Raw genomic sequence first — 72,089 nt, forward strand, 5'->3', positions numbered from 1 at the left:
ATTTACAGTCTACGGTTAACTTTGATAATGCTAATGCTAATTTTCGCTAGCAAAAAACAGGCCTAAAACCACTAAAATAAAATGTACTTATGGGAAAAACTGAACATCTGACTCCTTAGAGGGTCTTTTAGTAAAACCAAACGCTGAACAAGACTTTTCCGGCGACCAAAATGCTACAATTAACTTCATGAACTGAAAACATAGTGACGGTTACGACTATACTCTGTGAATCTGGGGGTTACACCATGGTTACATAATGTAATCAACGTTGTTGCCCTTATAAGTTAATGTTAATATATTTTGCTCTTTGCTGGTGATTTAATAAGATATTTATTTCATTGGTTTATGCTAAATAATTTATATCAAGGACGCTGTAGTCTCTCCATGCCAGACTACATCTTGCCAGCTTGGTTTTTACTACACCATTTAAATGTATCCTGGTGATGTTTTTTTAAACCACTAGAGGAATTGAGGAACAATAGTTTGACAAATGGATTCCTGTACTGTTTGTGTTAAACAGACACTCATGCCACAAGCATAGGGGTGTTGTGGTTTAATTTTCTTTCATAAGCCCAACCTCCACACCAACATCCACCTGTGGGCTCTGAGTCAGTGTTCCCCATGACGGGATGTTTATTATTGTCACTTTCCGATCTCTGCTGTACACCGTGTTGTGATTGCTTGCGGGGAGAGACAGGGTCAGAAACCTTCTGTAGATGCCGAATATCAACTTATATCTGTTCCATTTAAGTTGTGTAACTAAACGGTTTTAGGTAGTTGAAATGGTATAAATTAAAGCATGGCCTTTTTTTTAACAATATATCCTGGCTAAAAACAGGCTGCAGGCTGTCATGAGACCAACTTGAGAACTTTGGTAGGAGGGACACACAAGGGGAAAACATATGTCACCACCCACATTGGTAACTATAAGCTGCAATTTGTATCACTAAGTCTAACGGCATTGAGATACAGAGTCATTTTGTCCAAAGAATTAAAGTTGTAATACTTCCATTGAATTCACTGACATTATGTTTGCTTGTTAATGCACAGAAGCTATGTGTAGGCGGTTGAGGGAAACTATTTGAAGAGAGCTGCTGTGAGTCTTTGAGAGGGAGATTTGATGTACTGGGAGGTATATACACAGTATAGTACATATCACTGCATATTTTATATGTATGGAACATATGGGCTCTCAGCCTGGTGTTAGGACTCACTCTGAAAGTCAACAAAAAGCTGTGCTGTGGTTGCTTATGTGAATTTTCACATAAACTTCATCAACGTTGAACTTGAGTGTCACACAGATTTACTTTGCTGCCACTAGTGAAGCTGCCATTTGTGATGAATCCATTCATATAGTTTGAACTTGGGAAATATTGCTGTCACAATAGCCTCATATGGAGAGCTGATTCTCTAGAGTCAAGTCTTTTTCCTCAAGATGAATGAGCTTGATTGTGCTCATCATCATATCTGGCTTGTAATACCAGTTGAAGGGGAACGATAATGCCTCATGTCTTACACAATCCATTTCACATAATACATTTTCATTGAAACATACTATATGCTGCAAGGGAATGACAAGACGGTTGTTGTCACACATTATATCCACAATAAATCTTATACAGTGCAAATTGTCACAGATGATCAACCTCATTTTTGCTAAGCAGAGCAGCTGCTACTCACCACTTTCCTCAGGTCAGTTAGTCTACTGGGGTCGGATTTGGAGGTTTTCATTTATCATCAAAAACATTAAGTGGCAGGTAGAAATGTCATTGATGCCCAATTTACATGTTGCTTGCTTTTTTTGCACATGAATCAATTTCCTTTGCAAAATGATGTGAGTCATTAGAGCAGGAAGGGCAGAAAACACTGCGAGTTGAATTTCAACCTTGCTATATATCAAAACCTCTCGACTTTGTACTAAAGTTCTTTGAGAAATTTACAATGTACAGTAGTGTAAGATACAGTGGGTTCCAAAAGGCTGAGACCACAGTGGGTAGTAGGCCTACCCAGTGGTGTGCAATATTAACTTACTTTTTTTTTTTTACTTTTACTTGTCCATAACTCCAGAACTGCAAGCTGAAGCAACAAAATCATGATACATCTATACAGAGTCTTGTTTCTCTGCCTCACAACCTTTTCAAACTCGTTAAATTTTTGTCCAGTCTTCATAAAATGTGCAGAGCAAGGCTGAACTGATCCAAAAAAACGTTCTTTGATGTTAAGAACCATTTTGTAGGTAGGGCGAATTCTCAAAAACTCATGTACACACTGTACAAAGGTAGTAATATTTACTGCATCTGAATGGTCTTCAAAAGAGTCCCTATCACAAATATATTTCTTGTTGATATATATAATAAACAATAATTCCCACTTTTGTTCCACAAAACGTGAATTATTTACAAGATTGGCAACTCTAACTCTAAACAATTGCTTTTGTTATTGGTACTATTTTGCTACAGTTGGCTGAATGTTGTAGTATAGTAACTCATTTTGGTGGATGTGACAAATGATCCTACTTCTGCATTTGGCTGTAGTTATACAACAATATTATTAAATGGTAAAATCATCTGTGGGAAGATAAAGTTTTGATAGATGAAAATAGGAATGTTTTATAACAACCCAATTTGAACACTCTGCTTTTGTAACCCGTTTTTTTTTTAAGTCTTCATTATATAAGTCCTTTATATGTCTGTTATGAAGTCATAACTACTACCGAGGCATTGGATGCTGCACATCTTGCTTCATCTTGCAGCATTGTATGTGCTGATAAATGTTTTATTTCTTTTTTCTTATAGCCTATATATTTTTTTTCAAAAAGTCATTTTCAGTTATATTGACTTGCATTTCTTGGACGCTGCTCATCTCTGCGTGCGGCTATATTGTGATGTTCGTATTTATGTATCCTGACCTCTCTTCTCTACCACCGCACTAAGGGTAAACTGTCATGTTTTTTCTCCAGCAGCATCTTAATTACAGAGAGAGAACAAAGAGACCCTGCAGTTCAATGGTTCAATGTTTCATGGTACATCTTTACTGCCTCAGTGAGGTGTGCGATGTCAGGACATGAGGGTTATAAAACTGAATCACCCATGGTTGAAGCCCAGAATGATTTTACTTTACTGTCCTTCACAAAACAGTACCTAATGAGATTAGGGATGCCAGCGCTGAATCAATGAAAGCTCAAAACACAATTAAAGAGCCAATTAATTGGCAAGGTTCTCTGTGGAGTTAAGTGGAGTAAAATTACCTCCTCTCTCTCTAACCCGTTATTCCATCTCCACACTCCAGCACCTTCGCATCCTTTTTGAGTTCAAACATGAATATAAAATGTCGGGGGGAGTAAGGAAACAGACTGCAAGTTATGTTTAATCATGAGGAAACAAACGTTCAAAGCACTGTTCAGAGTGCTTCTGTGTCACCCCGAGGGGCAGGAAGCGTGGTTGAGGGTACAATTAATGAAGTAGGCTGATCAAGAATTGTGCTGTGAAGGAAATGGCGAATTAGCAGACGTATGAAACAAGACTGGCACCATTTGTGAGCCTTGCTGTCAGAGGATTTGAGTAGTCACAGTTAATGTACCGATTGAAGGGGAAAAAAGCAAATGTACTCTGCATCTACGCTACAATTTAATCAAAGAAGAGTATCTCAGGACCAGCTCCACACACAGATGATTGTGTTTCCATCAAAATGAACCCTTCTCCTCGAGGATGGCTGCATGATTAAAATGGGAAATGGGTGTGCTTGTTAATTCTTGAGTTGCTGACTCCATCTCTGTTGGTGAAGCTCACCCCTATGCACTCTATCAAACCAGTTCTATCATTGCCATACCTACACTCAAATCAGTTCAAGAGCATGTGAGAATGCATGCTTATAGCCACTTGAAGTAAATCAAGCCCCCTATTCCACTTGGTGGTCTATTGTTCCTTTTGGATTTTTGCTCTGCATTAATGCTGGCTGCTTGTGTTGAGAGATGGTGGTCTGAATTTTTAATTGCATCAAAGTAATCTACTTTAACGTGTATGTGTGTGTTTGACTGTGCAATTGTCTTCAGGTGCCAAATTAATTTCATGCATTTTTACATTCTCTTTTACAGTAAATGTCCCCTTGAATACTTTTCATCAATTATGGTCTGGTTGCCAGCTTTGTAAATCAGGCACATCTCATGAGTAAATCTTGATTCACTTTGCTCATTTAGTTCATCACACAGATTTAAGTCACTGTAGCTTGTTCTTTTTTTTTTCAAGCTCAGCTATCATATCATCATGTAAACCTCCAAGCAGCACATTTAGATAAATGAGACACTAAGTGGGTCAAAATAACTAATCACTGCTATTTTATTGCAAACATATTAGCAACTGTTTCATATTGAGGTTTACACCATACTTTCAGTTCATTTACTGCTGGTATCTGTGACTGAATTTGATAAATATCTGCATGTATCCATCTCTAAATATTGTGTAGATTAAGTAATACTAAATGCTGTACAATATTTCCAACTATAAAACATTTTTATGCATTAGCACTTTCTTATGCCTAAGAGGCCTTCTATTGAAAGCAATGTAGGTGAAATTAAGTCAAATGAACCTGCTGTAATTGAGGGAAACTCTGCTTTGCATTCATCCCTGTTTGAGAAACAACCAGCAGTGGCTGTGATGCACAGATAAGCCTTAAGTCTGCTGTGCTGGACAATTTTGAAGATAAATCTCCACTATGTGTGAATCTTGCCTTAAGAGATTTACACACAGTGTGAGTCAGCTTAGTGATTTTAGGCTTCTTGACTCAAAACTTTCACCATTTTCAATCTACTTTTTCTCTTACCCTCTGGATGATCCTGAGCAAAGAAGACTTATGAGTGCTGTTGCTCTGTAGCAAGGGTTGTGTACTGACAAGTGGGCCTTAACTGGAGATAATCTATCTTGACAGCGATAGGATGATACAATACTCAAATGTTGCCGCCCATAATGATTTGATGCTGTTCACCATGCCCTTGATCTTTAACGTTATCATCACTACACTTACTGGCCCTTGGCTCTGAGCATTAGTTGGCACAACAGCACACTTACTGGTGCTTACGGAGCTGATGTTTGCTTCACAAGAGCTTGAGGCAATAGTTATACTGCTGGCAGCGAACACTAGCAGTAATTGATTTTTTGATGAAAAAAGTTGTCAACAAAACTCCTGTTTTTTCCCTCTTCAGCACTACTTGGTAATAGCGTAGCAATTTTTTCATTTCTCTCACAGCAACGTGCATTTGAAAGAAAATGAATTCAAGATGGAGAAACAATATTACTTTAAGCCCTCCTCCACTTAAAAATATGTTTTACTTCTTGTTCCTATAGTTGGATATTTAAGCTTCAGTGTGCAGAATAATGTATGTGCAGAGTTTGACACTAGAAGATTGTTTTCACATTAGTTTACTGAAAGTGGAAAGTTTCTCTTTGCTCATCAAAAATCAGATTTTAAGGGGTAGGCCTACAAGCGTGGTTTTTGACATCACAACTAGTTTGGAAGCCAATCCTGGTCCGATATTCAACTTACACAAGTGTGATGTTAAACTTGAAGCCTCCAATGCACAAACACTGAGAATGAACTCTAAAGTGAAGTAGAAGACATCTTATGTCTTGAATCTTGAAATGAAATATATTTGCATATTTATATTTTCTGGAATTATTAATGAGGGAGAAGGAGTAGAAACCATTTTAAGGATTTCAATGTGGTAATTATACTTTTTTTTTTGGTAAAAAACATATCAAATGCACATTATTGTTCCAAGCAGAGTATTTTATACAGTATGTCTTAATACATATCTGGAAGGGATTTTTAAGAAATTTGACTTGGTGGCCAGACCTCACACATTTCTTGTTTTATTGTAACTAAATGCATTTAGTTTTTTTTTTACATGAATGGGTAGATGCTCCTTTCAAATTTCTCAGATGATTGCATTTTTTCAGTCTGCTAGCCATATTTTTCAGTTTGTTTGATCATAGACGTTGCATTATGTGTGTGCAGTCATTATTTCCTTCCCTGCTTTCTGTTAAGGGAAAAAGTTTGTTGGCTGGAAAGTGTTGGCCCATTTTAACCAGTCGTGCCTAACATTAAATACCTTTGTGTATCGGTGAGAGTGTCAACTCTAGACATTATTAAAAGATGACCTGTGAAACACCGCTTTTTACAATAAGTAACCTTCTGCCCTGGTTTATAATTGCTTGCACATTCAGGCTTTGCTATTTTTTCAGTGTTGGCTGACTGGGTATAGTCCAATGTTTAGACAGTGGGAGAGCAAAGAAAGGATTCTGTTAGTGATCTGATCTCAGGACAGTCTTCCACTCTCATCTCAACTGTATGTTTACCTTATTCCCTGAAGTGGATAACTGAATAGTATCCCCTTCAGCCATTGTTAACCATTTATTAAGTTTCTTTTAATCTACATAAAATTATTCTCAATAATTATGTATGTTATTATTTATATTAATTCCATAACATAACATAACATAACATAACATAACATAACATAACATAACATGACATAACATAACATAACATAACATAACATAACATGACATAACATACTTTCCTTCTCCAGTGCAGTTTATACTGCACTCTCTCGAGCATATACTGTTGGATTCTCTGTATTGTATTGTGCTTTAAATGTCAGCCACTACTGTGTATGAACTCATCAGGGTTCTCTTCACAAAAGCACTTTATTGATAGAAAGGTCATCTAAGATGAATAGGATCACCATGGTTACGGAGGAAAAGAAAAATGGAACCTCCCACTTTACTTAATGTTTTCTGTGTCCACCATAGCCTCTGCAAAGAATGGGTGTACCCTCACATGCCTTATAAATGAAAGGAATAAAAAGGAAAGCAGAGTGTGCTGTTTTCTTTTTTCCAAAGTGCCCCCTGTAAAGCAGAGAATGCCTATGTGGCTTCAGGATTATTTTAGATAGGAAAGAATAAATAAGATATAATGAAAGGTCTACAGTCTGAGACTTTCATGTGAGCAGTGTCCCACTGTGTGCCTTATGTCTGAATATTTCTGCAGAAAACACTGTGGATGAAGAGCCGTGCGACTAACAAGATCAAAGCAGATTGGAGCTTGACGAGCAACAATAACTGTAGACATCATTGGTGCTTGAAGCCTATGTTTTCAACTCAAATGTAAATGCTCTCAGAATTCCTTTTACATTTTGTCTCTCCTTCCCTGTTTGTACTTCTCGACCCTCCTCGACACCACCTCCTCCTTTTACCAGATGTCTTGCTTTCACATTCAATTCACCTTGGAAAAATAAAATGTTAGCAGTGATTGGTATTAAATTCAACACTGTCTGATTATAGAGAAGCATGCTGTTTTATTACACAGAACCCTATGTGTAATGGGGCTTTTGTAGATGGAAAAAATGTAATGAAAAGTTGCTGGGCTGGGCAACTGGTGGGCTCTGGTGGTAATAGCCACTCAGTATCAGCAAGATAGATAATATCATTTCAGGATTTTAATTTCTCTAAAATTGTGGTACAGTATCTAGAATATTTTAAAATTTGAAGGAATTTGGACTAAACAGCTTAAATTGTATTCCAATCACACTCTATACATTTCTGAATATGTCAGTCAACAACATTGAATATCAGCATTTTAGTGTATTATATGTATCATATTACAGATTCACAATAGTAGTTATTATCCTAGTAACTGAGTTCATAAAACCCAGAAGAAAAAGAAGAAACATTGATCATAACAAAAAGAAGTTACATCTATTCGTGCCTTTTAAGAAGCACCCACGTTGAAAGAATTCCTATGTTTGACACACAAAGAGTTTCTCCTTTGTTGTTCAACCTTTCAAAAATACAGTGAAGGTCTATTTGAAGTGAAAGGGACAATGAAATACAAAGTCATAAATGGTAAAGATTGATATTTATTTCTCATCACAAATAAAAAGAACCATGCTTACTCATCACAGAAAGAAAAAAAAAGAGAAGCGCTCAGTCTTTGTATCTTTACCGACCTCGGAGTCGGGAATGTTTTTTCAGAATGTGAATAATAGCACTCTATGAAGATTCTTTAAAAAAGTCCAAGCCTATGCCCGTACACTGAAGCCCCCAACCCACAAACCCCACAACCTGTACCCACCTCCACCCCGCTCCTTTGTCCCTCCCCGAACGATGATCACAGCATTACAGTATTTGAGTGGGTTAGTCTGAGGTCTCTCAGTCCCCAGAAGTCTTAATAACCTGGAACAGTGTGACATTGTAGAGCACCTGATGTCCATTGTTCCAGGTGTACAGGACCCTCTCCCTGGGATTGTAGTCCATCATGGAGATGTGGGAGTATTGATTGTGGAAGGGGATGTCTGTGTACTCATAGCTTGATGTGTTGGTGTAGTAGGCAAAGTAGATCTTGGCTCCAGCCAGGTGCGAGTTGGTGACGTAAAGTGTACCGCAGATCATGAAAGACTCTCCAGCACTGCGCTTGGGGAAGCCTGTGTCCCAAGTCTGCAGCACTTCCAGACTCTGGGGCTCCAGGCGGCTGATGACAATGTTTCCAGCATTGGGGATGGTGGTGTAAACAGCCCAAAGGCCATTCTCATCCGCCATCAGGTCGATGTCAGAGGAGCCACCCCAGGAGTAGGGAAAGGTGTTGTTATAGCCAGCCCCACTCAGGCTGCGCTGCACCAGCACACTTCGAGAACGAAAGTGGTACTTGATGATGATGTTGCTCTGGTACTTGTTATAGAATAGTGAACCATTGTAAACCACGTGGCCAGTGCCTGCCCAGGGGTGGGGCAGCAAGTGCTGCACAAAGTTCTGGCCCTTCATGAAGTCATTCATGGTGCGGTATTCCAGGACCCGACGCCCCTTGAAGTAACCATCCATAGACCACACCTGTGAAGAGAAGTAAAAGGAATCTGTGAGGGAAATTACACACACTATGCATATAATTAAGTTAAGATAAGTGAATATCTTTATTGCCCATGAATACAGTTACTGCACATGTAATCATTCTGAATCTTGAACCATGTAACCTTTAACTGAGAGAACTTTATCCTGATTACATACTAAAGTACTATCAATGTAACAGAAAGGTTCGTGGAATGTGTATGACCAAAGATGTCTTGGTCTTTGGGAGTGTGAGCAGAGAATTTGTTCACTGTTAACTTTTTAGGAGGGCCAAGGTTAAAATGGTGTGTCAGAAGGTAGCAAGATTGCCACAGTACCTTAGATGGGAACAAAACCAAATAAGGATGTTTACTGGAAGAAGCAGTGTTAACAAGAGGGAAGTGTTCCACGGTATAAAAGGTGTGAAAAGTTTTTTATCTATGTACATCCTGCAAACTAACTTTGTGCTGTGTACCATGCTCTGAGCATTAATACAGTGTGACAATACTGTAAGAGATTTTTGTCTTGTTCCTCTTTGTCAGAGTGGAATTGCAAAATTGCAACGACAATTTGGGGGTTTGTCCAGGATGCTGCTGGTGAGGGGTTTCAAAATCGCCCTAGATTCAGAGTGTCTATCTCTCCTGAGGACGGCTCGTAATCGACTCCAGGGGTGAGAAGAGATTGCTGGGGTGATGGGGGGAGGGACTGTGTAATACGGCATCCCCTCAGAAGAAGACACAGTATTGAAGGCTACAAAAGGTGCCTTACGGTAAAGAGTGACATTCCGTAGGGGTGACAACCCATTAAATGAAATAATGAATAACATCAATGAATATCAGGTCTAGTAGATCTCTTTTTGCTAGGTGAATGAGTGACTGCAAAATAACAACAAAATGGGAAGAAGTCATAGCAAACCTATGAGTGAAAAGTCTGATCTAATGGGATGTGCAAAAATTATGTGTGAGAAACATGGTGATGACTCCTGTAAACAGCTATCTTTGTGGGTAAAGTAAAATTTGGTTTTCTTGAAAATGGTATTTTGAGTGTGGGTCACACACAGAGACTACAAGATAAATTTATGATGTGGGAAACTGAGCCAGACACAAGAAACAGACAGCACAGTGGTGAACAGGGGAGCAAGGGGGGGGGGGGGGGGGGGGGGGGACTAAACAATGTCCTCAGCTCTCACATTCACAGAAAGAACTGGATCTGCTCCCTGCCTCAGCTGCACATTAGAGACACCAGCTCCCGACCACCTGTTATCCATGTTGACATCAATCTCCCTCCCAACCTATACCCAGAGTTCTCAGTACAGGTGGAGATGGCCGCAACGGGACCCAACACGCCAAGCCAAGTGTCTGCTCCATCTTCACATCAGCAGAATGTGGATGAGGCCGCTGCCACATCCGCCCTACCAGGCAGCCTTGGGTCTGACACATTCAGTCCCATAGCCAAGAAAACGAGATCACAGGATGTCCTTACTCTTCCGATGATTGAGATGCCTAACCTGAGAGCAGAAGAAGATGCACTTATATATGTCTACAGAACCTAGACACCAGGCGAGATGTGCTCAGTGGCCAACGAACTGCCAGATTTAGCCACATGAGGAAGGGCTGCAGTTGCTGAAGTACTGTTGCACAGCAGTACAGACCCAGTTCGAGACAAATCAGAAATCTCCTAATACACTGCATAAAACTGAGGTGAGGCAGAGTTCAAGACAACTGGCCAGAGACAGACATGCATTATGACTGGGTATTGTTAACATGTGGAGGAACTCTGTGACAGACTTAAAACAACTTTCCCCATCACCATGAGATGAGGAGCAATAAAATACTGTAAACAACGGCCTGGTGAAACAGTGTCCAATTATCTGGTGAGATTGAAAGAAGTCTTCAAAGAAAACAGTGATATGATGCCACCAGTTAACTCACTGGATGACTGCCCATATGAACAACAACTAAAGAACTGTTTCCTGGAAGGCATAGATGAACGAATTAACAACCAGATACACCAACATTGTGTAGGCTTAGACAGGGGACGCTTGTCACTTGTCCAATATCACTCCATCCATACTGAGCAGAAACTGAGAATGTCAGGAAAAAAAAGGTCCATTATATATTATATACTGTGGTACACCCTCGTCCTCTGCTTGAAATGCCCAGTAAAATCAAAGTAAGGTATTTATAGATATTGCTGGTCCTTCTAACTTCACAATGTGCAAAGTTTCGTGTTGGTTTGTCATTTAAAATATCCAAGCAAGCTGAATCATAGTTATTATCACTAAATCTACAGTTCTTCTGGCCAGTGCATGTGCTGCAATTCCTAAAATGAAAGAAGATGACGAAAAATAATAATAATGTTATATTTTCCAAATATAATGTCGGTGTGTAGGCATGTAGGCATTTGCAGCACACCAAAGGTAAACATGCACTTCACTTACAATGCATCCCTATACGCATTCCTAGTTATCAAACTGTATGGTGTAGTGTGTTGATGTGGCATATGTGTGTATATGAGATTATATGTACACGTAGGTGTGGCGTATGTTGCACTAAATCAGGTGTAGCATACGTTACACACGTGTGCCCTGTCAATTTGTGTGAACGCCTCATCTAAATGGAACGACCACCGCCATCACATCACACGTGTGTAAAGTCTGTGTGTCCACTGTGAGTCTGTGTAAATTGTTGCCATGCGTTCAGAGGTTTGTTCAGATCGTAGACGTCTTAAGTAGGTGCTAGTGAGACGTTTGACATTAGTTGGCTGAATCGTTTGACACCTTATAGAGTCTGATGAATGCACCCCTAACACCACACACACACACATACGCACACACCGACACACAGATACAAAGAAGAATGACAAAAATAAGTGGTTTTGAAGTTTTACCTGAAATGACTCTAAAGGTAGCAGGCAAAAGTATTAAATTTCTGGTTGACTCTTTTGAAATTGTAGCCCAATTTCTGTTATAAAGCAAGATGAATGTCTGAATCCTCCAAAACTGAATGGTAGATACATTCATACTATGGGAGCAACAGGCACCACAGTAAAAGAATCATACACTACGCCGCTATTTGTAGTCACAGAAGATGGGGATAGAAAAGAAAAAACACATTCCTTCCCCTTTTCTACATGTTGCCCTGTAAATCTGTTAGCTTGAGACCTAATGTGTGCTTTAGGGTTGATCTCGTATTGTACAGAGGAAGAACAGTGTACAGACTTCCCAGGTCAATATGTTCAATTAGGGCATGGCACGCCACTGTACATGAACCAATGGGACCTATTACCCTTGGGTCCCAGGCAAATAACATCAGATCTGCTTGAGAAAGCACACACATACAGACAGGCATCTGATTCACACTGCACAGTCACAGTTAGTGAAGGAGCAGACACAGAGTTTGAGAAGCACTGGTTTCAGGAAGGGAAAGAAAGTGACTTAATGACTAGAGATCAGATGTATTACAATGATAAAATGTGTGCATTTACAGTGGTGCCAACACCCATATAGCCAAATTCTTTAATGTACATAACTCATCACCACACGTGTCCCTGGCTAGAGCACACAATGTGCAATGGAAATATTTGGGAACATGGGTGGCTTGGTGTTCACAAGATTGTACATGGGAGGATAAGGGAGAAGGAATTCAATATTCATCTCGATTGAAAACATGCAGAAAGCCATTTAAGAGCACTTTTGTGGGAAAACGAACTGTGCATTCAGCACAAACTGCTGAATTTAAACGAAAGGGTTGGGGAAATTTTTCTTAGTTAGACATTGACTCACCAGAGATGCAAAAGTGCCACAAAAGATAAGGGCTGAAGATAAGTGTGATGTGGGATTAGTTAAAGGGGCTGTCAGAGTGGAATTGCAAAATTGCCACGACAAATCCCAATTTTGAAGAGAGTACAAAACTAAAAGAGATAATGAGATCTAGAAGTTATGGAAGAATATTGTTGTGTTATAAATATACAGTATGAGAATATTGTGAGTGATGTTTCATTATAGCCGGTGGCGATGCCCTGAGTAAAGTAAGCATGCTGTGGATATGTGGTGAATATCTCTTTGTTTGAATGTATGCCTTTATGCAGTTGTGCATACTTGACTGTGTGTGCAGAACTATTGATCTCTGCTGCGCGTGGGAGTGAAGATGTTGCCTGTGCTTTGCAGTCAACCACTGCTTGTGCTCCTTGCCCTTTCCAGTCCACATTTACAGAAAATAAATCCATTTAGCAGCTCTATCTTTTTTCCTCAAGCACTCTCAGCGGATCACTCCACTGACATGGCCTCTCTCTGGCTGCATCTCCCATCTCATTCCCTCAGTGTGTCTGCCGAGGCACAGTTCAGCGTTTAATTGATTCAATTAAACTGCAGTTGGCTTAGATATTTATTTTGTCCTTAACATATCAAGGAGGGCTTTGCTAAAATGTAGCTCTCATTCTTCTAATGCTCCACCCATCGTTTTTCTCCCCTTTCTCTCTTTTCCTGTTCTCGTCGCCTTCCCAGGTGTAAAATGGGCACTTTTCTTCAATAACAATTCCAGTGGGGGAGGAGGAAGGGTATAGGAGGAGCTTGGGGTGGCGAGGTACAGGAGCTGAATTATGGAGAAGGGGAGATTATAGAGCATTAAGCATTGTTTCTCCTCTGCTTGCTAAATGAGTCCCTAGAGCTGAGCAGGAGGCAGGAGCTGAGCCAGGCCAATGCTTTAGCACATTAAGACCAAGCTTTTTTTTTTTTGCTGGTCTGTTTTGCTGTTTGGCTCCTCAGCGACAATGTTTCCCAAATATGATTATCATGATTGGTGCGGGTGTTTATACAATATTGCTGATGTATCTGGCTATTAATACAATCAGTTATTGATCTAGATTATAATGTGATCTCAGCATGTCAGGTGATTAAAGACAAAGATCAAGGCATTCAATCAACGAAAATGACCTTTTCTGTCGACAATATCTATTTAGCCTGCTATGATTCAGGGTGGAGATGAAAAAGGCCACTCTCATATTTCCTCTTAAACTTCATCAGTTTCCATTCTCCCCTTCAGATGGCTAATAATCAACTATTCCACTGCCACCACTCCCTCCATTCACTAGGCTCTGCCAATCCCCCTTCCTTCTCTTATCCCTTGTGTCTCTTTTTCGCTGCTCTTTACCATGTGCCTACCCATGCAAAACGACATGTCATCTCTAATCAGCTGAAGCCATTACTATATCATCTGCGTCCAGAGCGTCTCAGCACACTCCTGGTAATTACCTAGGTGATTTAGAAAACTTTTGCCCAAACAACTCATTCATTTCTCCACTGATGATGAAGTGATTAATCAGCTGGAGTTGCAGTGACAGAAGGAGACAGGGAGGAGGGAAAGAGATGCTATCCATCAGTGACTCAGTTTTGCATCTCATTTCTCTCTCTCTTTCTCTCCTCCTCCAGAGCTCAGAAGAAGTCCTACTCAGGCAAAACAGTGAATCAGTCACTGAAGTATCATGACAGTGTTTCTGTGAGGGATATTTTTCCACTGAGCAACTGACAGAGTTCGGCCTGTTTTTGACAATGACTTTGGTTCTACTTTATCCTCTGTGTTTGTTGGACTACAAAGTGAGTAGCAGGGATTAAGAGCCTTACTCTGTTGTCTGAGCTGGGGATCATGGTATCTGTCATCCAGGAGCCGAACCTTGACCCTGATGCACGTACTGTGATGGGATTACTGACACCAGTGAGCTTCCCACAGCCTAGAGGTCAACGAGAAAGAGGCAAGAAAGCATACAGATTTATGCATGTGTACATGAACATATACACACTGTGACACTGACACACAGAATGTCATTTTACTAGGATCCTATATTTTGTGCTAGGTACGTCCACTTACTCATCTGAAACATGGTGTTCCACTAGGCTTGGTTTTAAGCCCCATATATATTCATTTTTTTTGCAATTTAAGGTTTCCATTTAACATTATCTGTAAAAATTATATAATCTTTTCACTTCAGATGACACTCACATATACAGTATATTCCTAAAACTGGGAGATTTTAGCATGACCACAGTCATAAATATTGCAAAAAGGATGTAGATGGGTTTATTGATGAATGCCACCATTTGCAATTTTACCAGGGGTGCAAAAGGTGTAATTGTATCCACTACAAGTCAGAGGGAGATAAAGCATGTTTGGGGTTTGATAGCATTGGATCAGAATCATTTCATATCCCTGAAAATGATTTTGATTTAGCTTTCAACTATTTTAAGCAGCAAAAGTTTTGAGAAGCCTCATCATTAAGAGCTAATACAAATGAACACCAAAAAAATATAAAGAGCTTTTATTACATACAGTATTTCCTATGACTAGATGAGTGTTTTGTACAATGACCTTTGTTCTTTCTGTTTTCAATTGTGGCTCTTCACTAAGCACATTGTATTGCATTTTAATATGTGATACAGAAAAATTGATTAAACTATTCATTGAACGATATTGCCACTAATGTGTATTTTATTCTGTACATTTTTTTTACAACAATTTGTAGAAGCTATCTGGAAATATACAGTATATACACCTTCCCATTCCCTTGAATGAGAAAGTATATATATATAATCTATGTAGTGGTCCTTTGCTCAAACCCAATGGAAGACAGTAAGAAGACACTAATGACCTAAAGGCTACATTCATAACTGCAGTCTTTTTCTGTTAAGTCATTGGTTTATGTATGAGGGATTTTGTAAAATCATCAGTTTAACCTAACACATTACACGAGAGCACAATCAATTATTCATTCAGGCTTTCTAGGCCAATTTTTCTTAAGTTATGCAGATAATTCAAGCACTGAGCAAAGTGGAAATGTTGACAATGTACACCAGAACTTTGACCATCAGTGATCTTAATTTAGTCAATAATTTATTTCTGCATTGTTGTGGTTAAACCTCTAATTGGCTAAGTGCTGTAATGATATTTGACAACGAATTTCAGATTAAACATTCAATGACCACCCACACACCCACCCATAACCATTTGCATATATTTTATACCTAGTTTCTGCATGCAGGAGTGGAGCCTGGTCTCCAGCAGCAGGACTCTCTGGCGCAGTTCCTCATAATCGTAAGCCCCCATCTCTTCTTGGATGGCCATCAGCACCAAGGACAGATTCCTCACCTCCTCTCGTAGACGCAGGATCATCTTGGCATCGGCTTTGTACTGTTCCAGCACCGGCAGCAGGGGGAGCAGCTGGGTCACCTTGTCTTTCAACTCCTAAGATAGTCATCGCAGAGAAAGAGACACGGAAAAGCAAAGGGAGTCGAGAAGATTAAATCCTGGGAGAATAAAGAAGACAGGGAATGAGGTCGACCATGCTAGTCAGTACAGGGGATTGTGTGCAGAGCAACTACACCTTCAATCTTCAACTGTTGCTTCTAATTCATAGCTCATCTCTCAATCAGGAGCTCATATCGTAGATGGATGCTGGTTCATCTGTTTGACCCTAATAGCACGTGAATCTATCATGTGACTCACAGTAGAACTGCAGCAAAGTATAATGCACTGCGATTAAGTATATTCCTGACTTCTGGTATACACATGAAATTGGATTTTCCTTCCTGGGCTTTATTATAAATGACTGTGTACATCACTTCCTCAATTAAGCATAAAGCAAAGCTACTGTCAATTGTTTGTTTTTTTTTTTCTTATGCACATTGATGCTATGTGTGGAATAGAAAGCCACTGAATTTACATTTCAAATTCATCCAAATGCACGCTTGTTTGTCTGAGCTGTTTCAGGTGATTACATTTTCACCTACAGTAAGTAGCATGGTCCCGCTGTGTGTAAATTTGGTCTGTGACTCATCAGGTATTTAAAAATGAAAAGAACAATGTGTCCTTAGGTAGGGGTGCAGGAAGCAGCAGGAAAGCCAGGCTGCCTGCTTGGAAGGTAGAAAGCTTAAGAGAGAAATAGGTGTATCAATAAAGTGTGGCCGCCACAGGAGGGGCTGTTTCCTCCTTGTTAAGGTTTATCGTAAATCTAGTGATGGAGCAGCTCTCAGCCCTGTGGCGCCACATCATAAATCTCATTTTCTCCTTTTCAAGCCACGAAAATTCAGTGTCGTTAATCTCCCATGCTCTGCCATCGGCAACTTTGAGCTGCACGCATTCATCAGCCAACCTGCTCTGGTCAAATCCAGCTTTCTTTTAAAGACTTTTTTTTATTGGATTGTAGATTTGCATTCAGACAAGTTCTGGGATGTAATGCTTACCATTCTGCATATGTTTTGTCATCTCAGGCTTTACTGATGAATTGGCTAATTTCACAAACATCTTCATTACCTCCATTGGAATGGCTTTCATAAAACACACTGAAAGCGAAGCACAGCCATTCATGCTTGTCCCTGTGCTGAGGCAAGGTCCCAATGGTAAAGCACACTTAACATTTATCAAGGCATCTTTTAATCAAACTATTTTATGGTCCATCTAATATCTGTAAGAGTGTGAGAAATGTGGAGAAAGCCTGGGCAAGACAGCCAGCTGACAGGAAGACAAAAAGGCCCACTGATAATGGCAGCTGAGCCATAGCTTGTAGAGAGATAAGGTAGAGATAAATGTGAATATATGTGCCTGTTATCTAAGAGCAGACACCAGAATGTTAAGTATATTGGATGAGGGCCTGAGTGAAGAGAGAGAGAGAGAGAGAGAGGTAAGGAAATAAAGAGAGGAATACAGAAAAATCACTCTTCATCTAGGTCCAGGAGTTTAATAATTCAGGAGCATGTGAATTTGCTCAAATTTCCTCTGCACATGACTTAGTGACTCAGAGAAAGGTTTGGAATTAAATTTGTGTGCATATGCAGCAGACTATCGAGAATCATACAGAATTGTGTCGTCTGTCAAGAACAAATGAAATTGGAATGAATCTGGCAAAGTTTGTGTACCCATGGAGCGCAGTGCAACATCTAATAGTATCTGAATTCACTTGACAATAACACACATACGCACTATACTGGAAGTGACAGACGGCCAATTACCTGAAAGCCCTTTGGATTGAGACTGCGGGGATTTTCAGAGGCCACCTTCAGCTTTCCATCCACCACTTTCATGAGACCCTCAGTGTTCCTTACGTACTGTAGATCTCTGTACGTCCGCAGGTCCAGCACCTCCATTGACTGGCTAATGTTCTGAACCTGTGACACACACACACACACAGACACATACAGACACCACCGAATCCCCAGGAGACACACACACACACACACACACACACATGGGCACACAAGAATTCAGTTTGTAAATGTTAATCTTAAAGAAATAGATTTTTCACAATCATCCATTCCTCATCATGCAGCTCTAGCTTGCCACTAGAGCTGAAATGATTCGTCGATTAATCGATTAGTCAGTTGACAGAAAAGTAATCTTCAACTATTTGATCAATAAACTGTTTCAGTAAGAGACAAAAATACTCAAAAAAGTGAAAAACAAAACACGACATCCTCTTGGACTTTGAGAAATGGGCATCTCTTTCTATTTGCTTACAGTCCACAAACAATTAATTGATCAATTGAGAAAATCAGTTGATTCATCAATAATGAAAATGATTTTTAGTTGCAGCCTTTGCTTGGCATCTTCAGTTCTATGCTATAATGAAAGACAACTTGTCACATCTCATTCAGTGTCCACTCCATGGATCAATGGAGCTGATCAATGGATCAGTGCTGTGACCTCACAAAAAGAGGGTCCAAGGTTAGAAGCTGACTGGAGCCTCCCAGACTTCCAATGTTCGTTTTGGTTTTCCACAAATGCCGGTCTGGTATATTGAAAACTCTCAGATGCCCACATGTGTGGATGTCTTGGTCAGTATGTGCTGTATACTATGGAAGACATGTATGAGTCATATAAAACACACTTAAAATAAAATATAAAATGTACACAGAACAGAAAGCAAACAGACAACGATAAAAACAAAGCAAAGAAGAAGGAAAAAATAATTAGAGTAAACAAGAAGGGTTGGTATGTTTAAAAAGCAACATAGTTGTTCAGAATCTACCGAGGTAATACATAAAAATACACAATAGAAGTCATCAGGTTCCACTTAGATGGACAGTCAGCATATAACTATCCTTTTTTCCACAAAACAGAAGTGTAGAGTGCCTAGTGCCATTATGACAGTGCACACAAGTTAATGGATACATACAAAATGTAATGCAAACAGAATAAATCTCATAGAAGAGCATAAATGCTGTCAAGTTGATGTTTATTGAATCTCAATTCTCAAAGGACTCAGCTTTGCACTATGTTTAATTTTTACTAAGTACTCAGCTTGCTCACTCTTTGACAGCCCACTCTATTGCTGCATAACCAGCCTACTGTTTCATACACCCCCACATCTCCTGCACGTTGCACTGAACTGGCCAGAAATCATCATAACATTGACAAATGTTTCAGGTCTGTGGTGCATGTAGGAGACGCACACGTACATATGTCCAACTATCCACACAAACAGACACCCACCCACACAGACACGCGCGACTGAAACTCCAAGCACACAGAAGATATTTATTCAAATCACTCCTAACAAAAACAAAAACGGTCCCAACTTTCAAAGGTCAGCATTTGGCATGAAGTCTGTTTTGCACCAAATGCTTAGCTTGCCTACTCTCTGGCAGCCCACTCAATTACTTTGTGTCCAGCCTACTGTTTTCTACACCCAACTCTTCTCCCACGTGCCTCATGAACTGGCCGGGGAATATTTGGTCAGAAAAAAATTTCTTCTCCAAATAAAACATATTAGACACCAGTACAGATGGAATAGTTGGAGGAATGAGAAAGAGTGAAAAATTTTCACCAGCCTGGATGCTAAACAAATGCACTGTCACCGTCCTCCTGGGCTGTGATGGCAGTTGGGATCTTCCATCCTCTGAGCTATGGTAACTGATCCACATACACACATACACACACACAAGTCATTTCACGCTTTCTTCTGGCCACATAAAATGCTCCACACCCTCACACTCATCAGAATCCAATCAGGCGCAGTTGTGTCTGCCTCATGTCCACTGTAATGACTCACTGTGTCCCGAATCTGAAAAGTGTGTTTGTGTGTATGCATGCTTTTACATGCACATGCCTGACTGTGCCCTCCCATCTAATTTTATCTCATCTCAACTCAGTCAGTTGCACAGAGAGGTCAAAGGGGGATGAGGTGTTCAAAAGTCTGCATAGTGAGCAATCTCACACCACCTTTGGGGTCAGTTCTGCTTTGGATGGCATTTTGTTGGGCTTCGCAGAAAGATGAATAGAGGTTTTTTGCACAGGGCTACTTTAGATTCTTTGAACAGATGGCAGTTTTGACTTTCTGTGTGAGGGAGAGCCTTTGTTTCATTTTGTTTCTTTATTTACACATATAAAATTTTAAAAAAAAGATATAATATATAATTTGCAAGGGAATGTGAAAGAATATTGCTTAAAAACCCTCCAGGGGGTTGAAAAGTGGCATTCTCCAGGCAACATATTACAGGAAATAATTACAGTGATGTAGAATACACAATTTGATTGTATCTATTAATAAGTGCATACATACATAGTAAAAACAGAGACGTAGTTAGCATAGCACTTAACAAAAATATTTTCCATAAACACCCATCTATTACACAAGTACAATGAATCAGTCATAGTCATATGACACACACACATACACACACACACACACACACTCATATCAAGAATACTAATTCATAATACATGCACGTATATAGAAGCACTATCATTAACAGATATGACTTAGAGTTTTCATAAGACAAGAAAGATAAAGAAAAATATAAACACAAATAATGAAAAGAAAAAAACATATTCATAATAGGCCTTTGGACTTGTATGACAAGGAAAATATTGGTTGGACCCAACTTTTATAGGCAGCCCATATGGAAAATATTGGTTGATTAAGAGTAGTGATTTCAAGGCTCTTTTGAACTGCTGTGAAGACAAATTTTAAAAATGTAATGGCAGAGAATTCCATATTTTGGACCCTTGGTGGAATATACTAAACTGAGATTGGGAAGTACAGGTATGGTGGGGTCTAAGGAGACAAGAGGTATGTGTGGAGTAATTATAGAATTGATAGTTGTATGCAAATATGTTTTACTTTTTAAGGAACTATGAACAAATTTACCAATCTGGAGAAGGTTCACTTGATAAACACCGAGGACACCTAAATGAAGAAATACAAGCTGAGAGGAATTTCTTCAATGTACACAACCTATTATTTTTAAAGCTCATTTCTGAAGACAGTATATGGGCTCAAGTTTGATGAGTACTAGCCCAAGCTATATTACAATAATTAATATATGGATAAACCATAGAATAATATAACATGGTGGCTACCTCAGTATTGATCAAGTGATGGCTTTTGCCTAGTACTCTTCATGATTGCCAAGGAATCATGTAGAACGCACATTAGTTATGTTGATGTCATTGATTACAATTTTACACGATGAATTAAAAATCCCTGATTTAAGACCAAAATAGATGAAGCTTCTTTTTCAACCTAAAGTGATAGTTTGTTAGACTTAAACCAAATAGACAGCTTACTAAGTTCTTCATTTAAAACCTTAATGATGGTGTCAGGATCTTTATGTGAATAGAAGACACTTGTGTCATCTGCAAATACAATTTTAGACACCTTGTCTGAGACATTGCAGAAGTCATTAATATATATCAAAAAGAACAAGGGCCCAAGAATTGAGCCTTGTGGTATACCGCCGAATATGGGAAGAAAAGGAGAATTGATTTTATTATAGGATAAAAACTGCTGTCTGTCTTTTAGGGTAACTGGTGAACCAGAGCAGTACAGTGTTTTTTACTCAAAGATGTGAAAGCTTCTAAAGAAGAATATGGTGATTGACTGTGTCAAATGCCTTAGATAAGTCTAAAAAATACCTAAAGTGTTTTCCTTTCTATCTCTAGCTTTGTATATTTCATTAATTAGGTGTGTAAGCGCAATACATATTGAATGTCTCTTTCTAAACCCATACTGATGTTTATATATAATATTGTACTTATTAAGATGTTTGATTAATCTTTGATAGATGAGCTTTTCAAGTACTTTTGAAATAGTAGGCAGGATGGAGATGGGTCTATGATGGTTGAAGACAGCTGGGTCATCATCTTTATAAAAAGGAATAATCTATTTCTAGTTCAAGAGGAACAATTCCCTTTCCCAATGAAAGATTGAAAATGTGAGACAGAGGTTTCACAATGTACTCATGGATGGATATCAGTAGTTTACTGTCAGTGCTATCATAACCTGGAGAAATATCTTTTAGATTGATTGACTTTTTGATTGGAAAGTTCATAAACTGAAGAAGACTACGGTTGCTAGTTGAAATCTTGGAGGCCAGAGTTGGACCAACTTCTGAGAACAAGCCAGTAAAATTATTGGCAATTAATTGTGGATCAGTGATAAGATCTCATCAACCTTAAATTCATTAGTTAACTGCTTCTATTTATTTATTTTGTTGAGGATACCATTAATTGTTCTCCAAGGAAGGGGTCATGTCAGTTTTGTGTTATTATTCTACATTGTAGCACTGTGTTTAGCTCCCCTGATAATTTATTTCTATATAATTATTAAATGAGCTCTGGCTGACTCATAAAATTTTTAATTGTGGCTCTGGTCCGCTCAAATAATTCCTCCACATGTTCTAGAGTCAAATAAAGAAGTCTTAGTGGGCATAATGCTATTATGTGCTCACACACACACACAGGCTCACACAAAGTCATTTAACTTGTGGCTTTCTCTTGTGTGCAGCTCAAATAGTGCTGACCTCAGGTGTCCTCATTAGGCTGGGCTGTCGACTGTATTAGACAGAAACGCTTGGCTCTGAAAACTGGTGTCTTACAAGCAGTGTACATGTACAGAGGGTAGACAAGATAACATGAACACCCACACACCAATCCAATACAGTCCTGAAATAGATAATATGTTTGCAAAATATTTCTTCTCTGTTGAGACAGTATCAGAGCGGTTATGATTTCATTGTGTGGTAACTTCTGAAGCCTTATTTAGTGATATTGTTTTAGTGTAAGGGGTGACATGCAAAACACTGCAACAACAAAAACTGCTGCCTCAAAATTTAGCACTTTGAATCTATACCTTTCTGACATCGACTTAAATAGTTAAAATTGTAAGCTTCACAAAAGCAGCAAATTTTAATAGATAGCTCTATAGTTAGGGCTCATCATCGTCAGGTTTTACTGATTTTCACTGAAAAATACCCACATCTTTAAAAAAGAAGAACTCAGGTTTAACATGATTTTCACCTGTATTGTATATCTTCACCCAAAGTAGTTTTCTCTTAGCAAAAAGACACTGTTCACAACAGTTATAGTAAACAAGATCCTGTGGCAATGTCGACAGCTCAGAAAATCTTGCTGGTAACAGAAGGTGAGGAGAAAAATGGGCAGAAAAATACAAATGAGCAGCTGCCTCAAAATATGTTAAAAAACAATTAATGGCTACACTGCCCTGCAAAATGTATTTTTAAAATCTAATTTCCATGTAGATTTTTGTGTTATAGATTTTTAAAAATCAGTTATCAGTTTTTACTTGTCAAAATAAACATTAATACATTTCCAGACATATATTTGAATACAAATGAGCCAAAAATATATTGGACAGGAGATGTTTCGGTTTTCGTATTTATCTGGAAATGAGGACACCACATGCAGATTGGTGGACTTCAACTTTCATTTAATCTACAACCTTACTCCCTATGAGCTATATTAGCAGCACTAACAATAACTGGAAAATAAACACAAAACATATCCCTCATAAACATGTAACACACTGTACAGTATGTGCTGTATTTTGGAGTCTGTGTGCTTAAAAACATGCAGACACAGTATTCTTTACACATATACACACAAATTCTTATAAAGACAGACAGTGCATATAGACACACACACACACACAGTACCTACTGAAGGTGAGCACAACCACTTTCTCTGAATATCTCTTTCAAACTCTCTTTCTCTACCAGAATATGCCTTCTTTGTTGGATTACGCTTCTTCTAAAGCGTGTATGAGTGTGGATTTTGTCTGTATGAACAGCAGCAGACAGAAACTGTCAGGGGAAAAGCCAAACTGCAATGAGAATGGATGCAATATGTGAATTCAGGTGTCTCATTGATCCATCAGGGCCTCAGAGCCTATTCAGCATCTCAATTTACCACCATCTCTCCTCACAAGACCACGTCAATGTCAGCCCCTCCTGTTTTACCTGCTCTTTTCTCCTTCTCTGTTCCCAGACTGTCACCTGCACTTCAGATCCACTCTTATTCACTCATTTGCTGGTTTTTGAGTGTCCTCTAAAAACAACTCTGCTGTCAATGTGTTGCAGAGGTGAGAACAACAGCTTCAGGCAAATGAAAGTTATTTAACATTATATCTCAAGTTTCTATCATTTAGTTTGTAAGAGACAGGTGGATAAGAACGGAGAGATGCTGCCTGTAAACCACCCATCGTGCAGTTACACATCTTGAGAGTCACAAAGCAGCTGTGGATCACTTGTGAGCAGAAGTCCTCTTTCACCCCTGATCTGTGTGTGTGTGTGTGTGTGTGTGCGTGCAGGAAATTACATTTGCTTACACTGCACTGTAGGTCAATAACACTTTACTTCATGTAAATAATACACAGATTTATTGTCTGGTTGCTGCAACAGTGTAGCATGCTTGAGGGTTTTGTGTGTGTGCATGTTTTTCAATGATATTACATTTATATGCTTGTCCGTCCAGCCTGTTCTCATTCCTAATTCATCACCTACTGAAGCTTGGTCAGGACCCCTTGGCGTCACTTTTTAACACCCTGGGTACCCCTTTAGCATCATTTTCAACGTGCACGGCAGTCTGAGAGACGTCTACAGAACTCCCACAACGTCTGAAACGAGCTGTGTCTCAATTTAGGGGCTGCATCCTTCGAAGGACGCGGTCTACAAAGGCGTGTCCTTCATAGTCCACGAAGGCCGAACCGAGCGTTGTTAAATGAGATGGCGGACGGCGGTGTCTACGGAGGATTTCCTATTTGCGTCACTGGCTGCTCCCGCCCTTACCCTTGCGTCACGAAGTGCTGCTCCTGTCACCTAGCAACCTTGACAGCTGCAGATGACAATTGGGACACAGCTAGTAGAAATGGAGCCAGAAATTTTAATTTTATTATTGTGACAGCCCATCCAAGTCCCGCAGCACCACCAGAGACTCCCTGCTCAGCTGAACCAAAATATACATAAACACATTTTCTAAGGCCTAATATTTATAAAATTGAATTCAAGACTTTTGAAGGACCTGCAGACACCCTGTTATTCCATTTCTTATGTACTTTATTTATGTTGTTTATTGTTGTTTTTTGTTATTTTTCAACTAATCTCTCATGTAGAGAGAGGAACCTGTCCATTCTCTTTCTGCTCTCCTCTGCATTTCTGCAATCTCATGTCTTCCTTCATGAGCTGAAGAAGCTCATCCTCTCTCTCTCTCTTTCTATTTAGTTGCTTTGGCTTCCGAGGACAGGAGGATGCAGTACGGTCATTCTGCAATTGGAACAGCAGCGTACTTGCTGACAGCACAAGCTCAGCTTCAACACAACTACTTAACTGTAATGTTGAAAAAAAAAATCTCAACTCAAAGCTCCACTAACACTTTTTTCTCACAAAAAACAACTTCATTGACAGAGAAATGCAGTAAATTATGTTACTCAGTCTGTAATGTAGCTATATTCCAAACTATTATGTAGCTTAATAAAATAATACATGAACATGGAGCTTCACTTTACATTCAGATTATATCACAAATCAAAATGCTACGGACACATTAGAGCCAGCGGCAAATCACCAAAGAGCTGCACAGATCAATTCATCGCATCATGATTGCCCCAGGATGACGACGGATGTTGACTGGCTGATCATCTCAGGAGCCACTTGGCCAGCGGCTCCTAACATGTCCGAAAATGTCAGAGCAAATTTCCAAATAGGTGTTATTTGGATAATTTGACCACATATTGGGAATCTAGATGGTTACTTTCTTGCCTGAAAAAATATTAAAGCTTAATAAAGTCACATATAAATACTCTAACTACAGCAAAAATTAAAAAATACCTTAGCCTGGCTCAAAATCTCTGCCACATCACTGCAGATTGGTGCAAATGCATTCTGGGATAGGTTGGGCTACAAAGGATCTATGCGTCAGATCTTTCAAATTTGTGAGAAGGAGGCTGCATTTCTCGGCCGCATTTGATGGAGCCTTCAAAATGGGACTTTGCGGCAGGAGACCACTGTTCGTTTCTCCTTTTAACCGTGGGTCGGGACAGTTTTTGACCCAAAACATGACCTTTCCCTAACCCTAACCAAGTGGTTATTGTGCCTAAACTTAACCAGACCTTAACAACAGCATTGTCATACCATAAAACATAATTATTTTTAACAGTGGCTGCTGTGATACTGCACGTTGAAAAATTACGTTAAAGGGGTACCCAATGCATTAAAAAGTGACGCCAAGGGGTCCTGGTCAAGCTTTGGTATGTATGACGACTTGTGTTGGCTTGTCATACATTAGTATGCACAAAAAAAGAGTGTTAACTGATATTTTTCACACAGAAAAATACAGAATGAGACCAAGTCTGAGTAAATAGATAGATTAGTGTAACTGTTTGAGAAGCATTTACTATGTAAATTATGTAAACAAAGCATTTGCTAGCTTCACTGATTTGTAAAACTTCATTTTCTTAATTTTTCTCTAATGGGTTTATATTGTTAAAAAAAAAAACAACATTATAAAGCCAAGGCTCAATGAATTCAATTTCATGGGTATGTTTAGGACGTTTCTCTTATTAAGGTTATTCATGCTTATTTCACTTTCACCAGCTCTAAAAAGCTCAGAAAAAAGAATAGTTCAACAAGTAATGGCGATAATCTTCTGATTTTACGTTCATCTGCATTACTGATCAACTGTGAGATAAAGTAAGACTGTTCACTTCAGCAGCTTGTATGTGACAGACGGCGCCAGACACGATCGAGCGCAATGTAGTGTCGTTAATGTTTGTGTGTCTGCGTGGTTAACAGCCTCGAAGTGAGTGTATTATTGACAGCTGTCACCTTCTCCATGAGCTGGCGAAGTTGTCTGCTGCGTGGGTCGCGGTTACACATGTTCTGGGCTGGTGCGACCACGGTACAGATACACTTCCCATCTGCGTCCTGTGCCGAGCTGTAGATCTGCCAGCCCTCCTCCGGGCTCGGATACAGAGCCTGCAGAAACATAGACATATATCTTAGACCAAGCAAAGAAACTAGTTGCTTCTGTCTGCTGTTGTTATCTATGCTGCTACCAAGCAGGCCTTTCAAAATGCATGAGGGCAGACAAGATATTTTATTCTGCCAGCATCTATCAACAGTAATCTGAAAAGTGTTCCACCCTTATAAAACATTTCTAAACTAATACATTTATCCAATTCTTCAAAGTGTTGTAGAAAGTGTTTGGAAGAAAAAAAAAAAAGACGCTTTAATACATTCCATATCGTGATTAGTTGCGCCCATTCTGTCACCGTAAGTTAGCTGCAGAGTCATAATTTCTCCACGGCATTCTCTTTCTCTCTTGCAACCCTGTCAAAAGTTACTCTTCCCCAAAGGCAATTAATGGCAATTGATCCCTCCAACTATTCAAAATCACTTGCAGTCTAATTTTAGCATTAGCTGGAGAGCAACAGAGAGAGAGGAAGAGAAGCCAGAGATTGACAGAGGTGGTGTTCACAGCAGTAAAGACACCATGAGAGAGAGATGGAAGATAGAGTCAGATAGAAGATAGAAGAGAGAGACAATACACAGAAACGCTTGCGAATTAAGATAAGACAAGAACATTGGTGGGAAATACACAAAGGGATGAAAAACACAACGGCATGACAGAGATAGAGTGAGAGCTTGATGGTGGATGGAGAAAGACAAACACAAATCGGAGGAAAATGGAGATTTCAAAGAAAGAAGGAAGAAGGATGGATCAGGCCAAGCCGCGTGAAAGCAGAGCATCTAATAAGTTTGGACACAGAGAGGAAATGGAGCTGTTCGAGATCGATAATTCAGCCTGTTACCAGTGGAGGAGGGGTGAGACTGAAAGGATGGATGTCTCTCTCTGACTAATCCAATCAAAAGTAGTGCTGAGCGCTTGCAAGCACAGACACACGTACACAAGCGGAGGCCTGGCCAGGAGATTCGTTCATTCACACTGCATCTACACACACTCAGCATATAAAGCAAAATGTAATGGGAGAGGGAGCAGCCATTTTAGTGATGAAATTAAAGACCTATCCACATAAGTGGAAGGAAAAAGGCTGGAAATAAAACCTTGTGGCTCAGCTCTGTGCCGCTCTCCTGCCTTCATCTTAGCAATGTTGTGCTGTGCTCTCGTCTCCTTGGGTCGGGAGATCAGATTAAAATGTCTTAGGGGACAGGGGGACTGTGTGATTGGAGTGTAAAGTAGCAACCACCCTGCAAGCCAATGTGCTCACTGTCACATCTTGTCACTCCTGCCAATCCCTTGGCCCCACTCTCCCTTTCCTCTCCTGCACTTACTGCCTTTCCCTCTTTCTCCTTCACACTCTCCGAATGAGTGAATTTTAAATCTTACTTACTCTAAATGCGTTGTGGCAAACAGACTACAGTTATGTGAGTGGCCCTTAAATATGCTGTAATGTCAGCCATAAAAATGACATTATACGTCCCATTATTTTCATATTTTATTTGTTTCATTATATTCAAGTTATATGAAGTAGACTCATACAATTTTAAATTAATACATCTAAATTTAATTAAACCAAGAAGTAACATTCTATTCATACCATATATGCATACACTGGTAAGCATATTTCAGTATGACTGAATATCTACTGTGCACATGAATGAGTCATATAGTGGAACTTACTGGCACTCTGGCTAACTCATCATTCTATTATTCCTGATGTTGATGCATAGATGCAATGGCTTGCACAGTTTTCTCCATCAGTCAGCACCTTTCTCATCATTAGTCTTCTTTCTTTGAGGCAATCCAGCATCAAAAGGCTGTTAGGTGGAAAGATGACAGAGGTCTGCAGAGGCCAAAGTTGTAGTTCAGGAAAGTGAAAAAGAGGCGGTCTCCACATCCCAACCTCTTCCAATTTCTTTCAACTGTCTGACTGTCTATTTCATTCTGCCATTGCCTGGAGGACAGATTCTTTACCTCTGTCTGCTTCTCTGCTTGTATCTCACTCACTGTCAGGACTTCTGATTTATTGTAGCATACGCATGTGAGTGGTTTTAAGTCCAGTCTACATATCTGCTGGTGTACATGCACCAACATATGTATGCTTGTACATACAGTATTTACACAATGCATATGCGTACATATTTTCATAATGCATGCTTATTTGCAACAAACCCCTCAAGATGGTTTGTTTGCAAATCCCTGTAGTTGTAATGCATGATTCTTACTAAAGTGTAGGAGAGCATATGCAGTAGCTGCTGCGATACTGTGGATGTGTGTAAGATAGGAGGCAACAGCAGGGCACACTGGCTTCTCATTACATTTCATATCCTGCGGTGTTAACAGGTGGAGGTCAGCTTGCCTCAAAATGCAGAATCCACTTAGATTACCCACTGTGAGGGTATGAGCAGCCTCCTGCTCTCAGTAAAAATACCTCCTATCCCTATATGTGGGGGTTGTCTGCCTAAGCACCAGAAAGATACACTTTTGGTTAATAAAAGATTCTTGCGAATGGATGGAGAAGCGTGCATCAATTTTTCATATTGCTATCAGCTTGAAAGGAAGCCACAGTTGTCAGACTGACTTTTTTATGATATCTTTTATAGTGGGCAGTAATATGCAGTAAGTTCAAAATTCAACAAAGTAATATTGGAGGCTCATCAACTCCATTATCATAATGCTTTCTTGATTTTCCAACATGTTTAAACTCACGCTGTGCTCCTCATGTGCTTCTCCAAAGCCAGGGAGTTTTCACAGCAACACATCTTTTCCTCTCTTCATTAATATTTCATAAATGCTGGGCTGAAATTAAGAGCTTATTTGAATCAGTTCCAATTTCATTACCACCCACCTATCCATTCTGCGCTAACTTCCCATTCTCACAGCGGCAGTTTAGAGAGCAGGATGGAGGAGGTAATTCTTAAATGGAAATGTCCCTATATGCTTTGTGCCTGAGCCGGTTCCAGGGTGATCTATATATCAGCGCTCATAAGCAACTGATCTCTTGGGGTGCACGTTATATGTTTTGGAACACTGGCTTATTTATGTAAATATGATTAAGTTCCTCTCTGCAACGAAGAATAGGTCATTGACATTGGCTCATTTAACATAGTGTTCACACAGCCAACGAGATATCTCATTAGTGTAGGAAAAACAGCTTCCACAATATCTAATGTCATTCAGAATTATATTCAGGATATGCATATGTTTGTATATTTGGCAGATCAGGCCACAGAGTGTTATATTTGAGTAGTGATGATACGTAACACAACCTGTGCTATCATCATCATGCTATCAGTGGTGGCTAGCTGGGAGCACTTTGAGTCTAGGGGATAATCCTCTCCTCCCAGACACAGACAGTGGTTTCAGGAAAGAGGAGGCATTCAGTTCACTGTTCCAGAAATTCACCCATTAGATGTGAGGGATGAAATACAATATGTAAGTGCCAGAGTTGAAGCTGTCACGGTCATGGCTTCCATGCAAAAGCCCATTAAGGAAGTAGACAGCAGTAATGAGAACAACAGGAAACCGCAGAGGGCAAGGGAGATGAAAAATCAATTAGGCTTACTCGCAAAAGTGAAAATTATTCTTTAAGATTTCTGGCTTGAACCTTTTTCACTACCCCAGGGTTCCCTCTGCTCCCATGACATCACATCTGACCACCTCGGCCTCTGAAAACCGACCATCAGCTGCTGACATGTCTTCCAGCCACAACCTCCCATCCTCCTTATAGAAAACTGATAAAAGCAAGAGTTACTCATAGACCTATAGGCAGAAAGGGAATGGTTGTGGTTTGAGAAAGGCTAAAAGAGAAAAGAGAGACGGCTCTAATTTCCTCTAGCTTAGTTCAAATGCTGCCCACATACAAAGCTGAATGACAACTTCAGTTAAATCCCTGCTGAGCGAGGGGAAGAGGAGATGAGAGGGTGTGGTCATCACTAAGCTAAAAAGTAGCACAAAATGCTGAAAATTTCTCTTCTTTCCTGTACACTGCAGACAAAACAGATCACATTCCCCCAATTAAGTATAGCCAGTCACTCATACTGTGTAGTTTAGGGGCAACCGTTATGCAAACTAGCTAACTAACTAACTAATCAACTTGTGCCATTACTTGAGCGCCTCTCTGTGGTGCAAAGAAGCTCAGGACTCTTGTGTTGTTAATCATTAACAAAGTTCAGCAGGATTATCCAATTATACATTATAGCTGGTGGTATCAGTGTCGAGAGTTGCAGGATGGACTTCCTCTGGCATTTCATTAGACCAAACCTGGAGCTGGCTGCTGTAAAGTCAGAGCTAAATGAGGTCATAAATCTACGGCTCCCTACTTTATGAGCATGACGGGAAGTCTATTATAACTTTCATAAGCAGCAGGCAGAAGGTGCAAACAGGCAGAGGCAGGCACGGGGCCTGAGATATGGAGAGAGCTGTCTGCCACACTGTGAACTCAGCTCGCCATCACCGTCTGAGAGACTGCAACACCATAAAGGACGGAAAGAGAGAAGCCTTTTGAGAATATGGGAGGCATCAAGGTGAGACAGTCAGAGATTCAAGATAACAAAGTAAGATGTAATCTATCTCTTTCTTCCATTTCCATCCCAACAATGCCGACTTTGTTTATCAAAGTTCTGCAGCTTCACTTTCTGCTCCTCCCTCTCTCTCTCTCTCTCTCTCTGCAGAATAATGTTTTCTGCCAGATTTTAACTTCTCTGAATGCTTGGCCCCAGCAAAGTAGAAACATCTGTTCCTGTTACACAGAGCTTGCAGGTCTATACTACGGCCAAACAATCGGATCACATTTTTCAAAATTACTGGGTACTGTTGGAATTGAACACACACAGATAAACATGCAAATATGCACTCCCATCCCTCAAATGATCATTCAGTGAATCCTCAATGCACAGACCAGCTGCTGGCCTTTAAAATAAAACTCATTGAAGACTCCCAGTGAAATCCCTGGTCTCTCCTGCTCCCGAGGAAAACCGATTACCACAATCAGCGCAGCATGGTTGCCAGTCAATAATATGACTCATAAACTCATCATGCCCCTCTCCCTGCTGCATCCTTTTTCCTCCCTACTGCCTCTCACTCTCTCCCACTCCATCACTCCCCTGACTGCCACCTCTCCGGTGTGGTGTCCTGCTCGCTTTCCATCTGCAGCTCACTCATTCCAAAACCGGATCACACTCGAATGACAGAGGGGGGTGGGCAGATGCGTCGAGCGTTTTTTGAAGTGGGGAGGGCTTCAGTTAGAGAACTCTTGGAGAGGTGGAGAGAGAATGACACTCACGAGTGATCAGCCCTTACAAGTGAGCAGGGACAACTTTATACTTTTTGGATTAGGCTGCTAGCACCATGCCAGGTGCCATGGTGAAAAGCATTTTGCATCCTCTCTGCTGTTAGATGGGTACAAGAAAGCTGTATCACGGCTGGTGCTAAATAGAAGAGGGAGGCGAGAGTGGCAGGGTGGCTAGAGTGAGAAAACACTACATAAACTGTTAGAAAACAGTCAGCGCTTCATCGGAGGAAAATATGGATTGCAGAAGTGTGTGAATTGTAAGATCATCAAATTGCTTTTGAAGGACAAAGCAATGATTTGGGCTTAAGTTCAGCTGTTTGGAATTACACTCTCATATTGGCAAATAAACCATGTCAAAAACCTGATTACTAATCCAACTATAGAGCCTGGGATCAATACTGATTTGTACACAGGCTATCACATAATTAGTTAATGTATCAAAACAATTTAAAATGATATTATTTCACATCCACACTGCTTCACTATTACAAGCCAGTAGAGGACACCTGTCAGGGTCTGAACTCAAATAGATTTGGGTGAAGGCAGCATGATAAAAACATTAAAGTGAAGTGCTCAAATAAAAATCTGCAGCAGCGTTTAATCTTTAATCCATAGCCAAGAATCGATCTTTACAATCTGCTTTACTGGATTGCACAGTGGATGTAATAAAGTTTACAGTCCCACACCGTGACAGACAGACGCTGAGTGACCCCAATCAGATTCTGAGCTCTGGCTCTTTGTACACTGCCATTTGTTGTTCCACGCTCCCTTTTGATGGTGAGAATATTTTCTTCACTCTTCTGCCTCACAGCTTTCTTATTTAATATATCAAAGGGAGAGCCACCACACAAACACACACACACACACACAAACACGCATTGATATTCTGTCTGTATTGCAGTATTGCAGTATGTGTATATGTGTGTACAGTACACACACATATACTTGCATTTTATAGCTTTTATAAATAAGCTATCATATGCTAGTGCTCCTTTACTTGAACACTGCATTTACTGAACACGCTATCCAGACTGTGAGAATCAGCAAGTAGGCAGATACTGTGCTTAAGTGGTTTAGGTTTTTCTATATCTCAAGACTTTCTATTTTGAGTTTAACTTGTAGAGTACAGGAGGACTCAATTCATGGACCAGTCTTATAGTCTCATCATATATCATACCACTGAGAAAACTTGTTTGCTCCTGTGATGTCTCTTTTCACTTTTATGACGATGACACACCAAATTGCTCAATTTCTCATTCCCAATCTCAGTGACATTTAAAGACTGACCATATAACCCTAAATTATACAGACAATTTACACCGGATGGCTCAGAATTTACTCCAGCTAAATGCAGATAAAATTAGAGTTGTTATTTTTGGTGATTAACATTTAAAGCTAATTCATCAGTCTCATGATGACTTTTACTCTACTAGATTATAGGTATTCTCTTTGAATTTAGCTTTGAGCATCATTAAAGAACACACAGGGTGGTATTCCACTTTAGAAATATCACTAAAATCTGACATTTCCTGTATCCTTTGCCACACTGAGAGAATTATTCACTCGTGTAATGGCCTACTTATACTACCGTCATGCACTTGTAACACTGTTAAATTATTTCAGAATTTACCTGGAAGACTGTTGACAAACAAATCAAAATAAACTCTTCATACGTCACCTGTGCTGACATCCTCACATTACTTGCTTATACATTTGACATTGAAATTATTTTCATAATACTGAAGACACTGCACGGTGAAGCATTTCAGAACTTTTCAAACCATATGTCTCTTCACAACCCCTTGGGTCACCTTTGAGATTTTAATTGTCCCAACATAGATCAAAGACTTAAGGGGACTAAACCTTTGCAGTCAAAGCCTAAACCAAGAAACAGTTTTCCTGCCAATGATGTAGTTGAATCTGTCAAAATTTTCCTATGAAGTCCTACAAAATCACTTTTTTATTCATGTCTTTATACCTACCAGACTATAACTTAATAACTCAATTTTATTAATGCAAAATTATAGCAAAATTCACTTATATCATCTATTCCATTTCTTTTCTTGCTGATGTATTTTACATACAGCACTAATAACAGTGCTGTACAGTGTAAACACTGTTTTTGAAAAGTGTAATACATTATAATTTTTATTGTTTTTTTATTTTCTGTATCTGTGTACATTTTTCGTTCTAAATTTTATTTGTCTGTCTATATTATAATGCATAAAGTGTAAATTTAAAAAAAAAGAAAAGTGCAATACAAATATAATTTATAGATTAATAATGAATTTCTTATAATATGATTATAAATAAGATTTTGTATTTTGTACAGCCTGGCAGCTCTACAGCTTATTTTGCTTTGACCATAGCCTCACTAGTCCCATGTTAAGTGTTAGAGTTCCAGGGTCTCTTTCGCTCATTAAGAAACATGGTTTTGCACTATCCAGATGTGCACAAGCATCCAGGCAGTGTTGTGTTCAGTGCCATCGCAGAAAGTCCCATATAAACTCACTCAGCTGTGTTCTTAGATCAGCTGGTTAGAAGACAGGCGCAGAAAACAAGTGAAGCAGACTTTGAAAATTGCTCTGAGCTGGGAGAATGTGGGACGCAGCATGCATGGGTGCCAGGGTGGGGAGCAGCCATGCAATAGCCACTGGCATACTAGCACCAGAGTGTCACAAGACCGTAGTTAGATTGTCTTTGATTAGAGCACTAAACATTTTGTTAGTCATGACTGCTAGATCATCGCAGGGAAATGTCTCATTAATAGTGATGGGTCTTTGAGGCAAGGTTTTACATCAAAGTTTTATGCACTACCATTGTTTATGAGGAAAGAATATTCCCGTCTTAAAGCAAAGACATTTCCCATCACAATAGACTGTTATATTATAATAATTCCTGGCACCATCAAACTGGCTCATCAGTTTTGATGAAACTTTGATGACATGAACTTCAATTGCAGCATTCCTCCTCCACTGGTTGTGAATGAGGGTTGCCTCAAAGAAAACATCCACTCATAGCTTTGTATAATTTCATCATATCCAGTTGTTTGAAATGCAAAATAAGACTTCCAGTCATGAGTCTCGATTAGAATAAGTTTGCTGAAAAGAAACCTGGCAACATTCTTTATTCCTCTTGACCCTGAGCAGGATAAGCGGGTATAGAAAATAAATTGATGGATTATGCAGGCCATACCCCCCCCAAGGGAAATGTGGGTATTCAATGGGATTATAGAGTTTGAGGCTGTAAATAATTCAAACATGCCTTATACTCTGACATTGTTAGAGAGATTAGATGATCATTTTACTTTGATGATGTACTCAAAATGACCTGCCAAGATATGCACAAGTTTTAGAAAAGACAAAGCAAAGGCTTTTAGCTAAAGGCGCTTGACATTTTCACAATGGTAACACTGTGCTAAGGCGCCTTTTTCTGCACCGAAATTATCTCAACCCCACACATCACTGCAAAATTAAGGAGACATAAAGTGGCAGATTGATGTTTAAATGAACTATTATGAATTATAAAAATCCTCTTCAAACAGATGGGCCTTCACCCTTGAGACAAGAATGCCTAAACACACTCAGAATACATATTTAAACACACAAACATACACACGCACACACATCTTTCCAGATGGTCACAGATCTCTTGGGACGTTCAATTTCATTCCATCATTTTAACAGACCAGGGCATTTGCTTAATGGGTGAGGTGCAATAAAACCACACTCAGGATAAAGGCAAAGGCAATCATTAACCGCTGATAAACAAGAAAGTGTCTAATTCATTCCTCAGCTTGATATTTCTCATTGTCACTCTTGCCTCCCGTTAGCACGCTGAGACAGACAGGCACACGCCACAAAGAACTTTGACATTTGTTCAAACATAATACCTTAACAAAAAAAACTTAACCGAAAGTGCTTTTTAATCATGAAACAATTCGAACAGCCTTTATAAACCTACATGACCTCCCAGTATGAGGTCAGTGTGTTTTATTTGAGGAGAGGAAGTCTCAGAGGATTTAGAGACAAACAGAACGAGGGGGGAATAAGACATACATGAAACTGTAATATTGTCTCAACCTCCCCATCTTCCCCATCAACTCTGAATCTGAGAACCATCCGTCCCACCCTGGAGGTGACTGACAGATGGGATCAGCCCGAACATCACTCAGAACAGATCCCTACCTCCCATCACCCTGGCAAAAACATATGATTTACCACAGCCGTCCACACTGCATCCGCTGCCTCTCACCATCACTCACAGTCACAAGCCCACAATTCAGCTTCATTATACTTAATGTGACTCTCACACCAACATGTACATCATTCACGCTCAGTTGAAACATTGCTCTCACATGCATGTCTACCTCCATCATCTCTCTCTTATTACTACAACACAGCCCTTGAGACTCTTGCAGTTCCACCCCCCCACCCCCATCTGAAACGCCTGAGCTGTTTCTGTAGTTAAACACGTAAACACTAACTCGCATGACTGTGTCTTCAAATTTCTTCACTTTCGCCCCCGTCCTCTGCTGTGTCACTCTCTTTCATCTGTCAGAATATCTCACTTGCTTTTGTACATTCTGCATGCACGAACAAATACAGTGCACACACACTTGCAAGAAAAAGTCATACGCACGCTGACAATCCTCTCGGAGGTGCCCCCTCTGGAGATAGTGGTCCCGTTGAGTCCCACCAGAGAGGGCAGAGTCTGAGACATCCAGTTGGTCACCATGGCCATGGTGCTGAGCACTGCCCCGATCTTTAGCATGGGAACGCTCATGTTTGCTTCCTGCGGGGCCCCGGTGCAAACGGCCCTACAGCCAGCCCTACCCTGCCCTACCCTGCCCTACCCTGGACCTCGGCTCCGGTCAACCCCAGTCTGCTCCAGTCAGCCTAGGCAGGGAACCAGCCAGTCAGCTTCTGCCTCAGCCCGAGCAACAGCAGAGCCCCCAGAGCTGGTGAAGCACAGTTACCAGACTCACACACCACTGGCTCAGTCAAAGGGACAGCCAGAGACCAGTTAGAGGAGAGCAGCTCACATCCAGCAGCATCACGCTGGAATCTTCCCTCTCAGAGTGACTGCCTCAGCCTCACCCCCTCCCTCTCTCTCACTCCTTTTCCATCTCTCTCCCTTCCTCACTCGCCCCTTATCTCTCTCTCTCTCTCTCTCTCTCTCTCTCTCTCCCCCTCTCTTCCTCAAGATGCAGAGCTGCGCATTGGCTGCCTCTCTGTCTCATCCCCTCCCAATCAGCCTCTGCTCTGTTCTTGCCAGCCCTGTTTTGCATGCATGTATCTATTCTTTTTCTCTCCTCTCTCTTTCTCTGACATTTGGCTGTTCTTTTATGACTCACAACTTGGTGTGTGTGCGTGCACACATTTCTGAGGTGTAGATCAGAGAGGCACTGATTTCAGAGGGCTGATCTGTGCTCTATGTTATGTGACGCGTGTGCCCAGGGCATCCTAGGCACAATAGACTGTCCTGTAGCATTGGCCTCACCACACTGTCTATACTGGATGGAGGACTAAGGCTATAGAGGGGTGGGTGGTTAGATTAAAGGTTGACCAGAGGCTCGTGACAGGGACACATAGGCAGGTGGTATTAATGTGGCAGAGATTGAGGTGCTCCTGCACACGGCTGCTTCTGACAGCTCATTTGTCATTCTGCTTCATGATATCTTCTAAATCAGCCTGTAGCATGCAGATACATACAGTATCTTACCAACTCAACCCTGCCTGAGTCATAACCATATCATCATATTCAGCTATACACACTGTGATCTTGATAGTCTGCTTTAAAAATGTGTTGCTGATACTCTGAAATTAGTGCATGTGTAAAAGATTTAGATGAAAATTGAATTGACATAAATTACAAACTGGTGGTTTGGAGGGAGTATAGTGTAGCTATCAATAGACTATGGATGTAAAACTGATATATAAAGCCTCCTATAACATGCTTTTCTTGAATAAGGGGGATTACTGTTATTTTTCAGGTAGTACAGTTTTACCATTGTTGTATTGCTGTAATCCCAATGGCTTTAGCTTTCAGCACAATCAAGCCTGTGTCAGATACATACAATTCGCTTCGCTGCCTATCTTGGTGTAATCTTACCTGAGGGACTATGCCTCAAGTCTGATTTGTACTTGATTCGGACCAGATCTCAGACGTGTTCTGAAGTTCAGATTGGCCCTTTGGATATGGAGGGGGGAGTGAGTTGGGGGGGGTTATATATTTTGTGTTCAAATCGTAGCTGTCTGAATGTGCTACTCACCTCTATAGAGATGGGCCAGACAGAATGAAATATGAAGGGGTATGGGAATTGGAGGGTATCTCAAATTTATCCTTGAAGCTCTTCTCTCAACAATTTTTGGCAAGATACTGGGCCACTGGCAGTGTCATTTTATGCCCTAAACAGCCATGCATAATGACAGAATGGCTTGCTCAGACAAAACGGCCAGGTCATCTCCCTTTCTTGCCTGCTTCCTGGTCTGCTGACTTATTCATTTTGTCAGCCATGGAAGATCTCCCCTCCCCACCCAGTCACACTGGGTGAGTGATATGGGCTCCTCTGTGTGGGTTGTACTGTGAAGTGATATGAGGAGAGACAGCTTTCTGAGCCCCATCCAAAAAAATGTCAGCCCTCCTCAGCTCACCTGCTGGCTCCCACATCAGTCTTGCCTCTGTGAGCGCTTCTATTTTTGCAGCAACATTGCCCCCATGTGGTCACCAGTGGAATTGCACCCAATAAGCTGTCTTACACGCAGCCAGAGTGAGGGCCAGTGCTTGTCATTGTTGTTGTGCAAGACTGAACCTGGTGACTGGTAGTTGTCACTTTGTTGGTGTGCGTCAAGGAGATGTAAGGGCTCATGTGGCAGCGTTGCTTAGAGTTGCACTGTTCCATGTCTAACAGAGGTTTTAGTGAGGTGAAATATATGCAGGGTACACACACTGCTACTGTTTGTCAGTATGGTTATGCCAATATCCAGGGGCATGATGGAAATAGACTGGTGCCGAGTGAATCTATAACAGATTTCATCTAATTACTTATGACATGTGATTTGTTGTCTATCTAAATACTGGGTCTCTTTACACTGCCACTTTTCACTTTATGTCTACAGCCAAACAAGCACATTTAATCAATAAATCTAATGTACATGTAAATATTTATAAAGAAATTATATTTATTTATTTGTGTGAATGCAGTAGACTTTTGGGGTTTTTGCTTGCAAGGTTGGTGTGGGTGAGGAAAGCTGTATTTTGTAGTGCCATACTTGTATTTCCTTTAATGCTCTGTCTAAACAGAATGCAGTAATCATCATAATCACAGGGTGGCAGCAAAGGTTTAAACATGGATGTTGGCATCCTTTAACCTTGTATCCTTGTATTTCACCAAGCTCCCATAATCAGCTCAATGAGAAACTGATACCAAAGTAAGTGAGGAAAAGAAAATCACCATCTTGGATGATTAAACCAGCCACACAATGTATGACTGTGACCACTGTGCTGAAAGTAAGCTGGATAATTTACTGGTAGTAGAACAAGAAACTAATGGCTGCAGCAAATTTATTTCTTAAATATTTCTCCAGTAACTCCTATTTTTATAATACATTATGCAATAGTGGGATAACACAGTAAATGCAAAGACAGTAAACACACACATAAAACACTGTACAGTTGTGTGGACCCAATTTGACATGATGCATTCCCCTGTCCCTAACGCCACAATATTTACCGCTACAACAACATGCTTAACCCCAAACCTTACCTTAATGTTAACCTACACCAAACCAATTCTTAACCCTTACAGGTCCCTGAGGACAATTTCAGAATCAAATCATCACAATAGCTATTTTCTGACCTCAAAATAACCTAAACTGTCTTGTTGTAATTATGAAATAAAAACACGCAAGATTCTGGTGCAACAATCATCAACACTCAGCAGGCATAAAGCAGTCTCTGCTAGTTAACATTATTTCACATGTTTGACATGAGCAGATAACAGTTTCCACAGCCTACTGGCTATGACTGAATTAAGAGTTACTGTAATATTCGTACAATATTCATGGTAGTAGTCGATATAAGTCTATAGAAGATAATTTAAGATACAGTGCCTTTAAAGATAAAGCAAAACTCACAAAGAATTCCTGACGTCTGCAGATTATTTCCACATCAAAACAAACCTTGGAAACTATTGTTTTATATAAATGTCCACCCATCATCTCTTTATTCTCTGTTCTTCTTTACACAAGTTAGTTATCTCTTTAGTTTGATGACAATGCTTTTTTCCCCAGACAGTGCTAAGATGTTGTTGTTTTGTGCCAATAACAAAACACTGCTTTACAATAACTGAAACCATAGGGGACACCATTCGAAACACTCACATCAAATCTTCTCTCAGACGTTTTCCTTTGCACCCTTATCTTCTTTTTCAATACATCTTTTAATCAGAGTCCGCGATTCATGTATGATGTATATATGTTTAATCTTTGCAAAGTGGAGTGCTCCTTTACTCTTTGAAACTTAAAATTCTTCTCACAGAGTGCAGGTCAGATGCCATTTTTTGTAGAGTGATGGACCAAATAAAGGATGGAAATAATGAGTATGATGAGGACAATCTGCCACACCTCAAAGAATTCTAGGCTCTGCCAATCAACTGTCTAATCACATAGTCTGTTGGCAGAACAAGCTTTCATTAAATATTAGCTAGAGAGGAAGTCGGGCATTTAACCTGTATTAATTTAATCCTTTTTGATTAATTTTCACAGCCATTCCTCATAATTTCCAGCCTAATAATTGGCCAGCTTCATTTTCTTCGCTACTCTGCTGTGCCATTATCTCCATTTCTCTGTCGCTCTCTTTTGTTCTCCTTCTCTGTGAATTTTATTTAGCCTTTAACTCCTCTCCTTCACTCTCTTTCCCTGTTGTTTCTCTTGGCCCCTCTGGCAATGAGAAAAAATGGCATCATATCATGTGTTTCTCCTTTACCCTGCATGTGTCTTAGCTTCAACTATTTCTGTCCTGAGATCATACACTCTCGCTGGTGATCTTAGCTGTCTTGTTGCATGCTTGGACTCACATTTGCACTGCATACTGTAGATATAATACTGTGGAAAATCTCCATGTACAGATGTAGCTTTTTGGTGCTTCCACATAAACGTACCAACATGGCCTTGTGCTTTATCATAAACATAAAAAAATCCACTTTGTACTAGCCTGTAGGCATGCTCTATAAAGGGCATTTTTCAATCAGTTCAAATGGCGAAAATGCCCACCAACTGCAGAAATGGCAGCATTTGTGCACACCCATGGATGGCAGTAGAGCGCCACAAAGCCCTGAGGCCATAGGGACAAGCTCTGGGTGAGATAACAATACTGGGGAACAGAAAGCACCAAACACTAGCCACATTCTCACTAAGCACAAGCACACAGCCAGTCATAGATTCACAGCTGAAATACAGGACCAAATTACACCTCAGCTAATTACACAGACCTTCTTCATAATGATGCAGAGCTGTTATGACTGAGGCAGCTAGGCCGTACACAAACCAAGCCCCTGACTGAGCTCTGAAGCTGGAGTCATCTGGCTTTAAGAATACTGGCTATTTTTCTGAGTCATAATTCATTAATTAGATGATGGACATGGAGGCCCACTGCTTTCTAAATATATCAAGATCAAAATCATCTTAAATGAGCGTGACCTCATCACCATGGCAACTATTTAAATGGCATAAATAGGCTGCAGCCCAGGGTTCAGGCAGGCAGACGCAGTGGTATGCTTTCAACATGGAGTGTTTAATCTATTAACAGCTCCTGTGGGCCTTTGATTAAGGAAACTCATCTGGGCTTTTCCATTTTATAGAGACTCAGGCCACTGTAGAACTCAAGCATAAACATGCATTGGACCCAGCATGCATGAAATACAGAGAACACATCTTATCGAGTTGAATATGTTCAATAATTCAAGCAGTGAGCATTCACCACAAATGGAGTGGGACCTTTGTCCCACTCCATTTGTGGACACCACAGAGGCGAACGACAGTATATGAATCATGACATGACATGATATATGTGGGTTGCGTGAAGACCTGGAGACAAGACATGGGAGTCGATAACCTTGCATGTTCAGCTTGCATCAGCACAATTTTACAAGATTAGCCACCAGAATCTCCCAAAGACAATAAAAGAACTTTAGATTTTCTGTATATGAAAATGAGTGTTTTTATGTGCTTGCATATGCATGTTTATGTGTAAATATGTGTTCATTTCTGTGTGTATATGTTTACATATGCATGCATTGATGTGTTTGTGTGTTTCAATGCTTCTCTGTATTTGTGTCCACTTGCATGAGCAACGCTTTCTCTCCACTGAGCTGTGAAATGTCTACAATACCCTCTAATGGTGGTTGCCACAGTGTTGTGTGAGAGACCCGTTCGAGCTGTGACATGCACGTGATATACGGTACCTTGGTCACTATTATATGAAACAAAAGTAAGGAACAAAACAGAGTCAATGCCCAAGTCTCAGTCTGATACTGCTTAACTATAATAATGGCTTTTAACAGGTGAGAATCTGTCCCTCTAGTGAGAACACGTGAGAAAGAAAATCAATACAGTAAGTGTGTCTGCCTCACTGTATTGACTGTAACACACCCACAATACCCTGTGGTGAGTCTATCTATTGTCTCTACAGTATAACCAATTGAGCCCATCTAATCAACCCACACTGAAGACAAGTAAATACATTCATAATATATCATGAGGCAAGACTGCAGATCAGAGGCCAAGACTCAGACCATGCCTCTTAACCTTTGATGTTTTCAACTGGTCTCTCAAAAAGCTCTATAAATACTTCTACAACAGTATAGCCGCTGTATTGTTTGAGTTTGTAGGATATTCTTTATCTGCTTGTATTGAGATTTTGAAGCAATATCATCCTCCTCAGACTGAGTGAAACCCAGGACAACATTGCATCACTACACAAAAATGGAAACTGTAGATGTCTTTACCATAATTTTATATGCATTTCCCTGAATTCAAACAGCCACTCAATCTGCCTTTTTAATGACCCACCAGAGGGACTGATGCAGTTGAAGAGACTAAATTGCAATGATATTTACATCGCGAAGTATTCTTTGACCAATTAAACACGGTATTTGAGCTATCCTACTTCAGACTACTTGTTCTTAGAGGCTTCATGAATATATTGCTGGAACATCCATTCAAATTTTATTCATAAAAGCATTGATTGCTCCTGATTGCTCCCTTGATTACAATCTCAACAGTTCATGGGGGCTTATACATTATTATTTGTAGGGTATTTGGTATGAATGAACGGTATATGGTTGAGTATCAGATAGCTCAATCAGGAACAAGCAGGGCACCACATTTTGCTTGAGGCTTTCTAAAGAAAAGCCTTGATCAAAGCAATAGACAAGAACTACATGCGGCAATCAGTTGCCATGCATTCTGCAGCACAGCATGGCTCTATCCACTGTTCTGCACCTACTCATGCCAACAGTACCAGCTGAATACAACTCAGTGCAGCACTTCCTGTGGAAAATGTGCCCAGTTGAATTGCCCACACACACAGAGGCACTCACGCATACGTACACGCATACAGATACACATTCACACGCACAATTACTATGATCATTTCCTGGCTCATCCAGCCATCATGACCTGATAACCAATGTCCCACAAAACCCACCCACCCTTTTCTGGATCCAACAGCAGAAAGCCGCTGCCACATTCTGACCTTTTCTCCCATCTAGCTAATCAAACATTCTCTCTGTTTCATAGGGAAAGCTATTCCTGTAAATGGATTAATTACTGACAGCAAATTGGGAGTCTTCAGCCCAGAAATAAGGCAGTTGAGGCTCAAAGAAAGCCCGCTAATTGAGACTGCCCCCTATGGTCACTCGTCTCTTCAAAAAGCCCTTCCCTGAACCTGCGGTGCTGGCCTTGTCACTATCACCCAGAATAATTGAGTTTTTGTTCATCCAGATAGTGACTTATCATGCAATGAGTGCTGGAAACTCAGTTTTAGAAAGCACAACTCATGAAACATGTCTATTTTGACGTGCTAATATTTACAAATCTGTATTAGGCCTCAATATAGAATAATACTGTTGCGGCTGAGAGTGTTTTAAAATCTGCTTCTGCACTTTGAGTTGAGTGCCATTCCATTGTCTTATTACTGTACAGGTGAAGTGCTTTGTTTCACTAATGATGTTCATGATTCATCTATATCTGAAAAAGACCTGAGAGCTGATCCCAGATGCCATGCGCCTACTGTCTTGTTAGATGTTTAAAGAGACAGCCAGTGGACAAAGTGTCTATTTTTTTTTCTCATTTGATCTCTGTCTGACTCATTGTTTACAAATGTCACCCACTCACAGAGTGAAGGTATCACCATGATTAGCCTATCGCTGTGGTAGGTTACACAAGAGGAAAATAAGCCAAAGAACCACAGATGAGATAGACAAAGAGTTTATAAAAGAGACTGTGATGTTAAGAGGCAAAGAGAGAAAAAGAGAAATAGGGAGCGAAAGAAACCAAAAAAAAAAAAGAGAGAAAAGGATTGGTGATGCATTTGAAACTCCCTGAGGTGATGAATTTACATCTTGTCTGTTTTCTGCCACGTCTGCAACAGCGAAACTAACAGGACCAGAGAGGAGTGGTGAAATCCTAGCAATTACAGGCTGAGTTGACTGAGAGTTTGCAGCAGCCAATTGTGAAAAAAACAAACATTGTAATGCTCTGTGCTCGGACACGGTCAGAAGCAAACAATGACCAGAGCCCATCAGCTATGTGCTGTATATTAGTAATGAAGGGACAGAACCAGCCTGCAGTCTTGCGTCCAGCTTCTTTGTCGGAGCTCACGCTGAAGCTTCCATTTGTATCCTCTGTCTTCAGGTCATTAATGCTCAGAGAAGCTGTAACATTTAATTAGGGAGACATTATTAGTACAACACAGGCACACTGTGCAGTGGAGAGAAATCCCAAAACAGCCCCTAACTGAATATTACATTTACAGCCACATGGAGTTATGGGCAAAAATGGTTAGGAGAAACTTGTAGATAAACAAATTAGCTTGTCACTGTGTGCTTTTATGGAGTGTGCCTGGCTGGTGGGAAGAGTAGAAAGGATTATTAGTATAAGTAAACAGTCTTGTGTTAGCCTGTGTTCCTTGTACATTCCCCCAACACCCTGCCAATGATTCCAGCCATATAATCAGCAAAGTCTCGGCTGCATTGTCAGAATAAGGAGCCACTGATTCGTTCAGTGATTACACAGAGAAACAGACAGGAAAATATCAACAAACTAGAGAAAATGAGTATACAGAGCAGAAATGAGAGGGCTGTATGTTGAATAAAATAAACGGGTAATATTCTGTGGAGTTAGCCGAGTGTGAGATGAGAAGAATTATGAGCGGGAAGGTGTTTGCGGGAGGAAGGTGAAGAGGAAGGCCCTCATGGTAAAGAGTAGGCATTGAGTTTGATGCTTCACCACATGGGGGTTGCATTGGATCATCAGGCTGGATCTTTCAGCTACAGATGCAATGTTCAGCAGGTAAATGGCAATAAACTGTATGGTGAATGTCCTGCCTTACTATCTCAATCCATCATTCGTCCCAATTCAATTTCACTGTGGGGTGTATGTTCTTGGACATGCAGGAGGTTGTTTGTTTCTAGATTTTAAACAAACAGTAGCAGTGTGGATATCTATACACATGTGTCTTTATGTCTTTGTCTTTGGCTGCCGGATTCCATTTCCAGGATGTTGTGCAGCGGGCTGCTCACTCTGAAAACGATGCAGATCCACAGTGCTTAATGATGATATTTGTGAGTGCAGCCTGGGTAATATGATATCAGAAAGGCCATCCTGTGCATTAATATTCCATTCAGCACAAGGAGGGAATAGGAAATGATTTTTCCCTTAAGGATGTGCTTCCTTTGCTAATCATTAACATAAATATTTTCATTTGCTGTCTTTAAGACATGGCAGTCTGTGACTCCATTGCTCATTCCTACTGGGACGTATCATTGTCGACTATTGTCTGATTGCTTCGGGTAAAATGGACAAGAATGCTTTCAAATTAAGATCCAACCTCTAAGCATGGAAGATTAGAATGACAGAGAGACAGAAATACCCTTTAATAATGAGCTTGAGAGGGTAACACATTCTGGGGACATTTCTGCCACCCACAGATTAAATCACTAATTTAAATTTTAATGACACCCATGCAAGGGCCCACCTCTGCACAACAACTGTGGTCATGTTAATTTGAAAAGCAGAGGCTTATGTAGGAGGACTCTCCACTCTAGATAATTTTCAAATTTCCTCTTTGTTGATGTTCTTCTTTTGGCTTCTTTTCGGATTCAACAGATCATCTCCATAAACCTGTTCCACAATGTAAATGCCTTCTAAAAGTATCCAATAATATGTGCAGGTAGAAATCAGTTTCAGTTTGAGCTCAGTCTCACTGTTAACATTTAATGGTCTTGTTCAGAGCTGTTTGGATAAGATCAACACAGATTTAAGCATGGCAGCTGCAGATATCGATCCAGAACATACCAAGTCAAAAAATGTGCCTGACAAGCGAGAAGTGCTCCTCTCTGAAGATCCCTGCAGCTCACTGCATGCTGTTATACTCTCACTGAGCAGAGTAAGAGATGAGAGCTGGGCCTGAGAGGGCCAGTAGCCTGAGGCACTAAGGCTTAAAGAGAGAGACCTCTCCTGAATACCTATTCATCACATCACCATTAGTGTGGCTGAAGCACTCAGCTCTGCTGCTCAAAAATATAACGAGGATTGCTGCATAATATCCTATAGTATAGTCTGACATGATGGGACAATCGCTACTGCCTGATATGCAGCTAAGCCAATACTTCAATCTGCTTGTTTTTCTCACCTTGTGGTGCAGCAAGATGCAGACATACACATATCTTGCAACAAATGCACCAGCACATAAACTCAACAGTAGATAAACAAGTGCAGACTGCAATCATCATGAGAACAGGTTTTTATCAGAGCATGACGTTTCTTTTTTCCCCTCCCACAGAAATGCCACTCTACATCATTTTCCTCTCTCATCTTGTCTGTCAACACTTCATCCTTCCTTCCTGCTTCTTCCTGTGTCTGTCTCGCCCGAGCGACAGGACGCACATGCCATTGTTTTGTCATGGTCTCGGCTGTATTGATTAAGCAATGTGAAGCTAATTAAAGACAATCTGCAAGGAGTGTCAGTGCCAGTGAGGGGAATAAAACCATGGTGATGGAGCGATAGGCCTCTAATTATTATTCTCCTTTTGGATAGGAAGGGGGAGATAATAACCCTACAGGAACAGTCAGAAGGCACTCTATCTGTCTATTTCTCCCTCTGTCCTTGCCCGTAATATTCAATTTTTATCTCCACCAAATCCACTCTTTCTTCTCTGCTTTCTCTCTCTCTCTCACTCACTTCTCAGCCATGCTGCCCTGCTCAGCGGCCCCACTGGGCACGAAATTCTAACGCAGTACACATCCTTTCACTTTGTACTCTGACACTGCCCACCAACCCTGATCACCTCAGCATCTTCAGTTCACAGCATCTGTGTGCTGTGTGTGTGTGAGAGAGTGTGTTCCTGAGTCTTTGTTGTGTATGTCCAGTGTATGCTGGTGTTTATTTCTAAAGAACATAGAGCCTTTTCAATACAACACTTCTCTTAGCTGTATTTATTACTACACACACAGTAGCTTTAAGATACTTTAGATGCACAAATTCATACCCACTGCCAAAAGTATTATAAAGGGACTGGAGGGGCAAAATTATGCTTTCTTTAGAGTACAGAACAAATAGATTTTGTTCTTTGTGCAGGCTGTCTTTGTGTTTGAGGCTGCAGATTATTGAAAAGAGAAGGTGAAAATTATGTATACTGAGAGCTTAGGGCAATCTCAAGGCCGCTGTTTAAAAAAAAAAAAATCAAAAGGGCATAATGAGCAATAGATTCGTGGCACTGCTGTATATACAGGACTCACTCTAAGAAAAGTTCCTTTCGAGTAAATGTGATCCAAATCTGAGCCCTCTGATGTATGAAAAATAAATGCCAAAGTCAGGGTGTTACATCATTTTCCTCCAATTTTGCGTAATCGATCAAAGCTAGACCAAATTTCTTTCAGTAAATGTCATCAGAGCTAAAGGTATCATTCCATTCGACTTTTTCTTTATATATACATACTGAGTTCCCAATTAGCTGCATACAAATGTAAGTCAGTCTCTCTAGTTGTGACTCCTACTTCCAGATGTTGTGTTCACATCCAGTATTACACACTACTGAGTCTGTGTGTGTTTTGTAGACTTGGAGAAATCCCAGGGGTTTAGAATCAGGCAGCATAATGTAATGTAAGCTGGTGTTCCTTCCACTGGAGCATCTTGTTATCTCCCCTCTCCTACATGTAGTGTCTCTATCAAAGGACCTCTCTACCTTCCTCACCGTGGGGCTGCAGAGAGCAGCTATGCCAGCCTGCTTGATATGCAGCACTGTCTGGTGGCTGCTGGGCTCCCACGCCTGCCTGACTGGAGCCTTTAAGCCTTGGCGCAGTCAGAGAGAGCCTCCCTCATCAATGGCCCTACTGAGTGGCTGTGACAGTGCCACGCGGAAAACACATCGATTAAATGGTTTCTCTTGCCACCCGCTTCTGCCGCGCCGTATAGCTCTCATCCTTCATTCCCCAAAATGAAAGCCATGCAATTGAGTTAGCTTTCAACATGGGAGGCAATGCTGCCACACTCACACGTTGTGGTGCGGAGAGGATTCTCTGGAATAAAGGTAATAAGGATCATGTGAAAAAGAAAGGTTCAGGGAGTAGAGAGGAAGATAAAAGAGAGAAAGATGTCGTCAGAAGAAAAGAGGCATAGTACAGTCTGAGGAGTTCAACCAAGATTTACTATCTCAGTTTTTTTTTTACCATATCAATTACTGCTACAACTCTCAACTTCATAACATAAATGTGAGCAATATGCAATTAACTAGGGCTTTCGAAGAGAAATCTATGCTGTGCAAAATCTCAGACAGAAAGAATTTGACATGGCGCTTTCGAAAGGAAACAAGATTTCCCGTGGGTGTGGTATGTTGTCCAACCATGTGATTGAGCAGGTGGAGGCAGAATCTGTGTTAGGTGTTCAAAGATGCATAACACTCTCTGATACGGGATGTGTGTCTTCCGATAAAAGCGAAGAGATGTGAAGAGCACTGTTCAAGTAGCAGCTTGCCCAATCTGCTCAGTCTTATGAAAGCTTTTGTATCAGAGCAGGAAGAGGAGCTCTAGGCGCAACAGCCATATTTATATTCCAATCTTCTACACAGAAACCCACATTGCCAGGCTCATAAAAGATTCATCGAGCAGGGGAAAGCAAGGTCGTACAGAAAACTGGTCAGGAGGTGCCTACTGCAATGCAAAAAAGAGCAGATGGACGCAAAAAAAAAAAAAAAAACATTGAGTGAGTCCCACAGTGGCAGTTACTAGGGTAACGTGTGTTATTACCCTTATTACTGGTGGCAGCGTGTCCAGCATTGACCAGATGATCAAGCATGTCTGCGCTCTAATTGGCATCTGTCAGTCATACTATACCCTACGACTGATTTAACAGCCTCAGCCATGTCCGTTGGTATCGATTCCATGCGTTATTTGGCTCTTTGTCTTTTGTGGATCCCATTGCTGACATGTTTGTGAACTAGAGAGCGAAGGGGAGAGAGAAAGAGAGACAAAAGGAATGTGTGTGTGAAAGAGAAACTGCATGTGTGTGTGCATGTGTGTGCCTGTTCTGGGTGTTGTCAGAGAAATGTCACTCTTGCTTAGAGTCACAGACATAAACCTCTGGGAGTCCTGCACCCTCCAGCACACTCACACAGAAGGCAAGAGAGAAAGTGGGGGAGAGAATGCGATATAGGGATGATATTCATCCCACCAGTCAAGCTGGTCCTCCCATACACTGCTGACAGTAAGCATACACATAAAGTCCTATACATTATATGAGCACATCAAATATTTTGAGAAATGATTTGTGGATTAGTCAGTCATTGTGAAATTTTCTGGAAGAAAGGATAATGGTCAAAAGGGGACACATGTAAATCTACTTTTCTTTCTTCCTGCATGCATGAAAAGTAATCAGTCTACAGCTGGCTGCTGGTTAGCAGCTGGGTTAACCACATATAAGTAAGAAGACCCTAACAACTGTATTTGGTACTCAGTCCCAAAGACCTTTCTAATGACGATTACGAGCTGCCCTAGAGTCAGCCAGCTCAGTGCACAATGCTAATGGTCATTTTAGGACAGCAGGCCTCTGGGTTTTTCGACAAGACAGAAAACAGCATCAGAGGTCATTTAGTGCCCACACAACCCCAGAGGATAAGTAGTGGTCAGTCTGCGGTTCAGAATAAGTGGTCATTTATAACATGGACACCAGACTTTCCTATCTGTCTTTCCAGTTGGATGGGTGGTGTCCCTTGTCCTCTGAAAATCTGCAAAATACTCAAACAAATGTCTAACAAATGGCCTTTGTGGTGGCAGTTAATCAGCCTACCACTGAAAGATTTTAGAGCTTAAAGCCCATGTAAAGGAAAATCAGAGTTTCCTTTTGAAACACATTATACATGTTAGAAAATAATTGCTGAAAACATGAAAAGACTGAGAACTATGTGGTACTGAATTGTGGAGTTAGACCATTAAACAGTTTTTCACCATTTTTGTGATCAGGATTTTTTGGGTGAGCCTGAAACGGTGGATCCATGATGTAGAGGATTGACTAGCATGACCCCTCCCCTAACACTATATAAGAACTAGAGCACCTTAGCATCCGCTGGGTGTGTAGTCTGTTGTTTGCTAATGGCAGCATGCAATACTTTGATTGCAAGCTTAGCATCCTGATGTATGCTGTAGTCTGTTAAGCCATGTTTCCGTAAAAATCATGAAGTTGCAGTCCATAGTCCTTGTATGAGTTGTGATCCACAGTCACAGTTCATCCATGTTGTTCACCGGAGACCGTAAATTGGTGAGGAAAATACTGGGTAGAGACAGCTGACGAGGTATTAGCCTTAGCTTAACTCTTAGTCCTCCTCTCTTCCCCTGCTTGATTATGCTCTATCCCGTCTGGCGGAGCCAGGTTTATAGCCACTGGTGTCATGGTATTAGCTTTTGGTGAATGGGACCATTTTTGGCCAACGGTAGTGCTCAAGGAGCTATTCAAACCCACATGAAGCATCCATTGCCGGGTAGAGTCAGTGTTAAAGCTCTGGTCCACCCAGAGGATACATCTATGTCCCGCTGCTGGTGCAGTACTTTTGCGGGAGCCGTGCCTGTGTGGCTGCCCTCTCTGCCTCTCTGTCCAGTCTCACCATCGCTGCCTCAGCTGCATTGCGGACGCTACTCTGGTGCCTTCACTGTCACTACAGATGAACTCCCACGGCTGCTACATCTAGCCCTGCGCTGGCGCTTTTCAAAGAAGTGAGTAATGTTGACACCAAACTTAATTGTAAAAAACGGCAATTTAACATAACGCTAATTGGCGATGGATCGCCTGTTACCTACTCATTTAAGTTACATTTTTAGTGAAATAAGTCCACATTTACCTACAAAATAGGTGCTGAATTAAACAGCAGCTCCTAGCATTACTTTACTTTTGAAATATCATCCACATTGCTTGTCTTACACCTACAAATAAGGCCTATTATTTTTTATTTTTTTTTAAGGGAGTTCGGCATGAGCATAGTTAAGAGACTCAGAAACTGTTCAGTTGGTTGAGTTGGGGAGCAATTTCAGCATCTTCAGCAGACACGCCCCCAGTGTTTTGGAGCTCAGAATACTGCTTGTTTTTCCACAATTTTGAAACCTAATTTTATATACTTGGCAATTTTTTTGATCATTCAAATTTGGCTGGGTGGTTAGTAACACATTTTTCTGTTTTTGAAAAACTGAAAACACATATTTATTATTGCTTTACAAAGACTTAAAAAAAAACCCAGAAAACAAACAGCAAACATGAAAGGGATTTGGTTTGTCTGTAGGAGTGTCAGTCAGTGCCAGAAAGTGCTGCTTTGAAAATCTGACTCTTGCATAGAGTACCAGTAATATGTAATGTCTGCAGGCTTTTTTATGTTGGTTATGCTGTATGAAGTTAAGAACACAATTTTGTGTTTTGTTTGTCTCAAGTCAGCAAGGTCATGCATGCTTGCATATGAACAAGTACAGAAAAGGGCATTCCAGCTGGAAAGGTATTGCCATGCTGACACACCCTCTGTACCTCAGAGGGGGGCCATCCATGACAGGGACACGGTGTTACTCTGAGAGTCGGGCCGCTGACCTCAAATGCTTCTCTTCCCAGAATTCCATCTGTTAACCAATTACCACGCAGACTGCTGGCTGCCTTCATGCCTCATCCAGGGCACTGCAGTAGTAAAATCAGTCACCCATTTCACCCTGGGCCACACCACAAAAAAGCTCACCACCATCAACACACGCTAATATCACCCCTGTGTGAGTCATGAAAAGACCACATTTAGAAAACTGACCCAGAAACAGGTACATCATCAAAAACAAAACCACTCACACTGGCACACAAACCTCCCTGTCCATTAACAAACACACATGCTAACCACCATTCACTTTATCTATTACACACACAGTATAGTACTTGTGAGGACATTGTATTGACTTGCTCTAACTCTAAACCATAACCAATATGTGTCTACCACCAAAATTTGTCAATCGCAACTCTAAACCTGAAAACAACCATCTGAGGACTGAATTGTTCCCAGATGAGAGGCAAGGCCCAACCATGTGACTGTGTGTGCGTATTTTTGTCCTTACAATGTGATGAATACATATTACACACACACACACACTCACACACATACACTCCTCTGATGATGAAGCAGCAGGCTACATGAAAGCACATCAAACATTAGGATGAGCAAATGAACAGCGGACAGGACAAAGGCTCAATAGCTCCCTGCACTCCGGCCTCCTTTCTTAAGCAGTATCTCTTTTATGAAACAAATCTCTTCACATTGCTAAAGTTCTGACTCACACAATGTAGTATCATTATCGCGCGCTGATTCGAGCTCTACCCTAATCAGTCAAGACACAAGCACATACTATTCAATCTCTTCAAGCAGCACTGAATCAAACCTAATGCAACCTCATTATCTGTGGCTGATTGTGAAGCAGCACATTTGTATATTAATGGGGAGTGCATGAAGGTGGACGCAGGCACACAGTGGCTAATGTAACCCTACCTACTCACTCACTCACCCACGTACTGCTAGACATGATTGTTACTGACTGACAGGCACAACGCAGATATTAGGTTATGTGGGTTATCTTATTTATGTCTGAACAGAGCAAGAAACATATGAAAATTACACTAAACTCACACATTATTGCCATTTATGAGGAAAATGTGGCACATATTATAGCTATTATACTTAAGAAATGTTGACATTATGAGAAAATGAATGCTATATGAATTACATACTGAATATGTTAAATTCTCGCATTTGATTACAAGTTGCGTCTAAGTGCTACAGCTTGACTTTCTAATTATATGGGCTTGTGTTGTAATGCAATGTTAGCAATGCAGACAAGCACTGGACTTGTCATAGCATAGCAAGGTGATTTTAATGGTTGAGTGTGTGTCTTTGCCTCCCACTGGCAGATTTATAACCCATGCTCCTGCAGCTTTTCATCTGTTTAATTCTCTAGGTGGAGGTTAGGCTGCTGCTTGGCAGAGCACATTCTGTCCAGCCTGCTACCTAGTGTCCTTCCTCCTGGGAAACATAGACGACTCTCACAGCTCTGTTCCTCTCTGACTGTCATCTGCACTGTCTCACTCCTCAGGATTTATAAAAGCTTTTAACAGGTAGGCTCACTGATAATAATGCCAGAGGGAAGATAAAAAAGGAAGTATTTTTTTTACAAGGTTTGACAAGCTTCAATGTCTTGGTAATTTTTTTTTTCTGTGATATGCTTTTGGCATGGAGACAAGGACAGAAATTTACCACAAGTGGCTCGATCACACTCATGTCTGGCGAGGGCTTTTATTGTGATCGTGCTGCTTTTCTCTCATTGGACTGGTCCCAGAAAAAGAGATTTTTTGGCCAAAGGGACACTGCCAGGTCGGTGGACTATTCAAAGCTGTCTGGATTGGACATTAGCCGACCCAGCTGTTTGTCCTGCCTGACTCTGATTGAGCTGAGGTCTGTCCTTGTTGTTCTCACATGTGGAGACATTATAGACAGCGTTAGCATCGGGCCAGCGTGCTGCTTTCCATCACTTTGGCTGTGGAGTCAGACCTAATATATGTCAGGCTTATTAATAACTGACATGTAGCTAAAAGAAAAAAAGTCCTCTCAGTGTAGCATTATCATAGCTATTGTTTCCTTTGTGCCAATAAAACCATCTCTATTCAGTGACACTTATATTATAGCACTTAATACTGAATAATTAGCTCAATATAAATAGATAAATGTGTTTGTGCCAAATTATGTTTTAAACACTGCATGATTTACAACTGCTGGTTACTTTACATTACTTGCCTTTTAGCTATAAACCGACCCCAGCTGGTTGGGTTTCTGGTGCAATCATCACACCAATCTAGAATGAGGAAACATAACTTAACAAGGTCCTTTATTGTGATCCCTGGTGAGTGAAGGCATCTAGTAAACTGCTGAAAAATCTAGCCAATTGCTTCCACAGGGTTCTGTCTCCTTCCTTGAGAATGACAAGCAATTAGGTTTTCACCTCCACTGCACTTGGTGTTTGAGCAGAAAAACACCAAAGCAAGTGTTCATTTCCATCACTCTGATCCATGCTAGTGTCGGAAGTCCTCGAGCCCAGACGTCTTAAACCAATAACTGCATTCCTCTGGCACTCCCTTGCCCCAGTGGGACCACAAAAACATTTTTTGCCTCTAAACCTGAACGTGAATGTTTCAAGTCCTTGAAACAATCTTCATACCCAATTGCTTAAGCATAAATTGGGCAACTGCACAAAATTAAACAAAGCAGTCTTTTGTCCCCGTAAACAATATTACCTCACCTCACCTCTCAGTGATGCTCCAGCATGCTTTTTAAATCAACTTGAAAGTTTGACAGGAATATTAGTGGAAAATGTTGCTAGATCATTGTGTGATCTGCTGGCATTACCCATTTGAAAATATGATTTAAGAATTATTTAAAGTCTCCATTTTTTGTGTTTTATTCATGAAGATTCAGGGCAAGTCTGACCAACCAAATTTCAAGTTACCTCATTTGTGATAAAAAGGGACATTTCACTAACACTGATTTTTCCCCCTAAAAAAATGTAAGGTGTTGCTGGTAGTATTTCCATATGCAGGCAGAACTGTGGCATCTATTAATGGTTTGAATGTTGATTTCTTGTTGTCTTTATTTGTCTGTGTTTAACAACTCCAAAATATCTGATCATCTCATACTTCATGTGAGTTTCATTCATCACATTCGATTGAAGTCCTCGTCTACATACACGTAAACAGAGCACCTTAACATAATGTGAGTTGGAATTTCTGCTGTGGCATTACATTTACATTGCGATCAATACTAAGCTATTAATATTAACTAGACTAATGAAAAGATGCTGACTTTCTCAGAAAAAAATGTTACAATCCGCATTATGCCAACATAGTATAATTTCTACCTCTTGACTGATGATGGTCATTACATTGTGCAGTATGTTGTATATTAAGAAGATTTGTTCCAAAATGTTATACATTAAAGGTGGTTTACACCTTGCAGAATGATTGTTAGAGCAAACTCCTCTGAACGTCCCACACTTTTTAGAGAAGATAAGGTGCCTTTGAGTTAAATCAATATTATAGTACTTTCAAAGTCATACTTTACATTCTGGACAAATTGTATACATTTTGTAAAAAATATTTTAAAGTGAATTTGCCGTGTTTTGAGAAGACTTTTAGATCATTTTAAGCTTTGATTAGTTGCAATACATCTCTCTCTTTACCCTGTTAAAGTGGAAGCCAACAAAGTATAACATGCATGCAGTATACCGCACACCATATGTGTGCATAGTACTAGCACTGTATGCTCTACTTACAAATGCACACACACACAGACACATATGCACTTGTGTGGTGTGTCCTGACATGCATGGTTTGATACGCACACAATAACAAGACATCTGTGCCAAGGTCAAGCAGGTGCCCATCTATATCAATAACACTAGGACCCCTGGGCTTTATGGGTACTTAACAAACACATGCAGTGAACGAACAAGTGCATCTGTCTCATTAAAGCCCTGTAAATATTTCATACAGGCCTGTGCTGAGACTGTGACTGAAATATGTGAATGTCTCAACTCCACTGAAACGGAATGTTACCCTCAATGCAGTAGATACGCAAGAAGTCTTCAATTCTTTATGTTTGCGGTGCAATCTTGGTGAGACGGGTGGTGTCATATTTCCGTTCAGCCTTTTTAAATATTTAATGTAAACATATATAACAAATTGTCCCCTAAGGCCAATTACAGTGTGAACCCTCTGAAGAAGCGAGATGGTTACAGCTATTGAGATACAATGGTAAGCCGTCAGCTACATTTTCAATGTCACATTTGCAGCTGTTTAACAATGACATTTATTCCTCTTTATTTACTGAAGAACATCCATAAAGCTGTGTCGGCCTTAGCACAGACAAGTTGTGTAATTTTAAATTTTACTTGAAGCATTACATTTAGTAACTCGATTAAATCAGAAAGATCTGCAAACTTTCAGTTAATTTGGTTATTAAGCCGCAGAAAATATAATAAGTAATTTAATTTAAAGGAGGTCAAAGAGGCACGTCCATACCTCTTTGTGGTTTCATTTGGAGTGGTAGGTATGCATCTGGTAATGCATTCAGTGTGTGAGACCTGGAGACTCCTGCAGCTTGTTTAATACATATTACACTGTGAACTCGACACACAGGTGTACAGTACAGCCTGTTCATCAGCGCACCTCTGCTAGACTGAAAAGGTCAAACACAGTGTTCACTCAACCTGTAGACGTGGCATGTAAAGCACTGATGCTGCAACATATGGATTTTACTGTTTCTACATTTTACAGAATTATTGTTAACAACACAGGAGCTACTCCTCAGTCAGATACATTTGCCGCAATGGGACACACACCTTGTGTTACCACATATTGTGAAAGACATAAATATAGACAGTTAAATGTGATCAGGGGCAGTGGTCATGTTTGGTGTAGAAACCCCAAAACTGTATCAAACTGCATTGTTTGGGGGCCTTAGAGATGAAACATATAAGGGCCCTTGGAAGTATTCAGCCACCCTAAAAGAAAAATTAGTGTGTCTGTGTTACTTATATCCAACTCACTGGTATTTTTCAAATGTCATAACATTTTGAGGTTGAATAGATTGTTCATATACATTACTCTTCTTTTTGTTTAGCACCCTTAAAGATTTATTTTAGAGTTGTTTTATTTGTAAGGCCCTGAAATCTGTCTGGTGGCCTTTGCCAAATGCTGATCCTCACCGCCAACGAATGAAGAGGCTGTGTCTGTGGCGCTAAATTGACTCAGAGCGCTGTTTTCAACGGAAGGCGTGACACGGCGCTGTCCATGGTCATGAAAATACTTGCTGCTGCAAGTAACTGAAGGTGCGAAACGGCGCTGTCCAATGTACCGATCATAGGGTGTTTTATGCACTCATAAATAACAGGAAAATTATAGGTACTCTATCAGCAGACCTCCAGTGTTATACTTTCTATGCTGTCATGGGTTATGCTCAGCACTGCATGTATGCTGACCAGCTGAACCTCTGCAAGTTTTCATGCTCCTGCCTTGACTGAAAGCTTTTCTGGGTCAAATAATTTACCGTCCTTCACTTCAATTTATAACTGTCACATCAAAGCTCGTCATTTTTACCAAACGGGCACGGGTTTTTTTTTCATGCACTACAGCACGCCACACACACACACACACACACACACACACACACACACACACACACACACACACACACACACACACACACACACTGACACACATCACACATCTCAAGATCCACAACCATTTCTTGGCGCTGGTCTGGTACACTACTAATTACGCACGGCTCGTATTCACAGCCACAAATCACACATAGATCCTGTAAACAAACTGTCAGCGTTGCCGTTCATTGCTCGGTTCTTTCAGCTTAATCAGCGCTATCAGATATATCTTCGGGGAGTCTCTAGATTTCTCTGTCAGTGATGTAAAGGTGGATAGGGAGATCTGTAAACAACGACCTCCGGGGCATCGAAGCCATCAGAACCCGCATAAATCAGTTACATTGTCATGGAAAAACGTTACTTTAATCATGGTTACTTTTTCCTTAAAGACAATGTCCTTACCAGCTTTTTATTTTACTCATTGTAATTCATACAACAGATTAGGCCTACATCATTATGTCAGTCTCAAAATGTGTGTGAGCTCAATTCCCGAAATAAAACGTCAAGTAAAACGGGATCAGGTGGTTTTTACCGTCAACTACAAGCTCTGCGTATAGTCATATCTTTTCTGAACTTTCTTCTTACTCTGTCCTTGCTTCTCATTAGTATACAAGGTTGCACACTGAAAGGATATACCCTCAGAACAATAGCAATTTGCTTGTTTAATGCTGCACCATGCACACAGTCTCCACACTGACTTAACATAATATTTTCTCTTATTTGTAACTGTGATACAGCTCGCACTAAGGTGTTGCTTCTTACTTAAATTATCTATATTTGAGAATGCATATACAGGCGGTCGGTAGTGCTTTAGGAACTTTTAAACAATGCTTATTCATAGCGTGCAAGCGTTTGTGCCGGGGTCCTTACCTCACAGGGAATGACAGCTAACATCACAAGCAGGAACATGGCACTGAAGAGATGCATCCTAGTCGAAATGATAGCGTCCCAGCCGACAACAGTTCCCGCAGCTCTCCCCCCGTTCTTGTCCCTTACTGGGGCGGTTTCTTCAGATACAGAGGGATTCCTTTAATACTGTGTCGGCTGTGCGCCACCAACCTCATCACCAGGACGCACGGCAGCCCTTTCTGGTTCGGTAAAGCGACCAGCCGCGTGTCTGTTGTGGAGCATAGACTCTTTTGCGGGTACCGAAAGCAAACGCTCCGATCTCCTGGTGGGGAAAACTCCTCAGATGCTGTAAACAGGCGAAACGGACAGTCAGCGGTCCCCTTTCCGTCCTGCAAAATAACTGCGACTGAGCGACAAGAGCGGAGGAGAGTCGCAGAGGTTGGAAGGTGACTGCTGTGCTTGCAAGGTGCCGACGCTAGGAGCAGCACGTCTATGTGCTAGGAGCCCAGTCAAAGAAGTACCACTCTTTGATGCAGCCAAGCTTGGCCGTGCGTGCGTGTGTGTGTGTGTGTGTGTGTGTGTGTGTGTGTGTGTGTGTGTGTGTGTGTGTGTGTGTGTGTGTGTGTGCGCGCGCGCGCATGTGTGTTACAGAGAGAGAGAGAGAGAGACAGCAAGAGTGAGAGAGAGAGAGAGAAAGAGAGAGAGACCTGCTTGCACTGACAATTCTTGCTCCAGTGACGGAGAGACAGACAACTAAGATAGATAGATAGATAGATAGATAGATAGATAGATAGATAGATAGATAGATAGATAGATAGATAGATAGATAGATAGATAGCATTGCTTGCAGTGCTTTTTTCCCACTACAATGGCAGATACCTCAAGAAAGAGCTGACATTTAGCACTGATAATCCAACTGTGGCTGACAATTGTGTACATTATGAAAGATCGGTATAGTAGCTGTCAAATCTACATTCATATTATTAATTGTCCAATTAGAAGATGCCAAAACAGAGGGATTATCTGGGGTTTAGAGAATTCATAGAGATTATTCTTTCCCCGATTACAATGAAGATATTGACTGTTAGCCAGAGATGATTAAACAACTATTTTCTGAGCCAGGTGAGGTTGTGGACACAGTTTTTGTATGTAATCTTTTTGTGTGTGTTCATGTGAACAGTGTCACAGTGATTGGATGGGTGCGCCTGTGATTCCCTTGCTTTTTTTGACAGGCTGTGTTTGTGGCTTCTGCTGATCCTGAATTGGGTATGAATAATATAGCAGCCTCTGCTGCCCATTCTACCCTCACCCCTTAATAATATGGCTTACATACCTAACCAACACAGAATATGTCATATTTTAAACAACAGTAGCTGGAGCAGATTCCTTGTCTATTAAGTGACAGATGGTATACATCGTTTTTAGGATTTTTCAAAAGTAGCTAAAATATGGTGGTGTACAACAAAGGAGACAAATACAGGTTTGAAACACACTATTTGTAAAAATCCAAGTTGGTTATAAACTCCCTTTTCTTAAAATGTATACTATGAAACCTATCATAAATCAGTGGAAAGGTGAAAGTTTTTAGGGTTTATCCAATGGAAATCTGTAGTGCCAAGAATAAAGAATGACAGCAGATGTATGGAAGTCGGTGATAAATCACTTACACACAACTGAACTGGAGGACTCCTGATGCTCCTATACAAGGTTTTATCATGACTGGAACTGCATGAATAAGCTGTTTATATACGGTTTTTAATGTTCAAAGGGACCAAACGCAGCATTTTATTTCCCATTTCAATGTTGTTATGTTTATCTATCTACTTTTATTTTTTTCTCTTGAAGATTGCCTGTATTATGGGATTTCATTGTATTGGTATAATTCAGTTAGTTTCGCATGGCTTTTAACACCTTGAACAGTGGGATTAGTTCTCAATGCATTCTGGCCTTTTCCCCTGCATGGTTCAACAGAGGGTGGACATTTTCCACCCCTGCTGCTGTCCTCAGTGGCACAGTGCACACCCCTCTATTTTCCCAGCAGGAAAAACCACACGGAGGTGAAATGAGCGGCTGAGGGCGAGCAGCAAGGGAAGGAGGGGTGGTGTACAAGAAAGACTAGAGGAAATAATGCAGGAATAATTCCTTCCTGTGCTATTGTTTCCACCACAGTACATTGTATTTTACTGTACCATCCTGGGTAGTACTTCTGCTCAGATATTAGAGCATGAGGTTGAGAATAATAGAGGAGCCCAAGGCTGCCAGGGTGAGTAAAAGTGATGTTGAATCATTGCGTGGGGTCAGAGTGTCAGTGTGTTTAATGGTCATGCTGAGGAAATACACTGTACTAACAGACTCTTTCCGTCTTCTGGTGGCTCTCCTCCATCTCCTCCTCCATCTCCATCCCCTGTTATAGTTTAGAGACCTGGGGCGTTGTAGAGGCTGGGGGAATGTCTCTGAAGTAAACACAAACAAAGCATGACCCATTTGTCAAATATGTAGCATTTTTCTCTTTTTATCCCCCGAGTCAGTCCAAGAGGGCATGGAGAAAGGAGAAAATAAACCTCCGGGGTTACTGTGTGTCCTCTCAGGCAGGCAGGCAGACAGGCAGGCAGGCATTATCTCTCTCACTTTCTGGACTGCACTTTAGGCACATGTGGCACTAAAATCACAATTTCTTACATTTTTACAGTCTAGCCCTTTTCTGCTTCATGAAGTAATCTTTATTTCTGTTTCTCTCACTCCTCATCTTCTCAGGGTGCCCTCAGTGTTTATGTTAATTATGTGTGTGTGTGTGTGCATGAAAAATATTTAAGGCATTGCAACATATCTACTATTTTGAAGTGGCCTGAGGACTGTATTTAACAACAAACAGCATCTCTGTGCTTCTGCTGGTGTGTATGCATGCGTTTGTCTCTGCCTACAGGCACTTTGCTTGTCAAAAAGTAAGGTTCATAAGCATTAAAACACAGCTGTTTAGGTGGGACTATTTGTATTGAGCTAACGTTGCCAAGCTTATCATCATATAGATTTTCAATTTCCAGGAGTTGATTCTCCTCAAATAATTGGAAAGCGAGAGGAATTTTAAACACAGTCTGAGAATGAACTGTGGTAGAGCAAAGCTGTAGAATGAGGAGCTTAGTGTTTTGTTCATGGTTATAGTGAATATTAGACAGGTGGATAAGCCCAGTGAGCAAATAGATGGTACATCATCACATAGACATACACAGACTGTCTAATTGGATTTTGTGAAGTTGGAGTGCATGGAGCTATTCTATCCATCTAGCAAACATTGGAGTCTGTCCTATAACTGCGCTTGTGGTTGTTATTGATCTCTGTAATGTTACTGCCGCTGCCATGGCTGCTGAGTTATTATGCAATAGGAGTGAAAGACCATATGCTTCCTGAAAGTATCCAAAATGTTGAATCTAGATTAGGTAGTCCAATGGGCACACAGGATAATGTTGAGCTGATGAAGCTCTCAGTCTTTGGCTTGAATTAATACCCACTGATTAATACAAACGCACACACAGGCAATCTATTGCACACAAACACACTTCACCACAACATAAACACATCGATAAATACACAGATGGAGAAGTGTTAACCCTGACACTCCTGCAAATATAACACAGATCTTTAAGTCAACGCAAAAGCCTCGTGCGAACATTACAAAAGCATGCATCACATGCACATTTGACAGTCATCCTTCCCCAGTGAATGTCTAATCAACTTGCGCTTGTGTAAATAGTAGGTGAAACACCTCATTCAGTCTTTGTACAGCCAAATGGACTGCTGCAGCTCACACTCACCTACCTGCTGAGTTTGTCTTTCCGCTTCATTTATGGAAATCATTGTAAATCTAGACATTTGTTGTAAATAAGGCAAAAGCGTGTTGAACAGGGTCAATGTGAGACTCCATTCATGGCAGAATTGTTAAAAGCTATTATGCTTACAAATTAAAATGCCAGTTTTTAGAGGCTTTGCCTGTCATAGCAGTGTTAAGACAGGGACAGCTCACTAATTCTTCTCCCTCCTCTTATACAGATGAAGAAAAGCCTTATGTATTTTCATCTGGATATCTGGAATAATGCAGAACACGTGAATGGTGGTGAAGCTCAACCACCCATTGGGTCACAAGGTTGAGAGTGCTCAGTTGTCATAGCAATGCTTGCCCGAGTGCCCAAGGGAGAGGTGTGAAACCCTCAATAGCTGCCTGAAGATGGAATTAAACATGGCTTTTCACACCCTCTCGTGGGCTGTCTCACTTTACTACCTGCACGTAACCAAGGCAACCAGGGCAAGGACAACTCAGGTTCAGTTGGGGCTTCAGTGGAAGGGCCCTGCCATGCTTCATGTTTATGCCTCGTCATAATTCAGAAAACATCATCAATCATCATCAAGATGAACTGCAAAGCAGTCTGCTCCTGTCAGTGAATCAAAACAAAACAACGGTGAAGCACTGCCCTCCACAGACTCACAGAAACATGAAGAAATGAGGGGAGACACAGACTGGCATATACACAGAGATGGTCTGCCAAAAGGTCCATCTTTTAAGTGAAGCCGTCTAAAACGCACACATACACACACAATCACATCTGCCCTTTATCTTGAACCATCCTTTTCTCATCTTCTTCTTCCCCTCACGCATCTCCCTCTGTTTCCCTCCACTTTCTGGTTCTCCCAGAACACGCAGTACTAAGATGCTCCCTGAGTTGTACTCTGTAGCCTGTGTTTGTGCTTAATTGGATGAAAAGATGATGCATAATGCGGGAGGAAAGAAACATGAGGGAACCAAAGTCCATGTCGCCTGCGGCAATAGAAACCAGCAGCTATTTGTTGTTGACATTTTTCTCTATAGTTTTTTCTGCTCCATTGAAACAGCGGCAGCTTCATGTTTTTTCATGCATTTAGGGCTATTTTTCCCCCATTGCAGCCTGTCAATGGTGTAAAGCTCCTGAGCATCACAATATTTCACTCACCACTACCACATTTTCAAGAGTGTGTGTCTGCGTGAGTTGGTACCTGTGTTTGTGTATGTGTAGCATGTCACAGTGCAGTGATCCCTGTAGTATTGTAGATGGAGAGCTTTGATGTAGGTCTGTCTTAAAAGAGTACAACCAGGTTGTCTCCATTAGGGACATGGAGATACTATTATTGCAAATAACCTGCAGCATCTTCATTTCCATCACACTGCAGCAGGACTACTAATGATAATAACGGTCCTATTGTAATTCAGGAAACATGTGCAAGTTAAGTTGTGATCTAAAGTCTAAAATGAGCTTGAAAGAGAGAGGAAGAAAAAAACGTCCTTCTGACCAATACTACGGAGGGTATGGAGAAAGGTAATAAAAAGCTCATCAGAGTGGTAAGAGCTTTGTGGTTATTCTGAAAGTCTCTGCAGCTTACACACCTCTTCCCTTATATACTGCCCTTTGTTAACTCTCAGTTCTCGCTTCGGTTTATCTCCAAGCTGCCATTTGGACTGACAATTCCCAGCATAGCTGTCTCAGGTTGATATCTCCCAGCACATGTGCTCATTCCCACTGTGTCCCTATGCTTTTACGGTACCAGTTACATTAAAAAAAAATGAGACCATGACAGAGAGCAAGAGGGAAGAGAGGGAGAGAAGAAGAGATAAAGAGCGAGACACTAGTAGGATAAAAGAATGGTTTTACATAATTAAGCAGATAGAAGTGATTACAGCAGCTTATCCACAGAGCACGAACTGCGCACATTCAGCCTCATTATGAAGTTAAAGACTCCAAACTGTCGCTGATGGCTTAATTACAGTTCCACAGTAGAACAAATGCTTTAGAGCCATTATGGCAATTCATAAACCTTTTCCTGAACACACAAGCAGTCATCAGAGAAGGTGTGTTCTTCCTTCCCTCATGTTTGTTGTCTTCCTTCCCACTTTTATCATCTCCATGCCCCTCTCTTCTGCCTGCAATGATTAAACTCTCTTATTTGCCTCTGGATACTGCTGCAACCAATAATACAGAAAGAATGGGGAATGAGAGACACACTTTTTACTTTAAACTGCTTGTCTTTAACTTTACTCTCCAAGTCCTCACTAGGGCCTCTTCCAGTCCTCTGTACTGTTAGTCATGCAGTAGTTGGAGGCCGAAGTTGTCCCTCCAGCTTCTACACTGCTCTGCCAAGCTCCACAGAGGCAGGCCGGCAGGCAGCAGAGTGTGGACTCAGCACTTCTCAGGAGTTAGTGTCTGAGGCCAGGCATGGGGCTTTTATTCTCCAGTCTGCTTCTACATTATTGAATCAGTGGACTGCCTCAAACCTGGAACTGGACACAGCCGAGAGGCAACATGCAGATTTGATGAATCAATATATTGCAGTGGAGCAGCGTGGAAGGAAGGTGAGCAGCAAAGGGACACGAGCAGGATTGGATCAGATAGAGACAGAGCAATGAATATCTTCTTTATGCCACGACTGCTTATCTTTTCGTTGCACACTTATATATGTTGACATATACTTATAGAAGTCCTGAGACTTGTATATTGCGTATCACAGCTACAGGTACCAACACACACACACACACACATACACACACGCACACACACACACACAAAACACACATACAGATACAAAACACACATACCCATGCTCCCTCCCCTGAAGGCCTTCATTAGATAAAAGGAAAACAGCTCTTTCTAGAGCTGCAGTGCAATTATTCAGTGTAGTCAAGCATGTCTCTGTGTGACAAAGCAAATTGCTTTTTCAGTTTGCTGTTCCTGATACAGATAGGGCTTTCAAAATCTGAGGGGAAGCCTCGCGCCACTGCTCCTGACGCTGGAAAAGATACCAGCAGTTATTTACCCCACTGTGTATGGTCGTGTTTACAGATGACTTTACGCATGTCCGTGCGCTATGAATTTGTGTGCGGTTAGCAGCATTTTTCTGTACATAGCGGTGTGTGACAATCAATCAGTTTTGCTCCTTATTGCATGCAGTGAAATCTGGCTTGATTGATAGAGGCAAAGTGGGACATGGTCTGTGTAAATGAACTTGATGCCCTGTGCACTACTTACTGTAGATAATTGTCCACTGCAGAGTGAAAACAGACACCTATTTAAATTATGCAGTTTTCCACTGTGGACAGTTGAGGAGGCACCATGCACTATGCACCAGGCTTCTGTTTAGAACCTGTAATGTTTGTAGCTGGACTTCATTATATTACAGTTTTTATCATGAGTTGTTTTACAGATGGTATAATTTAAGAACTATAAGTCTATAAGTCCATTCAAGTGTCCAAGGAAGCCCTACTGTTGAACCACTGTACACTATACCAGGATCATGAATTTGGAAAAATTGAATGGAATTCAGCCATCATTAATGTTATTAATTGCACCTGTGCTTTTCCTGCTTTGACATGTCAAAATGTCTGCTGTGAAAAAGGTATATCAAAATGTGAATAGGATGACAAGTCCTACTGCACAAAACACTTTCCAGCTAAAATCAACAAAATGTCACTGAAAACAGGAAGTCTGGAGTTATGTTTGATTGGAAATCCTTGTGGCTAAGGTAAAAGGTGAGGTCATTTGTATGAAAGTGGCCTGAGAAATACATGGTCACTTTCTCAGGTCTGGCAGATGATTATCCTCCCCTTCATGTTAGGGTGAATGAGAGGGCTGTTCATGGCCACTGACTCCTTATTTATCTTATCCCTGCTCCCTCCAGTAGGGTCCCAATCAATATCCAGGGACTTGGAGCGAGAGAGGGAGACAGAGGACAAGTCATCTGAAAAGAGAAAGAGGGAGAGAGAGAGCACAAGGACAGAGCAGAGTGTGGAGATTTATTTGTGCTGCCTGTCGGTTTGTGGCCACACACGGGGAGACAAATGTTCATGGGAGGCTTCAGGAATCTCCTCTGTGATTATGGAGCACGACAATTGATTTTGTAATGATTTTCATCTCTGTACAATATTGACTAGCTGTATATTAGTTGGGAGTAATCTTAGTTTATGATGATACTTACAGCTGATTGGAATTGGAAAACAGAGCATTGAAAGTCTGGCAGTTATTGGGAAGCATAATTTATTTTGTTTTTGAAACATTACTCAATGTGATGTTATGCCCCAAGTAACTGGAGGCCTGTATAATGCCATATCTGGTACTCCAAGTAGACGCAGTGCTGATGGTGGATTGTGTCTGCGAGAGCTAACAAGAGCAGGTTTTAACCCGTTCTGGCTTGGAAGGATATATTGATTGTCATCTACTGTTGCTCCACCAAGGGACCCGAGAAAAGCTTGAAGCAACACTACATGTCCAAACACCTGGGAATCTAGCTGCTGGCTAGTCTGTTGCCATAGAGATATGTTGTTGTCATGCCGACAAGCCGGCCAATATGTAATGTGAAAAAACAAGGGATAAAGCGAGAGGATCAGACAACGGAGATGCTCACAACTTTGCTGTGGAATGGTGGGGTGGCGGTACCTTTGAAAATCAGTCACCTCTCAGGCTGTGTGTGCACAGTACTCAGACATGGAAGGGTTGGAAGATGCATTAGTATTAACACATATTGAGTTGGCTCAGGATGAAAGGCAACAGAGAGAGTGAGTCGGAAAGCCTGTAGAGGCAGAGGTTGACACTTTGTGAAGAAAAGTAAGAGAAAGAGATTTGGCATGAAACTGGAGGTAGAAGATATGGCTTTCATGCACTGGTTCCATAGAGCTGTTCCTACTCACAACAAGCAGTCTGAAGAACCCTGCATGGGCACTTCAAAATACTCGTGATTTATGCCCATCAGTGCTGTCCATATGTGCCTGGAATATCTGATCAACTCTACTGATGTGGCTCTATGCCTGCAACGGGAGGGATGGAGGGAGGGAGGGAAAGAGGGAGGGAGAGTGAATGATAAAAAAGAGGAACAGAGGGTACAAACAGAAAAGCAATGGATGAGATGAAAGAAAGAACAAAGAAAGAGCAAGGGACAGAGAGATAACTCACAATTGACTGAGAGATGCTTAAAAAAGCTAACAAATGGGAAGAGAGAGAGTGAATGAAGGAGAGATAAAGGAAGAGTGAGGCTGAGTAGTGTTGGACCCAGTGGAAGCCACTGACCACTCTAATTATCCTCTATTTTCTTCAAACATGGCTGAGGCATTGTGAGTCGGTCCCCTGGGACACAACCCGCTCCTCATTTTCTCTGAGATTCAATTCCACTCCATCCTCCTCTGTCTTTTACATATAAAACACTTTCTTCAATTATTCCTCCGACGTTCATATCTGTATTATTTGACGCCTTTGCCTATTCAGAGTGACTGCTCATTTCGCCCCACTCTAGTGTGACTAGAATCAATCCTAGGCTCATTCCAAGATAGGCAACGAGAGCGGATGTGTGTGTGTGTGCGTGTGTGTGTGCGCACTTTGTGTGTATAGTTATTTGTTGAGTATGATTGAAGACAAGACACAGAGAGAGATTGGAGAAAAAGACAGACCAGCAGAGGGAGGGCGATATAATTTAAAAGGAGTGTGCAAATGAGTGTGTATGTGTGTGTGTGTGTGTGTTAATGCAAGGGTAAGGCCATGGAAGTGAGTGTGGTGGAGTGTGTGTTAGGTGTAATGAAGGTGTTTCCATCTTATCCTTGCCTTGCTCTCTCCGTCGTGTAGGACAGCATGGTTTATTTGAGATCAAATGAGGCTACAATTACACGGTGGATGCCTTTCTTTCTCGATCGATTACAAACAAAAGGAGCATTCCATCAGAGGCTTTTAACTAGAGGTGCTGCTGAATGCATTGGCATCTGTAGCTTACTGGCTCATTGTTCTTTTACTTTGAATCTCACAAGAAAAGGGAGTTGGCTTTAAGAAAAGTGAGAGTGGGATTTTCAAATGGATGCTCTCCACTAAAATAGACATTTAGCATAAGTGAAATTATGCCATTTCTCTTCCAAGGAAGGTAGTTACTGGCTTCTCAAAAAGTTGAAAGAAGTCTTCAGATGATATCGAATGCTAATTTGCATATGAATATTTTAGCTACGTCCCCCGCTGTCAGAGGTGGAGACAGGACTTTGCTGTGTATAATGAGCATGATCATGAGACGTCTGTGAATCAGGCAAGTAGAGCAACTCAGTATTAAATGCAACAGGAGTAAACTTCAACATTCTTTCCAATTATTAACAGAAATAACTGAATTTGTCACCAATTTGGAAACTTCATCATGGACTGACAAAAGTGATTCTGTACAAATGATGTATGTCCTTTAACTGAGCAGTATGACAAGTAAAACCTATTATGAAATTCTAACACAATAAATCTTCAAATTCAAATAATGTATATGTCATAATCGTGCAACCAGACAACCAGGAGTAATATGACAGAAGACACTTCTGGGCTTTATTAGTATGATCCGCTGGCATGTGTGTGCGTATGTATATCATTAATAGGTATGCTGTAATCTGTAATTAAAGCTGCAAGCTGTGATTTTTGGCTATCGGAATGCAAAGTTAATTAACATGTTAGCAAATTTAAAATATGGAAGACTTAAAATTACGTTAGTTCACTAGTCTTTGCAGATCATCTATGTTATCTTTGGGCTTGAGAGCCTGTGAGCCTGCTTGAAGCTTGTTTGCATGTCACCAACATGTCTATGACCTGCTGCTTACCTGTCATCTCCTGCCCTCCTGCCTCAGCTCTTCTGGTTTGAAAAAAGTGAAAGAACTGCATGTTAATCCTACCCACCAAATCCTTTGTCATCTCTTTAGTACAATGTGTATCCTGTTGCTAGTTAATATAACAAATACTGTATAGCCTAAAGTTAATTTAAGCACATTACTGTAATGTATAGGCAGTTTTTCTTGTACACTGGTAGCTGTAATGTTAATTGATTAACTGTGGCGGTAATTTGGAGATGTTATCTGCTCTCTGCTACTGAGACAGGTAGTCTTTCATTCTTGTTGAGTTACAGCATAGCATTGTCTTGGCTGACCATGCCAATAAAGTAAGTTCAAAACAGAACCAGCACACTGAAATCAACACATTTCACACCATATTTGTATTTCACGCATCAAGCATCAGCTCAGTCAAGCTTCAAAGCCCTGTATCACAGAAAGTAAACAACAGACTTCTACACAACCAACAACTCTATCATCTTCACTGTGGAGCTTTGCAAGTGCTGATAGTGATAAAAGCAGATTTAATCTTTAACATGTTATATTTGATACATGTTGTAACTTGGATGTCATTGCTTGTGTGTGAAGGGTATTTCTGTATTGTGTATTGCTTGTAATAAAGATGTCTCAAGATGATTTGCTGTCTTTTATTTTAAGTGTTTGGAAAAAATCTCTAAAAAAAAAAAAAAAAAGTACTAGAGACCTGGATTAAAGACTATCTCTAATGTAGATGCGCATCTGCTATTTGTCATTCAGAAACTTTCAGCCACTGTCAAATCCACTGATAGATCATAACTAAAATGGAAGTGACACCCTTCACATACTGGTCTTGTGCAACCAACATAAAAGTAATAGTAAGTATTGGGTACTGCTTCTCTGCCCTTTATATTTACCACCAACTGAGCTAACTCAATTTGGTAGGAAAGAGAATGATAATTTATCTCCCTCTGAAAAAAAGCATCTTTTTCTTTAAATGTTTTGGCAACTTTTAGATTAAAAGAGAGAAATTATTTTTCAAATAACACAGCAAGCAGTCTTTTTCAATTACTACCATTCTTATTTGGATTTCGCTGTGTCACATCACATTTACACCGTCCTCTTAGATGAGCCTCCAACTTGTGCAAGGAGCACTAACTTTTACAGTGCTCCTTTACAGATATTCTCAGCTGCCACTGGCTTGCAGACTTTTAGTTACTTTTCCTTTAGGCAATTTCAAAAAGATTTATTTTGAAGAGTAACATCACACAATTGTAAAAGTAATGAAATGCACATATGTACGTACAATATCTAGGTCACCTTTTGTTTGAATTTGAACGTTCTTTGAAGATTGTCAAAGCGAAAGTGAGGGGCTGACAATAAAGATGTCATTTCTTTATTCATTTCCTCGACAAAACACCTTAAAGAACAAACAAACTTCTGTTGGCATTGCCTTAGCCTTAATCTTTTGTACCTTTTGCCTTATTCAGAATCTACATCTGGCAGGTGTTTTCCATATTCAGTGAGGGTCTTGCCCCAGCGGGAGTGGTGTGAGCACACAGGTAATAGCCACACTGTGCTCATGCTGTCAAGGGGAGAGGCAGGATTGCCCTCCGCTCCACAGCAGGCACAGGGGACCCAGATGAAGGGGATATGAACTCTATGGGTGTGTATGTGTGTGCATGCTCATGTGGTTGTGGGCACATCTGCATGGGCTTGTGCATATGCATTTTCAAACCTGTGAGTGTTTATGTGCAAGAGTTTGTACACATAGGGGAAGTAGGGGAAGGGCTGCTGTTCCAGTCTGCTGGCTGACAGACAGTCTCTTGGTTAATGAGCAGCTGTCGGCCATCACTATTCATGAGCCCTGTCACTCACCTCCTCTCTCAAAGCACCAGCACCTGAAACCCTGAAACCCCTAGTCTCTCATTAGCACTGCAGCAGCATAGGCACACACATCAACACACAGTCTCTGTAACATAAGCATACATTCATCCTACAACATAACCATAATACTTGTGTGTAAAGATGTAAAAAAAACATGAAGCGCACAGAGCCTCTATGGAGCGTGCATCTTCAATAGAATTCAAATTGAAGCGTTGTGTTTTAAACAGAATAGATTCTGGTTTATTCAGGCAGCAAAGCGTTCAATCAGTACATCGCTGCACTTTCATCTGATGCTGAAACAGGCATGCATATGGGACTTGACTAGAAATGCCTGTTTGATGTGTCCTA

The 72,089-nt window shown here is 40.8% G+C and overlaps 1 protein-coding gene across 2 annotated transcripts; it reads right to left on the minus strand.

Annotated features, from left to right (window-relative positions):
• Positions 1-7,892: 7,892 nt before the first annotated feature.
• On the minus strand, positions 7,893-59,724 carry olfm2a (olfactomedin 2a). 2 transcript variants are annotated; one of them, XM_067570826.1, is made up of 6 exons: positions 59,273-59,724; positions 26,980-27,129; positions 17,872-18,027; positions 15,889-16,108; positions 14,494-14,600; positions 7,893-8,879 (listed from the first exon to the last, which is right to left on the minus strand). In XM_067570826.1, the coding sequence occupies exons 1-6, from the start codon at positions 59,327-59,329 to the stop codon at positions 8,205-8,207; spliced, it is 1,365 nt and encodes a 454-aa protein (XP_067426927.1). In that variant the 5' UTR covers positions 59,330-59,724; the 3' UTR covers positions 7,893-8,204. The 2 variants fall into 2 exon arrangements, with proteins under 2 accessions (XP_067426927.1, XP_067426926.1); XM_067570825.1 differs by lacking the exon at positions 59,273-59,724 and adding an exon at positions 37,050-37,515.
• Positions 59,725-72,089: the final 12,365 nt, after the last annotated feature.

This window comes from Thunnus thynnus, chromosome 17 (genome assembly GCF_963924715.1).
Source record: "Thunnus thynnus chromosome 17, fThuThy2.1, whole genome shotgun sequence".
In the NCBI taxonomy this organism is placed as follows: Eukaryota; Metazoa; Chordata; class Actinopteri; order Scombriformes; family Scombridae; genus Thunnus; species Thunnus thynnus.

What these genes read in the sequence shown, in the direction of transcription:
- olfm2a (XM_067570825.1), bottom strand. Translation starts at nt 37,193, where the DNA reads ATGAGCGTTCCCATGCTAAAGATCGGGGCAGTGCTCAGCACCATGGCC. An exon ending in TTCGCCAGCTCATGGAGAAG is followed by an intron (nt 18,028 to 26,979) that starts GTGACAGCTGTC and finishes TGTGTGTCACAG; the next exon opens with GTTCAGAACATTAGCCAGTC. An exon ending in TCAATCCAAAGGGCTTTCAG is followed by an intron (nt 16,109 to 17,871) that starts GTAATTGGCCGT and finishes TGACTATCTTAG; the next exon opens with GAGTTGAAAGACAAGGTGAC.